The sequence below is a fragment of the Elephas maximus genome, chromosome 7 (assembly GCF_024166365.1).
Source record: "Elephas maximus indicus isolate mEleMax1 chromosome 7, mEleMax1 primary haplotype, whole genome shotgun sequence".
Classification (NCBI taxonomy): domain Eukaryota; kingdom Metazoa; phylum Chordata; class Mammalia; order Proboscidea; family Elephantidae; genus Elephas; species Elephas maximus.
The window spans coordinates 54104355-54176443 of record NC_064825.1 but is presented as its reverse complement, the minus strand read 5'-3'; the positions used below and the strand labels follow the sequence as shown (position 1 = coordinate 54176443).

The window sequence follows — 72089 nt, the reverse complement described above, 5'->3', positions numbered from 1 at the left end:
TACTTTTTAGGCTTGAATAGGGATGTTGCCTTGTTGACAATGAGTTTGATTCAAGAAGCCAGAGGATCTGATCTTTGTAAACATTCCCTTAAAGAATACACAGAATTAATAAACGTGGAATTTGTGTTTATTTTTATTTTTTTTCTCGAGCAGAAACATAATTCCTCAATCTAAAAGGGCAGATCCAGGGACATTCTAACTATTGCTAGCAGTGTCCCTGGCAGCTGTGACCCCCAGTAGGACCCCTTCTGAAATATGCTGCTTCCACTGCTTCTCTGGGTGGACACCCAAACTCTGATAAGTTTTTGCTTTGTAGGGTAAAAAAATCATGGGTTTAATGTAACCATATATTACGTATACTTCTATATATATTACAGCACATATTAGATATCTTATTTCTCATCCATGACTGACCAAGATACTTTACAAATTAATTACGTACAACCAAACACCTCATGGGATTTTGTTCCTCGGTTTGGAGGTTTAGGGTAACAGCTTCATGGGACATCCCAGTTAATTGGCCTAGTAACATATTTGGTGTTTCTGTTCTGTCTCCTAGTTCATTGCATAGTGCCTGGGCCATCCAAGGTACAACAATTGGTGTCTATTTGCCTGGAGCAACAGAGAAAGAAGGAGAGTCAGAAATAGGAGGAGGAATTGGAATGTGTGGCTAATTGCCTCCATGAACAACTGCCTTCTTTGCCATGAGACCAGAAGAACTAGATGGTGCCTAGTTACCATTAATGAACATTTTAATCAAAGTTTCTTTAGAAGAATCCTGATCATAAGGGGGAAAATGCAGAACAGAATTCCAATTCTCATGGAATCCATGGAGGCTGGATAAACCCCTGGATCTATTGCCCTGAGATAACCTTTAAAGCTTAAACCAAAAACAGCCCCTGAAGTCTTCTTGAAACCAAACAGTAGTTTAGCTTAGCTAGTAAAGCATGTCTGCCTAAAGCATCGTGCTCTTCTAAGATCTATCTATATGGGATCAAATTGACAACAGCAACTCCAAAGACTAGATGGGAAACTTAGGAGGCAGTGAGTTTATGTTGGTGGAGGAGGAATAACTCAGAAAAGGAAGGTGAGAATAGTTGTACAACTCAAAGAATGTAATCAGTGTGACTGAGTTGTACTTGTAGAAATTGTTGAGTGTTCTACTGTGTGTATTCTCAACAACAAAAATAAGTTTAAAAAATGAATTACATTAAGAAATTACCTAATTTTAACCTAGTTTTCTTTTTTTTTTCCTGACTAGAGCCTCTTGGTTATTCTTTATTATTATTACATGTTTGGTTTTTATTTGCTGATTTTTATTTTTTAAAGATTTTGTTCCTTTTGTCATAAGTGTATTGGTATACGATTTTTTTCCTATACTATTATTATTCTAATTGGAGTTCAAGATGTTATGCACATAAAATGAATTGTGAAGTTTTTGTATACATCTTATATTGTACAGTAGGTATGTCATTTGGGTGTCCATCAGAGCTTTTCTATCCTCCCCTATATACCTTTCATCTGTATCCAGGAGAGTTCTTCATACGTCAGAGATGCTTGAGCACCTGCTTCTCATTTTTTTTATGCAATGACGAATTGAACTCACAATGATGCAATGCTGCCGTTGAATTACTTTTCACTTTTATTCATCTCTAGGGAATTAGAGAATCTTAAAAAAGAAGCAAAGCAGTGCTAGTAGGTAACTATCTTAGTTTCCTCGGTCTGCCATAGCAAAATAAAATACCGCAAAGTGGATAGCTTTAAAAAACATAAATTTACTGTCTCACAGTTCTGGAGGCTGAAGTCCAAATCAGGGTATTGGTCATGTGGATTCCTTCTGAGGGCTTTGAGAAAAGAACTGTTCTGTACTTCTCTCCTACCTTCTGGTGGCTGCCAGCAGTCCTTGGCAGTCTTTTGCTGCTTCTATTTATATCTTCACATGACATCTTCTGCATGTGCGCCCCTATCTCTCTGTCTGTTCTCCCCTTTTTTAAGACAACACTCAGAGGGTATTAGGACAACCCTTCTCCAGGGTGACCTCCTTAACTGATAACATCTGCAAAGAAAATCTGTGTTTTCCCTAACAAGGTCACATTCACAAGTATAAGGGTTAGGATTCCAGCATATCTTTTCGAGGGGCACAATTCAATCCATAACAATAACTTTGGCATTAGTTCAAAGCCTTTATCATGTAGTTTGGGAAATGGAGGTCTATAGTGGAGAAGGGCTTTTCACGCCACATCAGAGAAATGCTTCAGCCTTGGACCCCCCACCCCTAGAATTGTGCTCATGTTCTATGACACCCTTTCCCAGGATTGCCTATACATTGTGTGAATTCTAGCTCTCCTTCTTATTTCCTGAAGTCCCCAAATTAGTCTGAATCTTACTCTCTAGGTCATGTTATCTTTCAAAATAAGTGATTCTGTTTAGTGAACTACTGGGAAGTACCATGGACAACAATATAGTGATCAGCAAGCAAGTCATGTTTATCTGTACTTGGCCAGTTTTCACGTTTAATTTTGAATGAGTTATTTAATATCAAAAAGACTCAGTTTTTCACCTATTAAAAAAAAAAAAATTTGCCGTTGAGTCAATTCCAACTTATAGCAATCCTACAGGACAGAATAGAACTGTCCCATAGGGTTTCCAAGGAATGGCTGGTGGATTCAAACTGCTAACTTTTTGGTTAGCAGCCAAGCGTTCAACCACTGCACCACCTGGGCTCCTTCACCTGTAAAAGAGGTATGAAAATAGCCACCCCACAGGGATTAAATGAGATGGTGAATGGTAAAACCCTCAACCCCTGACGTGTCGTGTAATTAGTTCTCTGTAAATATTGACTCTGTGGTAGTCCAGAGTCAGCTGGATATACTGGCCTGATGTTAATGGGGAGGTCTGGATCAAAGTGAAAGATTTGGGAATCATCTTCAATTTGCACAAAGACGATGACTAAAACCCGTGAGTGATTAAGGCAGTGGTTATGGACCTTGGCTGCACATTGAAATCACCCAGAGAGCATTAAAAAGCAAAACTTGATGTTTGGACCCTGTCACTGGAGATTCCAACTTAATTGGTTTACAAAGCTGCTGTTGTGTGCCAACGAGTCACATCCGACTCATAACAACCCTATAGGACATATAGGACAGAGTAGAATTGCCCCATAGGGTTTCCTAGGCTGTAATCTTTATAGGAGCAGATCACTAGGTCTTTTCTCCTGAGGAGAGGCTGGTGGGTTCAAACTGCCAACCTTTCTGTTAGCAGCCCAGCACTTACCCATTGAGTCACCAGGGCTCCTCTGTATACATTCAGCACATAGATTTTTCTAAACTTCATCCCTACTCACTGAAGCAATCTCAGTAGTGCTAAGAATTTTTACTTTGAATAAGCTCCTTAAGTAACTCTGCTCAGCCAAGTTCTGGATCTCCTACTCTGGATGGATTCAAATTATGTACGCATGAACTTTCTCTTGAAACGTTTACAGTCACAGCCAAGTAATACAGGGGTACATCTGAACATATTTTCATTTCCTTTAGAAAAACAAATAGAAGGGAACACAGTCCAAAAAGGTGTGAGGATACTTAAGCATACCCTACATTATGAACATGGTTTTAATTTTTTTTTTTAATTTTTTAAACTTTTGTCTGTAGTGAAGAATGCAGTTATGTAGAAGTTTCTTTTTGAATTGGGAAATCTTTTTCTTTTAAATTAATTACTGGTTTTCTGTCAAGAGAACAATTGAGGCCTAGAAGTCACATTTAATTTTTTTTTAAATTGCAAATTTCTACCAATAATTCTTGGAGCTCTGGTGGCTCAGTGGTTAAGAGCTTGGTTGTTAACCAAAAGGACGACAGTTTGAATTCACCAGCTGCTCCTTGAAAACCCTACAGGGCAGTTCTACTCGGTCCTATAGGGTCTCTATGAGTCGGATTTGATTCGATAGCAATAGGTTAGAGATAGAAACATTACTAAGGAAATGGAAAGAAGTATAACATGTATCTTCATTATACAGTAGTATTTTGAAGTATAATTAGGCAACAAAGACTTAAGCCTCACTGCCACCACCTCTAATAGGCTTTGCTTACTTTTAAACATGCTTAAGGTGAAGATTCCATTGTAAATTTACTAGTGCCACACGAGCTGAAAATTGACCAAAATAAAAGCCAACTACAGAATATTTCTTGCAAATAATTTAGGTTTTCAGACAAACTAAGCATATAGCTTTTCCTTTTCTTGTTGTTGTTGGTGTTAGGTGCCATCAAATCGGTTCCAACTCATAGCGACCCTATGCACAACAGAACGAAACACTGCCCGGTCCTGCGCCATCCTTACAATCGTTGTTATGCTTGAGCTCATTGTTGCAGCCACTGTGTCAATCCACCTTGTTGAGGGTCTTCCACTTTTCCGCTGACCCTGTACTCTGCCAAGCATGATGTCCTTCTCCAGGGACTCATCCCTCCTGACAACATGTCCAAAGTATGTAAGACACCATCTCCCCATCCTTGCTTCTAAGGAGCATTCTGGTTGTACTTCTTCTAAGACGGATTTGTTCGTTCTTTTGGCACTCCGTGGTATATTCAATATTCTTTCCTTTATGTATTTGGAATATTAAAAAGTCCTTTTGTCTACTTTAGTTGGCTTGGTTAACACTGGTGTATGAACTGTAATAGTTTACTAAATCTGAAAGATTTAATTTCTTTTTCTCTTCCCAGTTCTCTTAAGCATTCATTACTATTGTCAAAATTCAATGGCCAACAAGCTGTCTGGTGTAGTCTGTATTGCACAGTGTATAAGACCTGTAACTCTGATGTATACAAATGCATTGTGTGTATTCCTAAGGAGTACAGATGGTAACATGGATGTTAAGTCCTCATGCGAGGCACTTTGTTTACACTTCCACAATTTCTAAGTAACCTGGAGGCAATCAGCAATACATATCTTTCGGAGAAGAATGTTGCACCTCAAGATTACATTTCAATTTGTCATTTTTGTAGCATCTTCGAAAGCCTGGATTATACATTCAGCCAGGTTCGGAGTCAGCCAAAATAACTCCAATTGTTGGTTTTTTTTTTCCCCCCCAAACCAGAAAACTAACTCAGGGAGGGTGATATTTTTCTGTGAGCTCCAATTAAACGTGGACCTACCCTATATCATCCTGAGTCTCTGAATACAGATATTGTGTCCGGAAAACAAAGAGGAACTAGATACAAGTCACAAATTTGTTCTTATGCAACATCCAGAATATTATACAAACCATAAATATTCACAGCTCTTGGCAAGGAATTTCTGCTTAATACTGTGGAAGAAACAGAGTATGATCATTAAACAAGTGATCCAATTACAACATTATTTCCAACAATTCCTTGCAATTCATTATGAAGAATAAAATGGGGCACTGTGGAATACTGGATCAACTGTGGAAGATTTTCTAATATCAGATAAGATCAATCATCCTTGAGAAATAACTTAGCAAGCCTCATTTCAAGCTGGAAAGGATTTCCTATAGTTAAGACTCTTGAATAGTCTGGGAGAGAAATTCTGGTTTTAAGTCAATATCTGAGAGAATCTGGATGAGATACCCAGACATTTAACTAGCATTCTACAGTTAGGAGACTAAGGCCTTGTAGTGTCTAGCTGACAATTCGATCAGCATCCTAACTGGCATTTTTTTCTTCTCAACTCTGTTCCCTATCTGAAACTAAGTGCTCAATGACACAGCTTCCTACAGAGGAAATTACATGGCTAGAGGTCATTCCTGCTAAGAAAACTCCCCCGAAGTCTAGCTTTATAACCTGGGCAGGAAGATAAAGTTGTCTTGAGAGTTTTGACTCCATGATGTTCCTGAGTGTCTTTAAAATGCTGTCTGCTAAAAACTCTTTGGCCAGTAAGATGCCCAAAGTATATGTGATACATAAGAGGAATGCCAGCTAGTCTGTACAAAACAGTTCAAGGGCAAAAAAGAAACAGAGACAACATCCAGCCTACCTAATCTTCTACCATTATTTCAGCACAGAGAATTCTTGTTGTTGTTAGTCTTGAACACCTTATGTAAACACAGACCGGGAAGATAAAAAAAAATCCTGGCCGTCAAGTCAATTCCAACTCCTAGCAACCCTATAGGACAGAGTAGAACTGCTCCGTAAAGTTTCCAAGGAGCTGGTAGATTTGAACTGTCCACTTTCTGCTCAGCAGCTGTAGCGCGCCATAGCCCTCAACCACTGTGCCTGCAGGGCTCCAAACATAGACTAGTACAGCTCAATTTCAGATGATTTAGAAAGCCAGTGGTGCCAGTAAAAACAAGGAAACGCCATGGAAATAGGCCAAACTCCCACGTTGATAATCTTTACAAGGCTGGTCTGTTCTTATCGTAGTTCAGACGACTCAAGCTCTGACTTAGGAAAGGTGTAGCGAAAGAACCATGTTTTTCATTTATCTAAAATGTATTCTTAAACTAGAACTGAGTGATTTTTTTTTTTTTAACTTTAAAAAGGTGTATCGTGCTGTGTAACCTTTCCGTAGTTCTTCACATATTTGAAGATTGTGTGTGTGTGTGTGTGTGTGTGTTGCTGATAATCCATTATGTGACAATATTTTACCTTATTCATTTTCTTATCAATGGGTGTTTGGGTTGTTCCTAGGGCTTTGCTATTATGAAAGTGCTGCTATGAATACTCATACATGTTTCCTGTTGTAAGCTTTCTGTTGGCATACTTGGAGTAAAACCTAAATTGCAGGAAATACAAATATTCAGGTTTCAGCGACAACGCCAAACTTTCATCCAAAGTCATGGTATTGATTTTGTACCATAAGAGAAGCTGTGAACTAACATCCTCTCTAAAACTTGTCAGATCTTTTCGGAAAAGTAAAAGGTCTAAAATGATCTCATTGTGGTTTTGATTTGTATTTCTCTGATCACTAAATATGATGAACATCTCTTCCTGTGTATGTTTGAAAATGTTTCCTTTTCTGTGAGAAAACTGTGTCTTTTTGTCCAGTTTTCTCTTGGTACTGGGGCTTTTCTTACTGATTTTACAGGAATTCCTTAGACCTTCTTGGTGCCGATCCTTTGTTTATATCATGAATCTCTTCCCATTTGTAACTTTTCATTTTAGGGCACTTCTGGAAGAAAATCTAACTTAGTCAAATTTTCTAACTTTCCTCAGAGTAGACAGCTTTGTTTGGTTTTAAAAATCTTTGTTTAACCCAAGGCCTAAAATTTATTTACCCATAATTGCATTCCTACCTTAATCGACATATAGAAATTAACTAGAAGTATAAAGGACTTAAATGGGAAACAAGAGTTCTAAAGTTTTGCTTCACATTTAAGTCCTTAATACTTCCAGAGTTAATTTCTATATATGGATTAAGGTAGGAATCCAATTATCTTCCATGCACATAGTGATATTTTTTTCTAGCTTGACTTATGAACAGGCCCTTCTCTTAGTAAGTTATCTTGCTGAGTGTAGATAAATTTTGAAGGCTGTGTAGAGGAACTACCACACAGGATAAGGGTCCTAACAACTCAGGCTGGTAATCCTCATTATAATTAAAACTCATTTGAGTGACTAAAGATAACCTCTATCCTGAAGCTCCACCAGGAGTATTTGCAGTCAGTCATATATCCCTTATGCCCTCTCTTTTCCCATCTGTTTTCTGGGTCCAAGAGTTGGGAGGCGGTTCTCTACCCATAATCATATTTGATGTAAAAATAAGACGCTGCAGAGCAAAATCGAGGAACCTGGGCTGTAGCAGTGTCACTCTGCTAGTCCAGAGCAGTCTCAGAGGCTGTCTTATAGCTGTGCTTTTCTGCCCTGGGGCATTCTTAGTTTTGTGGAATGCCTATGGTAAGGTCAAGGAAGTTGCTCTACCTTTAGGCTACACCTTGACTTCAGTTTCAAAGGGCACTTTTATGATGCTGAGTCCTTCAGATTCATATCTGCACTAGAACTGCCCTCTTGTATTCTGTCCTGGAATGAGGAAGAGAAAGCATTGCTGAGCTTCATTTACATGGTTTTTTGTTTCTTTTTAAATAGCTTTGAGAGAGTCATATGAAAAATGACCTCAAAGGGCTCTATATTTGTAAGAGGTATTAACTCTTCCAACAGGGACTAACTTTTAGGGGCATAAAATTGAACATTTTGCAGTAAGACTCTCTTCATAATTGCATCAGAATGGTTTCTTCAAGAAGATGTCAAGATGGAATTGGACATGTAAGGTTAACTGGGTGGTGGGGTTGGGAGGGATGTCTGTGAGGTCAACTTCTGCTTGGTGAGGTATGTGGTACTATCAGTGGATCCTGTTGTCATGAGCCCTATCCTGTGTACCTCCTTTGCTGTTTTAAACTGGTCCCCTGGTCAGATGCTGTGTCGTGTGGGATTCATGCCTGTAGATTAGCTATGCCCAACTATGCAGTAGACCCTAAAAGAATGATGCTGGCCAAGGCTATGTGGGCAAGAAAGGCAAACACACACCAATAAGTATGTATCACTATGAACCACTGGCCTTGCCAGGAGAGAAGCAGCCCAATGTAAAGTAGACCACCAAGTGCCTCCTGGAGGAATAGTATCAGATCTGGGGTTCTACACAGGAATTTATTGCTGATAGACTGGATATAAGAGGCAGCAGTAGCTAGTCAGCCTCAGTCAGTTGGAATCTTACATGTTAGTCTCCATTTCTCCTACTCCACTCGGGTATCCATTATGCCAATTCTAAGGTGACAACCAATGAAGGCTAGCCAATGTCAACTAGCAGAATCATTTGTCTGCTTAGTCGCTCAATACCTCTTTTGTGACAGTTGATTTTGGGTGATACAAAAATGTTCACAACCTGGGCCCACTCGGATATGTCCGTCCATTTGCCTCTACCCCAGAACTCCTTGCTTCTGATGTTCCAGTCTTTTTCTTTCTAGGCCACTGACAAGATAGCAGACCACTGGCCACTGCCCAGGAATTTATATTCTCACCTTGGGCCATTTTTTCTTCCACAGAAAGTGAATGATCAGGTGTAGTACTTGCAGTTCCACCCATCAGGAAGTCTTTACTTCTCTGCTCTTTCAATGCCATTCCTTTATTTGGCTACAATGCAACTGCCGTCCATTTTAGGTCATGCGTAGCCATCTCATCTGTAAGTCAAGCTCTGGCTTTCTCCTCCTTTAGTTGGTTGTATGGGACCATTTCATGTGTCCATTGATGTGATCTGGAGAAGGAGGACTATACAAATGGCATGATTGACATGAGAGTCAAGGCTACCTGTTTATGCAACTTACTTAGGGTCCTCCAGTCCTACTATATTTGATCCTAGATGAACAATTTCCATATTACAATGACAGATGCTAGGCCTAATTTTATGATTTGGTGGGTCTGACAGAACCCAACTCACACTGGGCAGGATGCATGATCACTTCATTCCCCATGACCAAATGTTCTGTTTCTACTAACCATTGCTGTCAAGTCAATTTCAACTTAACCAAAACCAACTCAGTGCCGTCGAGTCGAAGCAACCCTATAGGACAGAGTAGAACTGCCCCATAGGGTTTCCAAGGCTGTAATCTTTACGGAAGCAGACTGCCACATCTTTATCCCATGGAGTGGCTGGTAGGTTCCAATCGCCAACCTTTCAGTTAGCAGCTGAGTGCTTAACCACTGTGCAACCAGGGCTCTTTTTTGTCTCTATTAGGGCCTGATAAAACACCAGGAGCTATTTCTCAAAAGTTGTCAGTTTTCTGCTGTAGATGACATAGCCTTGTTCCAAAATACCAGGTGCTCACATAGTGATTCTTCCACTGGGCCTCTTCCATAAGGTCCATCCTTTCCTCATCATGGACGCCTCCAGCACCTCATTCCGCTAGATCCTAAGGCCTAAGTAGCAGGGCTGCTTGCACCACAGCCTGGACATGCTACAGAGCTCTTTCCTGTTCTGCCCACTCAAAGTTGGAAGCCCTCTTTCACAGCCAAGGAAAAAGAAGATCAGAGAGGTTAGGAGCCTCAGGGTTAAAAACAAACAAAATTGGGCTTAATTCCTGCCTCCTGGCTTTATGTCTTATAAGCTGAATGACCTTGGACTGTTTCTTACCACTTCTAGGAATCTCAGTTTCCTCACCTGCAAAGTGGGATTACTGTCATTAGTACCTTAAGGCATGATTGTGAGAGTTATATCAGTAGCTTTCAATCAGCCTTAAGTGCTTTATGTCAATTAACCATTTTTTTAGGTATTGAGCAAATAAGTAATCTGGATAGTAAAGTCAATGTTAGTTTCTATAAATTCTAGAATTTGGAAATTTACCTTATTTTGAGCTGATCCATTTTAGGAACACAGTACATCATGAACAAGGGTCCTACAGATGGATCAGGGTTCAGAGGGGATTTCTGTGGGAAGGGAAAGGTTTTCCTTTCCACGGAGCCCTCACATCCTTCAGGCCACTTGATGGGAGCAGGCCTGCAGGAAAACACAACAAGGGCAATTTTGAGATATAGTCATCTTGTCTCATTTCCCTTCATTGAGCTGATATTTTTTTCTAGGCCACTTTCTATTTTCATGATTGGTATCGTCATACCTTGCTAGGCATACAGCTCAATATTTTTCTAGAATTATTAGTACAAGCAGTTTTAGCCACATTCCAGTTGCTAAAAGCTTAACTTGTAAGTTTGTTAGCCAAGGCCACTTCCATGAAATGATCAGTTTTTAGGATTTGCTTATTAAAATATGCACAGAAAACAGACTCTGAGTAGAAAGTATAATACATTATTAGGTTAAATACTAATAAACTTCAACCAAAGCGTTCAAGCTAGGCAGCATAAACAACTTTTTATGCAGCTTATAAAGCAAGACTGTTCTATTTCCTGATGTATAAAATATGCACAATAATACCTACCTCACAAGATGTCAGGAGGTTCATAAGAAGTATGTAATTATGTATATATACATATTTGTATCAAACCAAAAAACCAAACCCATTACCGTCAATTCAATTCCAACTCATGACGACCCTGTAGGACAGAGTAGAACTGCCCCACAGGGTTTCCAAGGCCGTAAATCTTTCTCCCCTGGTGTGGCTGGTGGGTTTGAACCTCTGACCTATTTGCTTAGCAGCCAAGCACTTAGCCACTGTGCCACCAGGGATTTTGTATCAAACATTAGCTGTTATTGTGTTATTGATGTTGCTATCATTTTTGTTGATTTACCTCCCTTTCGGCTCAAATATCCTTTAATCACAAAAAGATTAGATATAATCTTCCATTCATAGAAATGAGAATTGTACACTCTTTCTTGCCATTTCTTTGGAACTACAAAAAATTTGAGACCACGGGGCCTAACATCTCAGACTGCTTGAGAAGCTCCCAAATGGAGAAGCAGGCTTCTTTTTAAATAAAGATGTAACAGCCTTCTTCTCCATGAGCATTTTTGGAAAGGAAGAAGGAAACAGCAGTCATCTGTTCCTCATCTCTCTCTTCAGGATCTGGAGAAGCCTCTCTCAGATCTGCTTGGTACGGACAGCATAGACAATAGGATTGAGGATTGGAGGAATGAGAAGATAGAAGTTGGCCAGCAGGGTGTGGATTGGAGGAGACACATGGTGACCAAACTGGTGAATGAGAGAAGAAACAGCAATGGGAACATAGAAGATCAGGATGGCACAGATGTGAGAACCGCATGTCCCCAGGGTTTTAAGCCTGGCCTCAGGGGTGGCTAGCCCCATCACAGCCCTGAAAATCATTACATAGGAGGCAGCAATGGCTGCTGAGTCCAGGATTAGCACCAGAAAACCAATGCTCAGCCCATGGACATTGTTGACCCTGCTGTCACTACACGCCAAAGTAACTACAGCCGTATGTTCACAGTAGGAGTGGGAGATTATCCGGGACTTGTAAATGGGCAGCTGCAGACGGATCATCAGAGGCAAGGGTCCAATGTAGAGTACCCCACGAAGGAGGGCAGCCAGTCCCAGACGACCCACCACCTCATGGGTAAGCACTGTGGTATGATGTAAGGGGTCGCGGATGGCCACATAGCGATCAAAAGCCATGGCAAGGAAGATGCCTGACTCGACAGTGGCGAAGCAGCGGATGAGGAACATTTGGGCCAACCAGGCAGCCAGACCAATGTCACCAGCACCAAACCAGAAGATTCCCAGTAATTTAGGCATAGTAGAAGTGGACAGAACCAAGTCAATGACAGCCAACATGCACAGGAAAAAGTACATGGGCTGTTGCAAGCTGCACTCCACCCTTACCACTGCCAGAATGGTCACATTCCCCACTACAGCTACCAGGTACATGGAGCCAAAAGGAATGGAGAGCCAGAGGTGCTGAGACTCCAGCCCTGGGATGCCAGTGAGCTGGAAGGAGCTGGGTGCCCAACAGATATTATGAAAAGTGAGCATGGGTATATACAAATGAATGTTCTCACTTATGCCCAAAAATGCCGCAGAAATTTTTTTTCTCTAGAAATAAAAGAGAAGCATATTTTACTGTTAGGTCCTATAATAAAGAATAGGATTATTGGATAGTTAAGATATTACGCAAAGAACCTTTCTTTCTTTGTACTAATTGCAAAAATAATAGTATAGTGTAAATATCATGTTATTACTACATTATAAAAAAACCAAAAAACCAAACCCATTGCCATCGAGTCAATACACTCATAGTAACCCTGTAGAACAGAGTAGAACTGCCCCATAGAGCTTCCAAGGAGCGCCTGGTGGATTCGAACTGCTGAACCTTTGGTTAGTAGCCATAGGACTTAACCACTATGCAACCAGGATTTCTGAAATGTCCACAAAATTTTCCAAGCACAAGCCAAAATAAATATTTGAATGAATAAATGGATAAGTATCTTTTTGTAGTATGGCCCTCGAGAAATAACATTCTTGCATCAATGAGTGAATTAACCTAAGGCAGACAGATACCTATTTGGTTATTTACCTCCACAGGTAGGCTATGAGGTGGCTATCACCATTGCATTGGAAGGTTTCAGAGTGTGGGCTCCTGGAGAGAAAAGGGGACACACTGAATCTGAGAGATAACAGGGTCAAAAGGGCTCTTGGATGCTATGTAGACTCTATGGTAAATCGAAGCTTAAGCTTAGGGCCAGTATTAGCTATTGGATGAGCTGAAATAATGTCTAAACTACAGACAAAATTCTCAAGGTAGAGGTGTGGGTTGGTGAAGATAGGACTTCACCAGCCAACATCAAGGTGATTTCTGAAAGGCTAAAGCTGATGACTGGAGCTCAGTTTATGCATGTCTGTTACCCAAAAGCAGTATCTTACAAGGATCTTCTCTCTTCCTGGAGGTTCAGTATGAAGGTAAGATTCTAGAAATGGAGAGGCCCACCCCCAGCAGGAAAGGAGAGACATTCAGTGCAGAGTGGCATGAAGCCTAGGAGGTACATATTTGGTCAAAGAAGAAATGACCTTGCTTACTCAGGGTCCAGAGCAACCAGCTAGAAGGGGATGCATATTAGAGAAAAGACACAAACAGGTTTTTTTTTTTTTTTTTTCGGCATCTAAAAGATCACACCAGCATATGCTCCTAAGTATATTGTGGAAATATAAATGAGGGCAGGAGTACATAAGTAGCTTTCTCTTCTACGTTTTAAACCTAATTAGGTTGAGTATAACAGAGTAGTCATTAGTTTGGGCTCTGGAATTCTCTAGGTCTAGTTTCAGATCCTGACAATGGGGGGAGGGGGTGGGAAGGCAAATTGCTTTATCCCATTAGCCAAATACAACTAACCTCACTTCACAAAAGACGTAACTGCTCTAGACTACAACTAAATTTTTTTTCTTTTTTTGGTCGTGGGATTAAATGAGAATGCAATGCCTGATACAAGGTAACACTAAGTGTTAGCTCTCATTATTCAATTGTTGAGGTTAATGTGTAAAACCAAAAATACATTCAGTAAACCTCAAAGAACTTTGGAATATCTATTTCTGTAGGGTGCCATGGTGGGGGAGAATGACTGCCCATGTAAGCCTGCTGTAGTGACTTTATCCCTCAGAATTTCTCTCCAGGAGCTGGGCTCCCTTTCCATCTTAATATTCTCACTGACTACTACAAATGGATATAGAAAGACCTTTGGTGGGAGATGTAAAAAGGGAAGATAAAAAGGCTGAATCATTGGGCCTGGGAAAGAAAGGACTGCACAAGATCCAGCCTGTAATAGAAAAGACCAGGTGAGGTCGGGTGGGAGGCTTAGCTGGTGGAAGCCTGACTTGGCTTCCTTATCCTCTGTGCTGGTTACTCTCCATTTGCCCTTCTAGGTCCTTGCTCTGTGCCCCGAAAGCTGACTTTTACAGGCTACATCACCCAGATTCCCGTTGTTCTCTGGTTTCCAGCTGAGTTCAGCGAATGTGAAGCACAGCAGGAGATGACAGAGGTGGAAAAGAGATATCAGGCATTTAGTCCCCAGTTCTATTCCTGCCATTTTCTACAAAAGTCTGCTGCTCCTGAAGAGTGACTCCTCCTGTGTTGTGGTAACTACACCTTCCCTTGCCTGAGATAGGTAGTGGCTACTCACTCATGTTCATCCCAGGTGCTTCATCATCCTTTGATTGTTTCCTTAACTCTGCCCACGCCTCTGTAGATAGTCCTTCCGTTAAAGCCTCTCCAATTGCCCCCTTGACTGTGCCATTTGTCCCCCTTTCATGTATATATCAGACAGGGCCCCATCAGTATGTCTTTACCCAATATTGCTTTTTGCCAAGCTGACTGCTTACTCAGCCCACATTCTTTGAGGTACACATAATCTAAAAGGTGACAACTTCACAGAACTAATTTTAAAGTCAAAGAGCTATAGTGGCATGACAATCAAGGGCAAGATGGTCTTTTCCCTGATTATGGATTTCCAATTACAGGAGACTTGTCTACCTCACCTCTGCCTGTAATCAAATGGCTCTTGTAATTTGAGGAAGATGTTATACTAATCAAAATGTAATGAAGTAATCATATGGAGAATAATAATTTTGCTTTATTCCAGAAAGGAAAGAGTCCTTCAATGCAAAGATCAGCAGGACTTGCCAAGTGGATTTTTCTTCTGTTCCCATGATTCTCCATGATCAGTTATCCTCTTCATCTGCTAAACTACTGAAATAGTTTCCACACTATCTTCCCTTCTGAAGCCATTTGAGACCCAGTGGTCTCTTTCTAGGTTTGGGCAGAGAGGTCACATTGTAGGAAGAGTTCACAAGACCCAAATGTACAAATGAGGCTAAATGTACACCTACTTAATTATGGGCATCAGAGAAAGTGATTTCTCTGCAAAGCCAGCAGTCCTCTGATACATCACAGCCTTTGTTAGATCCAAGCCAATTTCCCCTGTCCTCTCAACTGGCCTGGAACCCCAGAGAGGATGGATTTAATTTTTATTTCCTCTCCCTTGCTTTCTTTCCCTGTACCTGCCAATAGACAGAGCCGTTTTCCTGATGGATGTTTCATTTCCATCTCATCTCTTCCTCTTCCCATCCATCTCCAGGAAAATGTCACAAAACTGGAAAGGACTCCCAAGACTGAAGAGATGCGCTTCAGCTGCTAGATGTAGGTGGATGGAACTGAGCCCCATTCCTGCCCTCAGATCCTAACACTGTGAAAATATCTCCTTGATGTACATCTCCCTAGTCAGAAGCAACTGCTTAAATATAGGTGAAGGAGGCTGCTTCAGCTCCTATTTGGCAGCAGTGGAAGGGTGTAAAGACCCACTGTAAAACAACTCCCACCTTAGCTCTCTTTTCAAATACATATGCCATGACTTCCCACAGCTTTTGCCATCTCTCACCCTGCTCACTACCTTCCAAAGAGTCTATTTTACCATTTCCCAACTGCACCACGTTCTTTTGTCTCTAAGAATGAGCCCTGTTCTTTCTTGGGATTGTAATGGCACACCATCTTCCTGTCTTCCACACCTGGCTCATCCAATAAAAGTCTGCCTTGACCATTCATCTGTGTTCAGCACCCTCCCTTACTCTGCACATGTATCATGGTCTGAATTGCCTGCTTAATATATGTTTCCCCAAGAAGAATATAAGTTCCATGAGGGTAGAATGCATACTGTCTTGTTCTCTACTCTAAGTTCTATGTTAGCACAGTGCCTGCTTTGTTGAATGAGTTTAAAATATCGTGCCTATTTGAAGAACCTGGAGGTGTTTTGGAAACCCTGGTGGCATAGTGGTTAAGAGCTATGGCTGCTAACCAAAAGGTCAGCAGTTTGAATCCACAAGGTGCTCCTTGGAAACCCTATGGGGCAGTTCTACTCTGTCCCATAGGGCCGCTATGAGTCAGAATCGACTTGACAGCAACGGTTTTGGTTTTTTTGGTTTTGGAGGTGTTTTAGATGCCCTTTTTAGGCGTCAGTTAACTAGAGACCTCTTCAGCTTCCTTGCTTGTAGATCTATGGGGACTTCATCCTTTCTAACTTCTAAGAGAATTCCTTCTAAGACTGTCTTAGATTTATACAGGAGCAAGATCTGAAGTGGGCTCCCCCAGAGTCCCAGGTCTGTTCATCCTAATAGGCTGGGGATTCTTTCTGATGACCGCTGTTCCTTTTATAGATTCCCCTTTATAAGATGTCCTTACCTGGGCTGGATAATGTCATGAAGAAAGAGCCTGGGGCTACGAAAATGCTTCTAAGGCCAAGCACTTATAAGCTTTCTGCTCAGGAGTCTAGGGAGTTCATCTGGACTCTCCACCTCCCTAATTTCCTCAATAAAAAAAGAAAAAAACCTCAATAGAGAAAGAAAATAGCAGACTTTGTGCCAAAAGGATGGGCACAGAATCTAACACTGAGCATAACTATTTCTGGCATGTCAGGGTTAGTCCAGAGGGGACTGAGGGGAAGTACAGACCTTTTAATTTAGTCATAATCCCTAGGGTCTGGACCCTGTGCTTTTTTCTTATCACTGGCCTCCCAGAGGTTCATATATATTTTGAGGGCACCAAATAGAAATCTGAAAGACCTTCCTAGGAAAGGGATGAAGAACCCCTTGGGCAGCTCAGCCTGGTTGTAAATCTCTAACAAAGTTTGGTCTCTTTACAGCGTTTGGAGATGATGGTCAAGAGTCCCGAATTAACTTTAAGACAACCAATGATCATTCCTTAAAAATTAGATACTCTGGTTTATATTGTATGGGAAGGACTCACGGACTTGTGAATAGAACACTGCATTTCTTTACATCTTTCTCGACTCTAGTTCCTTCACAACCTAACATCTCATTCCTCAAGAAGGAGAGAAGGCAAAACTGAGGAGATGTATTTTATCTCTTAGTGTATCTTAATGGGATGTTCATGGGTCAGTGGGACATCAACTTCAGGACATGTAGTAAGACATGGTTTTTGGAGCTCCAAAGGCTTGAGTTTGAAAGCCAGTTTAATTACATACTCACTGCATGGTCTTGAGCAAGTTATTTCATCTCTATTAGAATTGTTTCTTCAAATATAAAACAGGAATGATAATACCGATCCCTTTGGAGAGTTGTTTAACTGAGATACTGTATGTAAAGGGGCTAGTAGTAAGACTGAAACACGTCAGGTGTTTAGTAAGTAGCATCATTATCAACAGCATTCCAGCGTTATTTCTGTGCTATCAGGATTAGTTCTATCCTAAGCCTGGAAGACATATCCTGAACCATTCCTTTAGACCAGGGCCCAATATGGTCAGAACAGGCCTTAATGTAGTAGAATCGATATAGAAAGAATCTCCATTTATCATGTACTCCTTTCAGCTGAACCTACTTCTTTGGAATCTCAGGAGAACCTGGAAACTTCCAGAAGTTTTCTACCTGCTCTCCAACTTAAAGTTTACATTCTGTGTAAAATTGCTGGTAGTTGCCAAAATAAACAGGACTTTTTCTTGCTTCCATGCCTGTGCATGTGCCATACCCTCAGCCAAGTGGAAAAAAGGAGGAAGGTCTTTCCACACAGGTCCATACCTAGCTTTTGAAACTCTGTTTAGTATTCACTGCCTCCAGTTGGTTTCTGCCTTTGATAAACTTAAGGAGGTGAGATGTGTCTCTTTTTGTACCTGGTTGTTTTTCATAATATTAATAATTTATAAGTATTCAAGAAACCAATGCATTCGTTGAATCAAATCATGTTGTTCAAGGTTATAGTAAGGCCTTTCTTCTCAATAATTTGACTTTATGGACCAACTCTCTAAACAACTTTTTCTTCATTTTTTCCAATTTATGGATAAGTACACATATAAGAGATGCCTAAGAACATTAAAGAAATGTATTCTCTAATGGAGAAAGTTAGTACTTTTAAACATATTAAATTAGCCAGAAGAGAAACAAAAAGGAGAGGTAGAAGCAAACATTATCAGTGTCCATTCTAACACTGCCCAGAAGAGGGCGTCCTGGACCAAAGATGAGATGATAACCAATGGCAGACCAGGGTCTATAACACCGGAAAACATCCAGCTTGATGGTATTGGTGGAAACCCAGGTGACATAGTGGTTAAGTGCTATGGCTGATAACCTAAACAGTCAGCAGTTCGAATCTGCCAGGCACTGCTTGGAAACTCTATGGGGCAGTTCTACTCTGTCCTATAGGTTTTTTTTTTTTTTTGATGGCATTAAATATTTTAATCTTTTATATGAATGCACCGGGTCTTCCAGGCAATCCTGTCACTACAATTTAGCTTCCCATGTAGGTCAATCAAAGGTGAAGAGACTATGCTGGTCAGGCCAACACAATAATACCAATGGCCAAAACAATTCTATTTCTGTTTACAATTTAATATTGGATTTCTGGTTTATAGTTTTCTTAATGAGTTTAGTATTGCTGTCTCTCTGAGGTAATCCGTTGTTCATGTGAGATTCTAAAGAAAGAATTTGTAACTTACTAGGTCAGATGCTGAGTAGGAGAATATGGGAATAAATACCATTTGAGTGACTTGTATAAATCATCTCTGAAGTTTTGAAGATTAATTCCTTGGTCTATAAATGAGAATACTAATTCTCAGGACAAGTAAGACATTTTCCCCTAATCCCCCTAACTTATAAGTGGTAGAGCCAGGATTTGGGCTTTGAGATCAGACAAATATAAGTTCATGGTGTTTTGTTTTGTTTCCTATGAGGGAAGTGGTATATATACCACAGTGGTTAAGCGCATGGACATGGGCCCACAGCTTTCTGATTCTGAATGCCAGTTCTTCCACTTACTATATGTGTATTCCTGACCAAGTCTTCCCTAAACCTCAGTTTTCCTTATCCTCACTGCATCCTTGATACCCGCCTGTGAATTTCACCCCTTTTGTAAGTCTTATCACATCCTTCATCCCATTCTGAACTCCCCATATCCCAAGTCCCACCCATAAACTTCATCAAGCCACAACCCATCCAATCTCTAGGACCCCACTAAATCCACTCCTCACTGGGCCATTGACAGTCTATAGTTTTCTGTGCTTTCCAACTCATGGGAGGTTTCTGTAAGAGCCTCAAGGATCTGTGGGTGGACAAGTAGCTGAGAGAATCCCCTTCAGATACAGATCCTCATCTTCACTCTGAGATGTGGCTACATACCACTTGGAAATCTCAGCCAATTTAGGTGTCAGATTGACTTGGAAAATGTTGGGTTGTTTGATGCTGTCATGGATTGAATTGTGTCCCCCCCAAAATATCTACCAATTTAGCTGGACCATGAGTCTCGGTATTATGTGATTGTCCACCATTTTATGTGATTTCCGTATGTGTTGTAAATCCTATCACTGTGATGAAACGAGATGGATTAGTGGCAGTTATAACAATGAGATGTACAAGATCAGATAGTGTCCTAAGCCAATCTCTTTGAGATATAAAAGAGAGAAGCGAGCAGAGAGGCAGGAGGACCTCATACCACTAAGAATGCAGCACTGGGAGCACAGAACGTCCTTTGGACCTGAGGTTCTTGTACTGAGATACTGCCAGACCTGATGCATCACAAGGACCTTGCTCCAGAGCCAACAGAGAGAAAAAGCCTTCCCCTGTAGCTGACATCCTGAATTTGGACTTGTAGCCTACTAGACTCTGAGAGAATAAATTTCTCTTTGTTAAAGCCATTTTCTTGTGGTATTTCTGTTATAGCAGCAGTAGATAACTAAGACAGACCCCAATCAATATTTAAAACCAAATCTTATCCCCTCTAATTTTCAGTAATTGAATGAAATTCCTATCTAGCACCTCTAAGGACTCCTATCTTATCTCGTGTTCTCATCTCATTATTGCCTCTCGCTGCCCTGCTGTGGATCTTCTGGCTATTCAGTCCTCCCTGCATATTTTTTTCCTCCTTTATCACCAAAATAATCTATGAGATATGGATTTTTATAATCCCCACTTTTCAGATCAGAAAACTAAGGCACAGAAGGGCTAAGTAATTTGCCTGAGATTTATAAACTGGTTAAAAGCAAATGTTTTGTGTTCAGATGCCTTAGGTTTAAATTCTACATCTTCCATATACTAAGTATATTGTATCCTCAAGTTTTTGGAGCTCTTATCCTGTATAAATAAATAATCCTAACTTGTCAAACTTTCCAAGAAAACTACTCTCCCAGATCTTTAGCTTATGACTAAAAAAGGCTGTCTTCCGAGGGCGCTGTTTACCTTAGCCCTCAGTAATGGTGGCTAACCATTCTTCCACGCCCCATGCACTTCAAAGCAAAGCAGACAAATTTGGAGTTGCCCATTAGTACTTCCAGGGTTTATTCTTTCAGCTTGTCAGAGACTCACGACCAGATGGTATAAGCTGCAAATAAAGGTGACACCATCTCTCTAGCCCTCCTTCTCACGTGAAGGACCTATTGAGGCTGTGTGTGGACAGAAATAATTTATTGAGGGTTTTTCAACCTCCATCAATCTGCCACTTTACCCCAGCTCCTGACATCAATGGTGGAGGTTTTATTTCTATGAAGACAAGCCACTCAACTCCCTGTCTGATTCCTGGACTTTCTCAAATCCACTGTCTTTCATTTTCATCTCCATTACATTTCACTATAAAATTTCACTATTTGACTAGGAGTTACAATCTTTTCTGCTTTCTCACTCCCTCATTTCCTCTGTCCTTACGCCCACTAATTTCAATTTTCTCAGTCAGATGTAGTTACCTATCTGAGTCAAGTATGGCTAATTGCCTGAATGACTTTCACATTAACACCCTCATTTCCCCTGTGCCTCATAACTTCATATTCTCCAGCCTCACATTGCTCATTGGCTCTACCTTGAAACACTTTTTTTATCCTTGGCCTGCAACTTTCAGAGAAGGTATACCTCTGGCTCTCCCCTCTCTACTCCTCCACAAAGAATGAGCTGTCTGTGTTGCAACATTCCTCAAGTTCTGAAATATATGGGCTAGCCACTTTTCAAATATAATCACTTCAGTCGAGTCAACCTTACTAGATTTCTAAGGCAACCCATCTTTGCCAGACTACAGACCTTGAGTTGATCTGATGCATGTTACTTTTCCCTTCTCCAGAAGCAAGCATATTAGACATAAAGAATTTTCTTGTTACTGGTGTCATATTGGAATCATGACTGAAAAAACAAACTCATTGTCACTGAGTCACTTTTAACTCATGGAGACTCTATGGGACAGAGTAGAAGTGCCCCCATAGGGTTTCAAAGGAGTGGCTGTTGGATTTGAACCACTGACCTTTTGGTTAGCATTGGAGCTCTTAACCACTGCACTACAGTGACTAAGCCAAAAAAAACCAAACCTGTTGCCATCGAGTCGATTCTGACTCATAGCGACCCTATAGGACAGAGTAGAACTGCCCCATAGGAGTTTCCAAGGAGCACCTAGTGGATCCGAACCGCTGACCTTTTTCTTAGCAGCCATAGCTCTTAACCACAATGCCACCAGGGTTTCCTACTACTGTGACTACTGCCTAATAATGCATGACTACTATATAGTCTTGATATGTGTTGCCTGTGTGTTTCTAGTCCTGGATAGAATGTGAGTCAATATCGGGCCTCTGTGTGACTATAGAGAACAAAAGATCAATGCCTTTATTTAAAGATAAAAATATTGAAATCTGAGGATATAAAGAACAGGCCCAAAGCTACCACTCTTAATGGTAGAGTTATAGCAGGCATGCACATATTTTAGACTCCTGATTGTGATCCTCACCAGCCTCAGCAAGCCTTCTGCTGTCCAAGATCTTGAGGTTAGAGGAAGGCTAATTCATCTGGTTTCTTACTCTCCTTTGCTTACACATTGACCTAGTCTTACCATATTTGTATCCATCCTGCATAGGAAAATTAGAATACGCTGAAATCCTGGGCATTACTCTGATACAGGCATAGGGAGGAGAAGCAAGGACAACAATAACAGGGAAGCACAACTTGAGTGTTTCACACCTAGGAACTATTTCAGAGATGCGCAGCCTGTGAACTGTCAGCAACCCTGACCCAAGATGTCATTTCAAGTTATATCTCAACTAAAACATGAAAAGTGAGAGATTCAGGTAAAAGAGTAGCAGCAGAATATATTCCATAAAGGGGAAGCAGAATATGTAAAACCCTAGAGAGTAGAGAGTGAGAGGTAGTTGTGAGCAATGAAATACTATGGAAGCATGGGGCAGATGCTGAAGGCCTATTCCAGCATCTTGAAGAGTTTTGATTTTATCTTGAAGAGAGTGAAGATCATTGAAGGACTGCACGCATAGGATAGGATAAGAATGTGGGACACTGGAGGCAGAAAAAGAGGTGACAAAAATATAAGGCTTTACGATTGTGCACATTTTACTCTTGCAATGTCATTGTGTCCCACAAAAACTATGTGTATCAGTTTGGCTAGGCCATGATTCCTGGTATTGTGTGATTGTCCACCATTTTGTCATGTGATGTGATTTTCCTATGTGTTGTAAATTCTCTCACCATGATGTTTATGAGATGGGTTAGCGGCAGTTATGTTGATGAGATCTACAAGATTAGATTTTGTCTGAAGTCAATCTCTTTCGAGATGTAAAAGAGAGAAGCGAGCAGAGAGACATGGGGGGAATTCACACTACCAAGAAAGAAGCACGGGGAGCATAGCACGTCCTTTGGATGTCTGCCTGGGGTGCCCTGAGAGTTCTGGGGTTTCTGCAGATCTCACCATCCCTCACAGTTCAGGGAGTCAGCCTCTTCTGGTTTGCGGTGTGCAGACCTGGGGCATCAGCTCAGCCTCCAGCAGCAGCCACCTAGCAGCCTCCCAGGCCTCCCTCACAGCATGCTGCTTTATTATCAGTATAGCACTTGCTGTTTTCTTTCACGTGAATTTTTTTGCATGATTTTCCTATCCCCCACCCCCACCCCAGACTATGTGCGCCTGTGTGGCTGAGACCTCTTCAATCATTTTTAGTCATTTTCTACATCCAGAGCCTAACATAGCTCCTGTTATATGATGTTTGGAGCATAGTTTTTGAATGAATAAATGGGATGATCTCAGAGTCCCCCTTTTCTCCTCTGACCATCTCAGATTATCAGATGGCTGCTACTAATGGGAAGTGCAAGTCTGAGACAGGTGGGAAACCATAATGACCTCTGGATGACTCTTCCCTGGTTCTTCTTGCACCAGTAAAGCTTAGTGGTCACCAATGAAGAATAGGCTGCTCTCCACCTTGGTGGCCCAAAGTAGCACTGACACTCCACGCAGGAAAACCAAAAAACAAAGCATATTTGTTTGGGTGTCATCAAGGGCTCTCCCGGTCTCAAGGCACGTAAAGGAGCAGAACCTGCAGGTTACATCACCAGTGTGAGAGACCTTGGAAACTTTGCTCACCTTTGCCTCCACTGGCCCTGTCATGCCCAGTTCACTCTGGAGGTATCCTCACCACAGCCAGGAGAATGATTCCAGCCCCACTCCCAGAGGAGAAGCCCATGGCGCCCACAAAAACTGGTCTTGCCCATTGACCCCGGATTTATGTTCCAGTGTTCTGTCATGCTCTGCCCTACCCCAAGTCCTCAGCACCTCAAGCCCCAAACCTCTTTTCCCAGACGGACCTCCAGGGAGTGGAAAACACTTTCTAAGGGCCGTGGAGTATGACTCATCGATGGAGGACTGTAGCCAATAGACACTCCTCTGAGCCTGTGGAAACCTTGGGATCATCCACTCCAAGACCCCCAATTTGTAGAGTAGGAAACTGGACTTTTTTCCCTACAGCCCCACCTCCATTACACTGGGGGCCAGGGGAGGGCTTGCCCTAGTTCCTGATGCCCTGAGTAGTGTACTGCAGGAGCCCAGACCCTGTCCTTTGAGGTTGCCCTGGGAATGGCTGCTTGGGACTCTACGAGGATGTAATAGTACACCCAGTATACTACAGAAAGAACATCTCTGCTGATTTCAGGAAGTTCTGGTAAAGCTCTTTGCCTTCAAGTCTACTTTTTCAGGCTTCTTTTTGTTAGTGTTTGCGTGGTGTATCTTTTTCCGTCATTTTACTTTCAACCTCTTTGTATACTTGTATTTTAGCTCAGTCATTTGTAAACATAATTTAATTTTTGTATTCTTAAAACCCAGTTTGATTTTCTTTTTTTGGCATTTGTTTTTTTTGTTGCTGTCTTTTTGGTGTTGTTTGTTTTTGCTTTTAATAGGATTTTTTTTTTATATTTGATGTATTTACTGATATATTTAAGTTTCAGTTTACCATTTAATATGTCTTTTTTTGCCTAGTGTTCTATGACACTTTTCCCATCTTGTCTCTTGTTTTTTATTCATTTTTATTTATTTACTTATTTTGTATTACTCATTTTTCTTTTTTCACTTCAAAATATCTTTCTTTTATCTTCTCTCCAGAGAGTATGAGCTCAATTTACTCCCTTCATGATGATATGTACACACACTCCACAAAAATTACATACGTTTTAAACCTCATGTTAAAATTAATCTATACAGTTGATATTTAGATTTGCCCACATTTATTCTTTTCATTACTCTTTATTCCTTCCTGCTTCCCTGAGCTTCTGTCTCAGGTCATTTTTCTTCCACCTGAAGAACACTGTTTAGTATCTTATTTAGTGTAGGTGTTGTTGTTGTTGTTAGGTGCTGTGGAGGCAGATCGGACTCATAGCCACCTTATGTACAACAGGATGAAATGCTGCCTGGTCCCTGCACCACCCTCAGAATCGTTACTATGTTTGAGCCTATTGTTGCAGCCATGGTGTCAATCCATCTTGTGGAGGGCCTTCCTCATTTTTTGCTGACCTTCTACTTTACCAAGCATGATGTCCTTCTGAGGAACTGGTACCCCCTGAAACCATGTCCAAAATACATGAGATGAAGTCTCGCCATCCTCGCTTCTAAGGAGCGTTCTGGCTGCCCTTGTTCCAAGACAGATTGGTTCATTCTTCTGGCAGTCCATGGTATAGTCAGTATTCTTTGCCAGCACCGTAATTCAAAGGCATCAGTTCTCCTTTGGTCTTCCTTATTCTTTGTCCAGCTTTCTCATGCTTATGAGGTGATTGAAAATACTGTGCCTTGAGTCAGGTGCACTTTAGTCCTCAAAGTGACGTCTTTGCTTTTTAGCACTTAAGAGAGGTCTTTTGCAGCAGATTTGCCAAATGCAATACATTGTTTGATTTCTTTCTTTCTTTTCTTTTCTTTTTTTTGCTCTTTTATTATTTTATTATACTTTAAGTGGAAGTTTACAGTTTAAGTTAGTTTCTCATACAAAAACTTATATACGCATCATTATGCAACCCTAATTGCTCTCCCTATAATATGACAGGGCACTCCTCCTTTCCACCCCAGATTTCCCGTGTCCATTCAACCAGCTCTCTTCCTTTATGCCTTCTCATCTCACATCTGAACAAGAGCTGCCCATTTAGTCTCATGTATCCACTTAAACTAAGAAGCACACTGTTCACGAGTGTTATTTTATGTCTTATAGTCCAGTCTAATCTTTGTCTGAAGAGGTGGCTTCAGGAATAGCTTTAGTTTTGGGCTAACATAGAGTCCATAGCCATGTCATCCAGGGTCCCTCCAGTCTCAGTGTTATTTGATTTCTTGACTGCTGCTTCCCCGGACATTGATTGTGGATCTAAGTACAAGGAAGTCCTTGGCAACTTCAATATTTTTTCTGTTTATCATGATGTTGCTTATTGGCCCAGTTGTGAGGAGTTTTATTCTCTTTATGTTGAGGTGTAATCTATTCTAAGGCTGTAGTCTTTGATCTTCATCAGTAAGTGCTTCAAGTCCTCTTCACTTTCAGAAAGCAAGGTTGTGTCATCTGCATAACACAAGTTGTTAATGAGTCTTCCACCAATTCTGTTGCCACATTCCTCTTCATACAGTTCAGCTTCTCGGATTATTTGCTCAGCATACAGATTGAATAATTATAACAAAAAGATACAATCCTTAGGCATAACTTTCCTGATTTTAAACCACACAGTATCCCCTTGTTCTGCGCGAACAACTGCCTCTTGGTCTATGTACAGGTTCCTCATGAGGACAATTAAATGTTCTGAAATTCCCATTCTTTGCAATTTTATCCGTAATTTTTTATGATCCACACAGTCAAATGGCTTGCATATCAATAAAACACAAGTAAATATCTTTCTGGTAATCTCAGCTTTCAGCCAAGATATCAGCAGTGATATCCCTCTTTCCATGTCCTCTTCTGATTCCAGCTTGAATTTCTGGCAGTTCCCTGTCGATGTACTGCTGCAACCATTTTTGAATGATCTTCAGCAAAATTTTACTTACATGTGATATTAATGATACTGTACAATAATTTCTGCATTCTGTTGGGTCACCTTTCTTTGGAACGGGCACAAATAGTGTAGGTGTGCTGATGTTCAATTCTCTTAGTGTTTGTTTTAAAGAAAGATATTTTATCTGAGTTTCGAATTTGGCTGTTATCATTCAGCCGTTTGAAGATATGGTTCCATTATCTCCTGGCTTCCATTGTTTCTTTTGAAAATACTGCTGCTGTCAGTCTAAATGTTGCTCCTTTTTCAGTAGTTTTTTGTCCTCTGGCTTCTTTTAAGATCTTTTCTGCCTTATGTTTGGTATTCATCAAATCTGAAATGATAGGTGTAGGTGTGGGAGTTTTTCTTTTTTTTAATTTACCTAGTTTGGTTTTCATAGGATTTCTTGAATCTGTAGCTTTATATCTTGAGTCATTTTTTAAATTCTCAGACAGTCTCTCGCAATAATGCTTCTGCCTTACCTTCTCCTCCTCTCTTTCTAGGACACCATTTAATTGCATGTTAGTCCTTCTCATTTTATCCTCTATTTCAGAATATTTTTTCCTTTATTTTTCTTCATTTTTATCTGTTCATGCTTTTTTTTTTTTTTACATATTTTGAGGTAATTTTTGTGTTACTAACTCTTTTTTCAGTTTGCCTAACTTGCTACCAAATCTATCCATTGAGTTCTTAATATAAATTAGTGTTCCTTTTCATGTCTACTAATCCTTGTGCATAGTTTCCAGTTCTGTGCTGGAATTCTAAATCTTTTCATTTACCTATGTGAAATAGTACTACTAGTTATCTTAAATTCTCTTCCTGATAACTTCAGTTTGTGGGGCCTCTGCAGATATGTTCGTACTAGTTCTCGTTCATGTTGCCTTTTCTCCTCTGTACTTGCTTATTTTTTCTGTGTACTAGATATTTTGTTTAAAAAATTTTTTTTTAATGATATAAGGTCTAAGATAATGTAATTTTCCTTCAGATATGATTTAGTTTGGTTTCTGCCAGGTACCAAAGGATATTAGTAATCTCAATCAGGGATTAAGAAGATGTGAAGCTGAGCTTCAATCCCTGCAAATTTTGGTGTATTTCCAGTTTACCATTATTCTCACTATGCAGCCTTTAAGAATCCAAACTTAAAGTGTGTGAAGGAGTGGGGTTTGGCATATCTTTACCAAGGCCACTTTCTCTTCAACAAGCCCTGGGCTGCAAATTCTTTTTCCCTAGCCTGTCTTGACTGTCAAAAGCATAGCTCAGCCTCCCAGCTACCTCTTCAGAATTAACAAATGCCACCAGGTGAAATGTGCTCCCAAATGCCAGTTTTACCACTCTGGATTTCTCTTGTCTCAGAGCTCAGCCTAATAATTCTTCACTATTATATTAACTCTCCAATGCTTCAAGAAGATGTTTAAAGCCCATCTTTTCCAGGTCTCCTTATCCTGCCGTTACCCCACAGCAGAATCCCTATAGACTCAGTGAATAGCTTCTATGGCCATTGTTTGGACTGGAGCTGTCAGATATTCTTGTGATAATTTTTGTCCAATTTCTCTCCCAACCCCCACTCTACTTTTTCCAATATTTCTATATCAGAGAAGGAACTGAAACAACAGCTCCCATCATTCAAAGGTCAAAGTAAACAGGGATGATGAGCTTCTAAGATCCCTCCAGTTTAAGTACTCCATTTGGTCCTTAGGAGCTGATGTGTGTAGGGTAAGGGTGAGAGTGTCACGAAGTCTTGCAAAGCAAGAATCTGAATACAAGAGATCAGCTGTTCTTTTGAAAGTTAAGCAAGAAAAAAAAAGCAGCAACTGGAGACCAGGATTCACTTCTCCAAACATTTCCTGAGTACCGGCCGTGGCCCAAGTCCTTTACTGTCCATTGGGGATGGGATCTCTGCTCTCACAGTCTCTAGTATAGAAGATAAATGTGAAAACAGATACTTCCAACATTAAGGCTCTGATTTATGAAGTACTTGCTGTGTCTAAATTGACTCGACAGCAACAGGTTTGGGTTTTTTTTTTTTTGGGTTTTACTATGTGTCAGATAAGGAACCTCCTGGAGCAATGGTTAGAGCACATGGCTACTAGCCAAAAGATCAGCAGTTCCAACTCACCAGCCGCTACATGGGAGAAAAGACATGGTAATCTGCTACAGTAAAGATTATACTCTAGGAAACCCTCTGGGGGCAGTTCTACTCTGTCACATAGGGTCTCTGTGAGTAGGAATGAACTCAACGGCACATAACAACAACATGTGTCAGATTTTTTTTAATGTGTTTTCAAAACCAGCTGTAGAAACAAATATTTGGAGATTAAGGACCTTATTCCAAGTCACACATCTATATGGAAAATGAATACAATTATTCTTAAATTTTTTTTTTTTTTGTATCTTAAGGCACGACACACACAAATTTATTTACTTATTATACTGTCTAATATTATTTTGATGTTATAAGTAGAGCAGAAATTGTAACCCTGTTTTGTAACAAAACCCAAAGAGAAAGGGTGACTTATCCAAAAAATTACTTGTAAATAGAAGAATCAAGACTCAGATTTCAAGAGATTCATGCTGAATTTTCTAAAAATGTCCATGAAGGGAGATAATGGGGAGCTTTGAAGAAGCTGTGGTAAAGGCTAAGACCAAAGCTAAGGATTCACAAAAGAAAGAACAAGCTGCCCCAACTTATTTATCATTTGCCCTGTATGGAAATGTGCCAAGCTGATCACCCAGACAGAGAGAATAAAGGCTGATTTATTAGGCTAGAACAAGTAACTAGGACACCCACAGATCAGTTCTGATTCAAATATTGACTAGGGTTCAGTATGAGACAATGATGCATGAAACAGAGAAACTATTTTGGGGCAGCCTTCTTACTATTTTTGTTATTGACGTTGACACTTATTAGGCAATTATTATTTGTCAATGTGCTAACTCTTTAAAAAAAAGTTCTAAAAAATAGGTCCATATTTCACAGTAAGTATTTTATGGACTAGAAAGATAGATCAATTTCCCATGGTCATATGATTCTTAACCATTCTAATTAGTTAGTTCCAAAGCAAGGATTATAACTTAAGAGCAGGAGTTGTACAGTCAGATTCAACTCTTCTATCCTGAATCTAAATTTCTATATCCCTACAGTTTTACTTGAGGTGTTGACAACTCTTTTAGCTTGAGCCTGCTCCAGGGAGAGAGCAATAATCTTCCAGAATTACCTGAGGATGTTAATTTGTGTTAAGGCAGCTGTTTCCCAGAGATGGTGGGAAAATAATTATATAGCTAGATGGAAAAAATCAACATTTGGGGAGTGAAACAACCAATGTTACACTTTCAAAATGGCACTTCAGCAGTAGAGAGGAGAATGAATAGGAGGAAAGTAAGACAATGACAGTAACTTACAGATGAGAGAAAATATTCTGTGCATAATTAAGAAATCTAATTGAGGGAACTCATAATCAAGATAGAATATTATGAGTCATGCAAAGTGATTTTAAATGTATCTCCCTGTACATATTTTCAGAACTTCCTATAGAAAACATTAAAATCTTTGACATAGTTCCTGAAATTTTTCTTCCCACTTTCATTTAAGAATATTAGGTATCTAGTACAGTGGTTAAGAGCTACAGCTGCTAACCAAAAGGTTGACAGTTCGAATCCACCAGGAGCTCCTTGGAAACCCTATGGGGCAGTTCTACCCTGTCTTATAGGGTTGCTACAACAGCAGCTGGTGTGGTTCTTTTAGTAGGGAAAATGGGGAAATAAATTGTTAAAACTAAATAAATACAATTGGCTACAAATTGTTCAAATGTAAAAAGTGTTCATACAAGATCCTTTTTTTTTTTTTGCCAATCCACATAATGAATATTTTTAAAATTACTACACAGAAATTTGGCAAACTAACTCACTTATTGCTGGGTTAAAACAAACTGGAAAAATGCTTTTGGGAAAACAATTTGACAACAGAATTACTGAGCCTATAGAATGGTTGATAATTTCCCTCCTGGGAGCCTAGCCAAAGGTCGGGCAGGAAAAGAATACTGAAAAATATGTCTGTGCCACTTTGCTCTGGGGGAAAACTCAAACTAGCCTTCCCACTACTCTGGGATTTTTAGGTAAAGTAAACCACAGGAATGGACAAACAGCTACTGTGATTTGTGGTTATAAATAATTATTTTTAAGCAACCATGAGTAGAAAAAAAGCAGAAACAGAATGAAAAATTACAGTACTGATAAAGGTTATATTTAAGTAATTGTCTTCTTTCTCCTTCTTTGTATAGCCTAGTTTTATATTAAGTTCTGAGTATATACATATATGTATTAGAAGCAATGAACAACCCCCCTCCAAAAAAACAGTGTCTATATTGGTCATACCAATATCTGATTTTTTTTTTTTTTCCCCACATTTCTCTTGTGAACTCTATCCTGATATTCTCTTTGGAGCCATTGAGTACCTCAGGCCCAGAGGAGGGTAGACAGAGACCTGGCCCAGCCAATAGCCACACAAGGGAGTAGGAATGAACTTCTGGGTTCTAGTTCTGCGAGGTAGAGTGGGATAGACAGTGAAGGCTCCTCCTAAGGGGGTAACTAAACATCCAGAGGGAAGGAGGCAGGTTTCTCTGTGCAACCCTTGGGAAATAACTAGCTATTTTCAGGACTGGATAAGGAGGGGGCATAGGAGAAAGTGGTGAAGAGACCAATATCCTAGCCTTCTTTGACTATGAGCCGAAAGTGTCTGAGCCTCCAAAGAGTTGACCCCTGTAAAGAGCTGAGCCTAGACATCTGTAAACAGCACCCCAAGGGGTAAGTACGTTCCAGAGAGGGGGCCAAAGTCACTGGAAGCAGTTTTCAATTTCCAGAAGCTACATTTTTCCTTTGATCCATGCGCGACTGATCTTCAAAGATCTAGTCAAATGTATAGGAAACAAGCTCAATATAAGTGGGTTTCATCACATCTTTTCTGTAATGAAAATCGTGAAATTGTTCACTACCAGTAAGTAAGCACAAGTAAGCCTGTGCATACCTTGCTGTCAAGGGCTGTAAATTTGAAAAGTGGCTTTGATCCTGTAGGAAGGTGCTGTGGGGTTGGGAGAGAGACAGATGCCAGCCATACCTAGAAGCACAATCTTTGATGTGGTGAAAAAATATGGAATCGTTCACTACAGCTGACCTGGTAAGCGTGATAAGCACCGTGCTTACTTTGTGTATTGGATAATCCATCCCTGATTGTGCGTCTGTGTTGTGTGAAAGAGGGCAAAGAACAGAGGAGAGGAGTAGGTGAGGAAGCGAAACTGTGCCTTTTCCAGAAGCCAGGCATCGGAACATTTGGCCTTCTGTGTATTCACACACACAAACACACACATTTATATACAGTTTGCTTAATACATGAAACAACCCTAAGGTGTTATTACGCCTCTCGTTTCACAGACTAGGAAACTGAATAAAAATGGAGACTGAGAGATTAAGTTGCCTAAAGTCGCAGAGCTGGAAATGGTGGAGTTAGTATTTGCACGTCTGTCTGTCTTGCTTCTAATCCATGCTTATTTGACCATAACGAAAAGTCTGTTCCTGGAGCCTCAAACCCACCTTCAGAATGTCTCTCCCAGGACAAGTAGGCATGTCACCAGTGTTCAGGTAAGGATCCCCTTTAGTAGGTTGATGCAGAAAATGTTTCTCTGACATTCAAACCACCACTTAAGGTGCCAATTGTCAACTTGGTGGATATTATTTGTATACATATGCTCATGTTCTCTTCATTCCAGCCTATAACTTAATCATAGTATAATTGGCTTAACTGGGGTAACACAAATCAAAGTTAGGCTCCTGGGTTTAAGGCTATCCTCTGGACACTGACTTTTTTGTGGTGAGTAGCCACTACCTTGGTTTGTCCCAATATTGAGTAATTAAACCCCTTTCTGCTTTAAGATTATGATCCATCATGACATTTTTACAGAAAACTTCAGACATCCCACTGATGTGTGATCAAATTGTTTATTGACCAGTGTTCACCTTAAGCCCCTGCCCCATTCCTATAATTCCTGGACTTTTGATGTATCCTCTAAGATGGCCCATGTAACAAATACAAGGAAACTATTTCAGTTTGTAGATTGTACATTTTTGGTCTAATCTTCATACTTAACACTAAGAATTCAGGAAAGGGAAGCTACTGCCATGTGATAAGGGTTTCACATTTATCTCATACAGTCATTATTCTAATCCTTTGCAGTACCTTTATCCCCATTTTATATATGAAAAAGGCTGAGACTTCAAGAGGTTAAACACTTTGACAAAACTCACAGAGCAATATGAAGATCTGAAATAGGAAATCTTGATTTGTTAGACCACGAAGTTAGTGTCCTGAATTGTCTTATGGTGCTGCCTCCAAAGACCTTTATTTCTTTGCCATCTGTATCTGACAGATTCAGCATAACCTTATGTTTGACTCCTGAGGAACTGACTTTACAGAAGTTATCACTTATTTGCATAGTAAAGTACCCTATTCATGGAATTTCTGAAGAGTCAGTGAGAGTTAACGTAAAAAAGCACTTATGAACCATTTTAAAGTTTATAAAACTTTTATTCCTTTTCAGTACCTAGTCAATACCTGACCAAGAAGTAAGCAAACTCATAAAAACATGAACTGTGTTTTGAAGCCTGAATTAAGGACCTCCTTTGAGGCTACACTGGTGCAGTGGTTAAGAGCTTGCCTGCTAACCAAAAGGTCAGCAGTTAGAATCCACTCCCCACTCCTTGGAAACCCAATGAGGCAGTTCTCAGTTCTGCTCTGTCCTGTAGGGTTGCTGTGAGTTGGAATCAATTCGACGGCAATGGGTTTGTTTGTTTTGAGGCTACATTAGGGTATCTGTTATGCTTACATGATATGGAAATATATTTACTACTTATAATTTAGATAAAAAAAAATTGAAATGTCATGGGCTTGTTTAAGACAATTTAGGAGGATTTTGTGATTATGTTCTCTTCCCTCCTTAACCTATCCACTATGGTTTAGACTAGAGATAACACAAAAGGCTTTCTGGAAGAGTTATCTAGAATGGGCTTATCTAGAAGGGTTATCTAGAATGGGCCTTGAAAAGTCAGGGAAATTTGCCTGGGTGAAAACCAAGGAAGTGGAGAAGCCTTTCAACAAAAACATGTCTGTGTGAAGAAAGTCACTATGGCAAGCATGGGGTTTCTGAGACTTGCTGACTCTGCAGAAACCAGATGGGAGAGATCAGGAAGGTAGGCCTGAGGCGGGGAGGGCCTCAATCATGCTATGTTGTGTGTTCTTAGATTTTAAATGCTGAAGGAGTGAAGCCATAGGAGTCATTGCTAGATTCTTAGTTGGAGGTATCTGAAGGGCAGAAGGGCAAGAAGGTGCTGATCCACCCCCACGCCCACATCCTTTCCCCAACCCTCCCCATCTCTTTAAAGAATAGAAACGAAGATGGCTGTGGTTAATAAGATCTCGTTGACTTTTATAGCAGTCCCTTCTTTTGAATCACTGCTACCAGACAATGGGCAAAATGTCCAGAGATTTGCTCATAAAACAATGTACTTAATGTATGCCTTCTCTCAATTACAGGTGATTCTCAAGCTCTCAGCAAAAAAGTTTAATAATATTTCCTTAGAGTAAACTTTTCTGAAGGAACTTCATTTATTCTTCCTCATTCTGTTTATCCATGAAACCTGGGTTTTCTTTGAGACATTAGGACCTACGCCAAATGTGGTCATCTTTGAAGAAGTCAATTCATTTGACAATCTTAGCAAACTGGTACGAACCCAGTTAGAGAAAGGGGAAATTGTACTTCACCAAGATGATATTCAAGGAGCCCTGGTGGTACAGGGGTTAAAGCGCTGGACTGCTAATCAAAAGTTGGCAGTTTGAAACCACCAGCTGCTCCTTGGAAACCGTGGGGCAATTCTGCTCTGTCCTATATGGTCTCTATGAGTCAGAATTGACTCAACGGCAGTCAGTTTGTGTTTTGGTTGGTGGTGCAGTGGTTAAACACTCCACCACTAACCTAAAGTTCAGCAGTTTGAACCCGCTCTGTGGGAAAAAGATGTGGCGGTCTGCTTCTATAAAGGTTTACGGAATCTTTATAGGCTCTTTCTTCACACAGCCATATTTCTGCTGAGAACCTTCCCTACCTCCTAGGTTTTTACCTAGGCAATTTTTCCCCATCCTTCAAGGCCCATCCTAGATCACCCTAGTGGATAGATAAGGAGGGAAAGAACATAATCACAAAATCCCCCCAAATTGTCTTAAACAAGCCCGTGCACATTTCTTTCTTTCTCTCTTTTTTTTGGGGGGGGGTCTAAAAAAAAAATTGGGGGTGAAGGCAGTTCTCTGTCCTACAGGGTCACTATGAGTCAGAATCAACTTGATGGCAACAGGTTTTTTTTTTTGGTTTTAATATTTTCCTTAGTAAATTGTCCCCTTACATGTTTTTGACTAGACTTTATTATTTATATGCTTATTTTTAAAACTCTTGGTCGTTTCTAAATGATAGAATATACATGTATAATGAAGGAAGAAAATTAAAAGCACCAATGATCATACCTACCCAAAATCAACAAATACTAACTTGGTACAAATCTTTCTTTTTCTATTTAAGACCACACCAAATATCTATGTGTGTGTCACACCACATCTATGTGACACACACATATATATTTTAATGGAATTATATCATAGCTTAATCTGCCTCCTGCCATCTCCTTTCTTACCATAATGTGATCTAAGCATTATTCCAGGTAAACACATAACTCTAAAAAAGTTATCAATAATTATAATTCAATGAATGGATGTACTAGAATTTAAGCAATGATTTTTTTAACACATCTTGTTTCCAACTTTTTATTGCTATAAAAATCAGCAGTTGCAAATAGCTAATCAGTGTTTGTTATCAATGTTATTATTATTGTTACTGATACAGTGAAAAGAGAAGTATATGCAGATACCGGGATAAGCACATTATATGGGTTTGCATTTAATCATTGAACATAGAACTTGTACGTGTTTACAATTTCCTTTAAGAAAAGTTCCCCGAAGCAAATCAATTAGGTCAATGGGGATAAACATTTTGGGGGACTTCTACACTGTAGAAGGACAATTTCACGGTAGAAATAAAGAGAATTCCTGTGTCTGCATTTAACAAGGGGGTGATATCATGGACAGTTTCTTTTCCAAATATTTAATATATTGATTTTCAAGTTGGCGTTCAGAAATCTTCTTCATTATAGTTTCCACCACTTGCCCAGGATAGAAATGAAAAGCTAGTCTACAGTTGCCAGAGGCAGTGTCTTACACAGGCGTAGAAGTCTAAAACTAAGACCTCCTGCCTCCTGGATACATCACATTCCCAAACATGTTTACCTCTAATAATGTCTGCTCAATGCCTACCTCCTTCTTGCTAACTGGAATCCCAGGGCTGGAATCCTTGCACATCTGGTTCTCCGTTCCCTTTGGCTCCATGTACCTTGTGGCCGTGTTGGGGAATGTGACCATTCTACTGGTGGTAAGGGTGGAACGAAGCCTGCACCAGCCCATGTACTTCTTCCTGTGCATGTTGGCCATCATTGACCTGGTCCTGTCAAACTCTACCATGCCCAAACTACTGGCCATCTTCTGGTTTGGTGCCTGCAACATTGGCCTGGACGCCTGCTTGACCCAGATGTTCTTCGTCCACTGTTTCACCACTATTGAGTCAGGCATCTTCCTTGCCACTATGTGGTCATATGTGACCCACTACGTCACACATCAGTGCTCACCCATGAGGTAGTGGGCTGTTTGGGGCTGCCTGTACTCCTCCAGGGGCTACTTTACATTGGACCCCTGCCCCTGATGATCCGCCTTAAGCTGTCCCTTTATCGGACTCAAATAATTGCCCATTCTTATTGTGAGCACATGACAGTGGTTACCTTGGCATGTGGTGACACAACAGTCAACAACTTATATGGAATGGGAATTGGATTCCTGATATTGATCCTGGATTCAATAGCCATCACTGCCTCCTATGTGATGATTTTCAGGGCCGTGATGGTCTGGCAACCCCTGAAGCCAAGCTTAAAGCCCTGGGGACTTGTGGTTCTCACATCTGCGCCAACCTTGTTTTCTATATCCCCATTGCTGTTTCCTCTCTCACCCACCGCTTTGGCCATCATGTGCCTCCCCATATCCATATCCTTCTGGCCAACTTTTATCTCCTCATCCCACCTTTCCTTAACCCAGTTGTATATGCTGTCCATTCCAAGCAGATCCGAGAGAGACTTGTACACATTCTTAAGGCAGGGGCTCGACCCAGGTGACTGTTCTGCATCTATGGCACATATAAATGTTTAGTAATGGCAGAAAAGGCTTGACTGTGGAAGCCTCTGCAATCCCCGGGCCTTACCTGATCTGTGGGGATAAGAGTCTAAGTGAAATGTTAGAGCCTATTTTGTTTGATCATGAGTTTTCTGTGTGGTGTAGACCCACCTTCAGGAAATGGAGAGGGAAAATCAGGGCATGAGTTTTGTACTACAATATCCCTTTCCACACCTATTTAACTTCATAAAACTAAGCACAATAAGCACAAGCATACAGACCACAAGAAGTAAGATTTCTATCCTCGACCCTTTTGGTAGATAATTTCTAATGTCTCTTTGACAGTGTCATAAAGCACAATTTCCAGAAGTTATGTTATACTCTAACACCTTCTTGAAGACAGTCTACAATTCTGTTAGTAAAGGTCTGGAAAATTTCAATCTTGTTGGTAAGCTTTTCCAGTCCTTTTACTTTCCCCAGAAAAACATGGAGGCAATATGTGATAAATCTTAATCTAATGAGTCTTGAAATGAGACCTTACTGTCCACTGGAATTGAAGTCCTCAAACCAGGTTATTCTCCAATCTAAATAGACAAATGGCTGTGCGATATCCCATATCTCCTTCTAATAATAGGGTTAACAGGGAGCAGGAAGGAGGAGACAAGGGAACGACTTTAGGAAATTTCATTTCAGAGGATCTGAATGGCATACGTGAAACTGAGGGAAGAAGGTAACCATGAAATATTGATATTAAGGAAATTGGGTAAAGGATTGAAAATCAGGGGGCAGTGATTGTTAACTTTTTTAAAATTTTGGCCTTCCATGCAGGAGACTCACATTTGATTCCCGGCCAATGCACCCCACGCACAGCCACCACCTGTCTGCCAATGGAGGCTTCCATATTGCTATGACACTGAACAGGTTTCAACAGAGCTTCCAGACTAAGACAGGCTAGGAAGAAAGGCAGAAGACTTGATGATCCACTTCCAAAAATCAGCCAAAGAAAACCCTATGGCTCACAACAGTCTGATCCACATGCGTTCATGGGAATGGCACCAGACTGGGCAGTGGTTCATTCTGTTGTGCATGAGGCCACCATAAGTCAAGGGCTGACTAGACGGTAGCTAACAACTATGCTTATATGTTGTGAGTATGTAAAGGCTTTGTAAGCTTCCAACCTGCCCCAGCTATGCACAGAAGAAACAAGCAAGGGATTGTGACTACAAAGGAGCTAGAAGTAGAGTATCATTACCCTGGAGTATTTGTGTTGGTGTCAGAGGAAATCATGAGAACAGAGGTGGGAAACAAGGGAAAGGAGAACTTTAGGTTCTTGCCACTCCCTTCACCTCCTAAGCTTCCACAACTCCCAAATTTCTACACCCCAGCTGACACGGGCTTAGAGATCATCTTTCAAGGCTAAATAAAATAGAGAGGTGATATAGATGTACATCTGGACATAGACATAATTTTATAACTTATAAACAGTAGTCTCTTTGGAAACAAAAAGGTCACAAGATAAATGTAGAAAAATGCACTTGTGGAAGATGGTGTATGAGGGCTTGTGGGAGCAGTAAAGCTGCACTTGTCAGCATTAACATTAAGAATTCTCTAGTATCTGGTTTTGCATGAGAAAGAGAAAAACACATGTCAATATTCCCATCTCCCATTCGCTTTTCCATCACATTTCTTCCACTATGCTGGGCATCTGGCTGGGATGTTCAGAGATCACAATGCACTGTGATTATCATTTCTTTCTCTGTCTCAGAACAGAAACATAGGTGTGGCATCCCTGCCTTAGCAGCCTGTGTATCACCTGTACTGAGCAAGGAATTAGCACACTCTTAATGTTCAATATTTAGTGGAGAATTAGTAAATGAGGGACTCACATCCTTGTTGAAGATATAAAACATGTCTATGTGCAAAAAAAGAGTTGCACGATGTACAAAGAGATGTCAAGGACATGTCTTATCCAAAGTGTTTAATGAGAAAGATTAGCCATGAACATGGAGAGCTCAAAAGAAGAAATCAAAAACTCTGTAGGCTGGTTCAAGTGAAGAAATAACTTCCCAACAAGCAGAGTTGTCTGACTTGGAATCGGTAGCACTGGAAGGTTGTAAACTCCCCCAACACAGGAGTGCTTAGGCAAAAGTTGAACATCACCTGTCAGAGTGACTAAGGAGAGATTCCTACATCAGATGTAATGCTGGTCCTCTCTCAGGTGGTGAGTGGATAGCTCACCAAGTTCCCAGTTACTTGGGATAGAAACTCTCAGTCTCTTAAATAAATGAACTTGGAAATATTTTTGTGTCTCTAGGTGAGCTCGCCAGAAGATATTGGGTCAAGAATCTGACAAAAGGGAGGGTTCTGTAAAGAGACAGCAAAATCACCAACTCAAGTCCAGAGGCTATGAGGGGACACAGACCTGTGAGTCCTGATTAGAAAATTGTGAGTTTCAGGACACCATTTATTTTTTTCATTATACTGGGAAATAACTAAACATGGAGATTCTGGCAACCCTCTACTTGCTATTACGCAACATTCAAACTGTCCTATATGGCTCCACACATCCCATGCCCTCCATTTACACATCCTTTCTTAGGAATAGTCCTATGACTCGCTCACGAATCTGCTTTGTCTTGACGCCATAGATGATAGGGTTGACCATGGGTGGGAAAAACAGATACAAGTTAGCAAGAAGAATGTGGACATGGGAAGGAGCCCGGCGGGCCACACAATGCATGACTGAGGAGATGACCACAGGTGTGTAGAAGGCTAGAATGGCACCTATGTGAGAGACACATGCCCCAAATGCCTTATAGCGAGCCTCCTGAGAAGCAAGCTGTAGAACTGCCCGAAGGATAAAGATGTAAGATAGGATAACAAACAGCAGATCCAATACCACAATAAACATGGCCACAGCAATGCCATAGATATTGTTGAAGCGTGTGTCTCCACAGGCCAGCCTTACCACAGCCATGTGTTCACAGTAGCAGTGGGCAATCACTGGGCCTCGGCAATAGTGGAAGCGTTTGAGTAGGAAAGGGAGTGGAGTCATTAGTGTCACAGCTCGGAGTACAGCAGCCATGCCAATCCTGGTAATTAGGTGCCCAGTCAGCACCATGGTGTAGTGCAAGGGCTTGCAGATGGCCATATAGCAATCAAAGGCCATGGCCAGCAGCACTGCTGACTCCATGATGGAGAAGGAGTGATGAAAGAACATCTGAACCAGGCAGGCATAGAAGTTGATCTTCCTATCCCTGAACCAGAATATGGCAAGCATTTTGGGCAGTGTTGTAGAGGAGAGGACCAGGTCAATGGCTGCCGACATGGCCAGGAAGAGGTACATGGGCTCATGGAGGGCTGCATCCCCTCGGATGATAAAGAGCAGGGTGCAGTTGCCTAGCAGGGCCAGTGTATAGGCTGAGCAGAAGGGAATGGAGATCCAGATGTGCAGGTACTCCAGGCCTGGGATCCCCATCAACAAGAAGGCAGCTGGATGAGTTGAGGTCATATTGGAGGCTGACATATCCACTGGGAATTCTCTTCTTTCTTGCCTACTTCCACAGGATTCCTAGAGAGTATCTAGGGTCAGCAGAAGCACAGGGTTCAAGTTCAAACTCTCATCACCCATGTGGAAGTATTAGCACTTGTTCCCATTTCTAGACCGTAAAAGAAATTGGAAAATAATCCCAATGTCCATGGAGAAACGTAATAAGTCATGTTTCCTGCCCTCTAGGTACTTATGAAGTCATTTGGTGATTCAGATATTAAATCCCAATAAAGCTAGAACCACAATACAATAGAATGGAGGGAGAGCTTTCTGTTTTCTTCATGATGCCAAGGGCAGCCTTATAAAACTGGTAAATTTTGGCTTAAGTTAAATTTTTATCAAAAAATATTCATGGTCTCCCTATTGCCTCCCAACTCAACTTATAGTCCAAATTTTGAAAGGAGGCGTGTGTTTTCAGGCAGGGGGTTGTCCTGAAATGTCAAGCTGTACGTAAAAATAAACAAGTTTAAAAAAAAAAAAAACTATTGCTGTTGAGTCGATTCCAACTCATAGCAAACCTAGAGGACAGAGTAGAACTACCCCATAGAGTTTCCAAGGAGCACCTGGTGGATTCGAACTGCCGACCTTTTGGTTAGCAGCCATAGCACTTAACCACTATGCCACACGCTGATTAGAATGGCTAAAATTCAAAATACTGACAACACCAAATGCAGGCAAGGATATGAAGCAACAGGAACTCTGATTCGCTCGTAGTGGGAATGTACACAAAAAGGAATTCTCTGATGGGAATATGAAATGGTACAGTCCCTGTGGAAAACAATCTGGTATTTTCTTACAAAGTTAAACATAGACCTACCATAGGATCCAGCAACCACACTCCTAGGTAGTTACCCAATTGAGTTGAAAATGTATGTCCACATAAAAACTTGAACACAAATGTTTATAACAGCTTTATTCATAATTGCCCAAAATTGGAAGCAACTGAGATGTCCTTCAGAAGGTGAATGGATAAACAAACTCTGGAGCATCCGTGCAATGGAGTATTAATCAGCTACAAAAAGACACCGGCTATGAAAGTACCAAAAGACACAGAATAACCTTAAATACATATTGCTAAGTGAAAGAAGCCAATCTGTGAAGGCTATGTACTATACGATTGCAATATATGATATTCTGGAAAAGACAAAATGATAGAGACAGTAAAAAGATCAGGGTTCAGGGGAGAAGTGGGGAGGGATGAACAGGTGAAGCACAGGCACTTTGGAGGCACTGAAACTATTCAGCGTGACACTGTAATGGTGGACACATGCCATTATACTTCAGCATAAATCCTTAGGACTGTACACCCCTAAGAGCGAACCCTAATATAAACTATGGATTTTATTTAATAGTAATATATTAAAACTGGTTCATTAATTACAAGAAATGTACCACAGGAATGCAAGATAACAACAGGAGAAACAGAGTTCAGGAGACAGAAGGGATAGATGGAAATTTGCTATACTTTCTGCACGATTTTTCTGTAAACTTAAAACTGCTCTAAAAATAATGGCTGTGAAAAAAAACTTAGGACAAATCTTGGGACATAGAAAGTACTTAGTATATGCTGGGCACTTTTCTGAATTTGGATAACTACAGGTTAAGTGACTTACTGACAATCACATGACTGGTAAAGTAAATATCACAGATTAGATTTGAACCCTGAGAACTCTGATTTCCTGCCTTAGTGTCATAAATCATACACCTGCTGCCTCAATCTTGTAGTTTCACAGGCAATTCGTGTCCAACATGTTCAAGTTAGAAGAAATAAAGCTTAAATTCATTTCTATCTGTAGAAACTGACATGAACCATTTATATGTTTAAGGTCTCAACTTCCTTCTCTATAGATATAATCAATAAAGACATCTCCCATGCCCATCTTACAGAGTTTTAGTGAGGAAAGATAAAACATGTGAGAAGGACTTAGTAAACGGTAAAGCATTGTATAAATGCTATTTGTCATTACTATCACCCTCCTCCCATGCAAATCTGTCTCTTTTTCTAAAAAGTCTATCTTTTTGTGTGTGTGTGTATGTGGGTGTGCTTTAGATGAAGGTTTATAGAGTAAATTAGTTTCTCATTAAACAATACACATGTTGTTTTGAGACATTGGTTGCTAACCCCGCAGCGTGTCAACACTCTGGCCTTCTTGACCTTTGATTCCCTGTTGCCAGGTTACCTATCCCCTCCTGCCTTCTTGTCATTGCCCCTGGGCTGGGGCGCCCATTTAGTCTCATTTTGTTTTATGGGTCTGTCTAATCTTTGGCCGAAGGGTGAACCTCAGGAGTGACTTTATTACTGAGCTATACGGATGTCCAGGAGCCATGCTCTCTGGGTTTCATCACTCTCTGTCAGACCAGTAAGTCTGGTCTTGGTGTGTGTGTGTGTGTGTGCGCGCGCGCGCGTGCGTGTGTGTATGTGTTAGAATTTTCTCCTACATTTTTCTCCACTCCGTCTGGGACCCTCTACTGTGATTCCTGTCAGAGCAGTTGATGTAAAAATTTATGCTGATTAACATTAGCACAGTCCTTCATTCCTCGGCCTTATCTATTCCTCTAGCTAACACCCCTTAACTCACAAACTCTCTCATCGCCTGCCTTTCCCATCTCAAATATTACTGCCACCCATCGGAAACCTAAGAGTAATCCTTGATTTCATTCTTTCCCTCATTCTTCACATCCATTAATTAATAAATCCTGTCAAGCTGCAAAATATGTTTTACTCCCCTTTCTATTCCTGTCCGCTGCCACTACTCTTAATTAAGTCCTCATCGTCTTTCATCTCAACTACTCAAAAAAAAAAAACTCTTGCCATCAAGTCAATTCTGTCTCATAGCGACCCTATAGGGCAGAGTAGAACTGCCCCATAGGGTTTCCAAGGAGCAGCTGGTGGATTTAAACCGCCAACCTTTTGATTCGCAGCCAAGTTCTTAACCATTACACAGCCAAGGTACAGTGCCTCGTAATTGGTCTCTGTGGCCTGAATCTTGGTCCTATAATCAATTCTCTATACTGCAGCCAAAGAGACCATTTTATTTTTATTTTCTTTTTTATTGTGGTGAAAATAAACATACCAAAACATTCACCAACACAATAACTTCCACATTTACAATCAAAAAGGCCATTTTAAAAAGCAAATTATACCATGCCAGGCCTTGTTTAAAATCTTTATGGACTTAGCGTTGCACTTAGAATGGAACGCACACTCCCAACACTGGCTTAGAAAATCTCCTACAGTATAGGTCCTGCTCACTTCTTCAGCCTCATCTTCCACCTTCCTTCTTCACTCTGCTGCAGCCAAACCGCCCTCTGACAGATGCTAGAGCTTGAGGAGCTCCTTTCTAGTCAATGATGATGCCCCTTGATCCTGTCCCTGAATTGTCTCTCATACTTCTCTTGTGTCCTTTGTGCCTTCCCTAATTCACATCTTATCATCTCTTGCCTGTGTCACTGTAAAAACTTCAGCTTTAGTTTTCCACCAGCAACCCGCCCGAACTTCAGTATGACAGAACACATATTTTACTTCTCTGCTAAAAACTATTTATGAGATACTATTGCTACAAGAAAAATGAAAACCACTAAACATGTTTGCAGACTTCTTCCTGACTAAATGTTAGCTTCACTTCCTGCCATCCCCCTAAATATGCATCATAGGTTGACCCACACTGGGTTGCCTGCCATTTCTTGAAATAGCCATGCTTGTAGCTATTTCTCTGGAATGCTTTCCTCTGCCCCTTTCTTACCTAGCCAAGATCCTGTCATCTTCTTGGTGAAGCTCTCTCAGAATCCTCCTGGCAGATTTTCTCATTCATCTCAATGAAGAGTCACTAATTCTTTACACTCAGTAACACAATCAGAGTAGATCTGTGTTACCTACCAATCCATGTGTTTGTCCATTCACTGGCCTGTGGGTGCTTTGAATACAAAGGCTGAGTTTATTCGTTTCTGTATTCACAGACTTCACTTAATGTGGTTGGCGATCAATAGGTGCTTTTTTAAATGAATGCATGAATGACTTCCATTCTGGAGAAATGTGCTCATCCCCTGCCTTTGCACAATATACCACCTAGAGAGCAGTAACGGGTTTCTTCTAATCATGGTGGAATGGGAAGACTGAAGTTTAGAGAAGATGAAGTATTTGCAGAAGATTGGAGATAGACAGAAAAAAGGCCTCCTGTTAAATAAGGACATCCAAAGATTAGAAGGATAGAAAAATCAAGAGTGAAGCAATGCCTAAGACCAGGATAAGTAGTTTTGGGGGGCATGAGAGGTACATGAGAGCTGGACTCTGCCTTGTGCACTCTGTAGCTTATGCCCCAACCTACCCTATGCCTTCAGAATTAAACACCCTTCCCCCATCAGGTCTCTGCTCAGCGTTGGGGTATTCTCCACAGCAATTACTATTTTCAACTTGTTCTCTGCTACTATTCCGGTTATGCCAGTTTTCTCTGCCAGCCCTTATCTCTTTCCGTTGATCTGTGCCACTATGTTACCTTTTACAGTCATCATAAGTTTGGATCCACTCAACAGACAAAGGGTTTTTTTGTTTTTTTTTTTTTGCTTTTTTGTAGGAGCCATTGGATCCCAGCATCAGTACTTACTCCTGGTTTGCTTGTCCCTCTCCCATCTGTGTCAACTCACCTACCACCCTTGGCCCAAGGTATTCTCACCCCTCGACGTGAGGCTTAATTCTTGACATGCTCGGTAGGTTTCAAGAAAAAAAAGAATGCACTGTACCTCTCTTAGTGAGAGAAGGGTGGGAGAGAGTTGAAAAGGGAGGCCTCATTTATTATCATATTCTTTTCCCAAAACAAAAAGAAAACAGCAGTGTCTGTCCCTGAAGAACATCCTGAAGGGCCTGGTTTCTTCTCTAGGGGTGACTCCAGGGGACTTCTCTGCCCCAGTCTTCAGTCTTCTGGGGTTCCAGCCCCTGACTTCCTGCAGACCCTACTCTCTTCCCATTGTGTGCGTTTCAGTCATGCCTCCCTTGAGGCAGAATGTACTCTGGTTTCAGTAATCTTTGTGCCTCTCCCCATCCTCACCTTCCTTTCTTGCAGTGCCAACCGAGAAATAGAGTCTCCTTAGAAACACACAAACAGATGCCTATTGTGTGTACTTTTTGATTGTGGCTTATAAGGTGAATTTCAATCATAACTAGTCAAGGCTATCTATAATCTATTTTTGTTTTGTCTGGTTTGTTTTGATTTTTGGTGTTTTGCTTCATTTTTTGTTCTGATAGGTGTGTGGCATACTAGACAGAGCTGTGGCTAAAGCTACGGGTGGGAATCTAGATTGAGTACCATTTGTGACCTTGATGAGGCATTTAACCTCTGATTCCTTGGACTATTTCCTTATCTACTCAGTGTGGTCAGTAATACTGGTCCTGCCCACCTCACAGGATTTAGGGGAGGATCTAAGGAGATAATTGAGGAACAATGACATTATTATTTACTCAGAAATTATCAACTACTAATAATAATAGCGAAGGGGGATGCTTTCCTTCTACGACTAATCTCAGCACCTATTCTGCCAAGGTCCTGAGAAGGGAAGCTGGTTTTCCCAGGAACCCCTATGTCCTTTAACCTGAACTAACTCTTCATGACACATCCCAACAGCTCCTGTTGAACCTGTCTCTGGTCACTTCCACCTGTCTTCCCATAGAGATACCCAGATCCTGCAACAGACATTCTAGCTCTTGCCTCTCAGGAATAAGAACTCACCTCTCTTGCCTGAAGTGTAACACATTGGATTCAGGTGGGGTTCTACACAGGGCTTGCTTTATTAAAGTCTGAGTTAGGCTAAGGAGACAGAACATGTGGAGGTGGTAATTCTGACTTGAGGTACCACAAACTGGTTTGGGGAATAGTCAAGGAGGAAGATATCCAAGCTGGTTTAGGGAAAGACCATGACAAATGTTGAGAAAACACATGCTGGGTTAAGCAGTTTATGGTTAACATTAAAAGAGACCCAAGTTTAGATCACATGACCAAGTATTAGGGTAAGGTGACATAGGCTAAGGCTGTGGGAACCCAGACAGGACTGAAAGACAGAGTTGGGAAGAATAACCAAAAGTTACAGTGCGGGGGAAGAATATATACATATAGCAGCCCTATAGGACAGAATAGAACTACCCCATACGGTTTCCAAGTAGTGACTGGTGGACTTGAAATGCCAACTTTTTGGTTAGCAGCCCTTAGCTCTTAATCACTGCACCACCAGGGCAATACTTAGAGGTAAAAGGGAACACAGTGGCACAGGTCAATGGAAAGAGATAAGGGCAGGCAGAGAAAACTGGCATAACCAGAATAATGGCAGAGAACAAATTGAAAATAGTAATTGCTACGGAGAATACCCCAAGGCTCAGCAGAGACCTGATGGGGGAAGAGTGTTTAATTTTTGAGGGCATAGGGTAGGTTGGGGCATAAGCTACAGAGTGCACAAGGCAGAATCCAGTTCTCATGTACCTTTCATGCCCAAAGAAACCAGTTATCCTGGTCTCAGGCAGTACTTCACTCTCAATTCTTCTATCTTTCTAATTTTTGATGTTCCTGTTTAACAGGATACCTTCTTTCTATCTATCTCCAACCTTCTTCAAAATACTTCATCTTCTCCAAACTTTAGATCTTAGCTTTTTTTTTTTTTTTTATCTTGCTCTCCAGGTGGTGTATTGCTTTTAAATATATTATTGCTGATGTCAGATGGGTCTTGGCTAAAAGCAGAAAATACCAGAAAGATGTTTACCTGTGTTTTATCGACTATGCAAAGGCATTTAACTGTGTGAATCATAACAAATGATGGATAACAATTCTAAGAATAGAAACTTCGGAACACTTAGGTGTGCTCCTGCGGAACCTATACATAGACCAAGGGGCAGTTGTTTGAAGAGAACAAGGGAATACTGCGTGGTTCAAAATCAGGAAAGGTGTGCATCAGGGTTGAATCCATCACCATACTTATTCAACCCATATGCTGAGCAAATAATCTGAGAAGCTGGACTATATGACAAAAACATGGCATCAGGATTGATGGAAGACTCATTAACAACCTGCAATATGCAAATAACACAAACTTGCATGCTGAAAGTGAAGAGGACTTAAAGCACTTACTGATGAAGATCAAAGACTACAGCCTTCAGTATGGATTACACTGGTCAACATAAAGAAAAAAAATCCTCACAACTGGACCAATAAGCAACATCATTCTATGTGGAGAAAATATTGAAGTTCTCAAAGATTTCATTTTACTTGGATCCACAATCAACACCCATTGAAGAAGCAGTCAAGAAATCAAATGATGCATTACATTGAGCAAATCTGCTGCAAAAGACATCTTAAAGTGTTGAGGACTAAGCCATGATATTTTCAACTGCCTCGACAATTGCATACGAAAGCTGGACAACGAATAGGGAAGACTGAAGAAGAATTGATGTCTTTGAATTATGGTGCTGGTGAAGAATATGGAATATACCACGGACTTCAAAAGAACAAAAAATCTGTCTTGGAAGCAGTACAGCCAGAGCTCTTCCTGGAAGCAAGGATGGCAAGACTTCAACTCTCATACTTTGGATATGTTATCAGAAGGGACCAGTCCCTGGAGAAGGACATAATGCTTGGTAAAGTAGAGGGTCATTGAAAAAGAGGAAAACCCTCAATGAGATGGATTGACATAGTGGCTGCAACAATCGGCTCAAACATAGCAATGATTGTGAGGATGGCACAGGACCAGGCAGTGTTTCGTTCTGTTGTACATAGGATCGCTGTGAGTCAGAACTGACTCGACTGCACCTAACAACAACAAGTACATTTTGTTGACTACCCTTTTTGGAAAATTGGGAGCTTTGGAATCTTAAGAGGCAATATATGCATGACTTCGTCCCCTTTAATAGTTTTAATTCAGACTTCTGCTTCTACTGTTTATGGACAGACAGCCTACCTGTAACTTTCACTGGCTTCTTCAACCTTTTATCAAATTCCACATTTCCTCAGGCTGGTGGCCAACCCTGCTTTTAAGTCTATTTTTTTTTTTTTTTTTTTTCGCTTTAACACATTAAGCTTTTAAGAAGGAGGCAGATTAGGGTCCTTCTTTCATGTCATTCTTCATTTTTGTCCTATTCCATGGAGGTAGAAATGCTGGAATCTGATTGTGGTCTTTGTTTTGTTCTCTACTATCTACTTATGTGATTGCATACACTTAAATCTTACTTCCAATTTTATACAGGTAGTACCCCAAACAAAATCTCAATCTATCCTGGGGAGTGATCTAGATGAAAAAATGAGAAGAGGTTGAAAGCCCAGCCTAAATAACAGGGAGTCATGATTGGTGGTGTAAGATCCAGAGGGAGAGGACATGTTAGAACTTCATGTAGAGGGCTGCTTTCCTTGAGGTATTGGGATAGCCAGTCCATTTCAGGGCCAATTACTCAATTTTGATGATAACCCCACTCATTTGTTTACATGTTCATGACCTTCTGTAGGAGTTAAAACATTTATCACTGCTTTAGAAATTTTAAGATTATATGAACCATTGTAAATTTGTCTCTCAGTATATCATTTTTCCCTTTATTTGGTTTTAATGGGCAAACTTCAGCACTGACAATTTTGGTAAACAAAAAGAGTCCTGTAATTATTGCTACTGGGTAAAGAGTTCGATATCAGTAATATGATATATAACCTGATCAAATATTTGAATTATCCTGCTGGATGGATAAATTTGTCAACTAGTTGTCATGGATTGAATTGTGCCCCCAAAAATATGTGTCAACTTCTTTAGGCCATGATTCCCAGTGTTGTATGATTGTCTACCATTTTGTCATCTGATGTGATTTCCCTGTGTGTTGTAAATTCTACCACTATGATGTAATAAGATGGATTAGTGGCAATTACATTGATTAGATAGCATCTTAAGCCAATCTCTTTTCAGATATAAAAGAGAGAAGTGAGCAGAGAGACAAGGGGACCTCATACCACCAAGAAACGAGAGCCAAGGACACAACACAGCATTTGGACCTAGGGTTCCTGGGCTGAGAAACTCTTTGACCAGGGGAAGATGGATGACAAGGACCGTTCTCCAGAGCCAATAGAGAGAGAGGAAGCCTTCCCCTGGAGCTGAATTTGGACTTCCAGCCTTCTAGACTGTGAGAGAATAAACTCCTGTTTGTTGAAGCCATCTGTTTGTGGTATTTCTGTTAAAGCAGCCCTTGATAACTAAGACACTAATTAAAATAAAATACTTCTACATGGAAACGACAGCCACGAAACAAATTAGAAGGGCGTCAGAAAAAGTTGAAATGGAAAGATGGGAATACTATATAAGAAACTTTACCTGCAAAGCTTAAATCTGTCTTCATTAACTGTGACAATCTGTAAAGCCCATAACTACTAAGATCTTCAATACTAACAAGGTTATAAATGACATTACTGCAAAAGAAATTCAAACTGAAGAAACTTAGAAATTTTTGAAAAAAACACAAAAAAATAAATCTTCAACTATCCAGATGCCAAAACTAAGATGATATAATAATCTAGGATAGAAACAAAATGAGCCTTATTACAGAATCAGTCATAATTCAGTAATAATCAAGTCATGCATGCTGATTTTACATCTGAGAATTCTGTTGATTGCAATTTTTTTTTTATCATTAGAAGTAATTCAACTATGATACAGAATATGGCAGGAAAATAGTTTATAAAATTGAAAGCTCATATATTTGGCTTTAAAATATTATGCTTATTATAAACATCATAAGTAAAATAGAAAAAAAAATGGATATAATAGCCAGGGATATGTCTGCCAAACATCTCACAATATATTTATTTCATTTTCTCATACAGTGTGATAAAAGTAAATTTCACCAAATCTTAGCAATACCGCACCTTTGTAATATGGCCTCTGGGTGGGCATTAGTTCCCAAAAATGTCTGCACTTTAGAATTACCTGAGAATCTTCTATAAATTGCAGATCCTGTTACACCCTAGAACAATGGAGTCAAAACTTCTTTTCTAAGCTAGTGCATGCAGTTATCCTGAGCAAAGCACCCACGAAATGTTCATCAAGCTGAGGGGGTCCTAGCTAAAATGAGTATCTCTGTCAATCAGGGATCCATGTTCAGGCACTGGCTAAGCAATGTGTTCACTGAAGATTACTCAGACTCCGGGCCATGCAAAACTAGAGTGCACAAGTGGCTGGACATTTTACAATTAAGCTTGAATTACTGCACACACATAGTCTTGTATTGTTTATGTAAGTGTTGAACTTCCAGTTCAAAAATAACATGCATGTATTATCTGTGTTTGTTTTCATGGGTGCTATATTTCATTTAAGTACACAATGTTGATAAAAAATGGAAAATAACTCATTATTTTTAAGTAAAGCTAACAATGTGTATTTTTATTATAAGTTAATGGAGTTTATATACTATTAGCCTTGTATGGGGGACAAAATCACTCTCTATGGGAGTGTATGAGTATCCCCTAATAGGCAAGGTTATTCTGGCACCAAACATAAGGGAAAAGAAAATTTTGCAGCCTGGAAACATTTGTCTAATGAATTATACTGTTTTAAATTTACTAAATAATAATGATAGATTAATAATTAACTTCTAAATGTAATAGTCAGTTATCACTGTGGAACAAATAACCACAAAACCTCAGTGGCACACAACAATAAGCCTTTATTTCTCATACATCTGGAGATTGCCTGAAATGACTGCTGATCTCAGCTGGGTTCACTTCAGCATCTGCAGATTGGCTGAGTATTGGCTGGTTGAAGCTGGGCTTGGCTGTGAGGCTCTGCTTCAAGCTGCGAGTCGTCCAGGCAGCTCTGCACCACATGACTCTCACCCTCCTTGGACAAGTGGGATAAGCAGGGCACATTGTTCTCATGGTGATTGTAGACTCAGAAAAGGCAAAGCCCAACTGCACAAGCAAGTTTCAAGTCCCTGATTGCACCAAATCTGCTAATACCCCATTGGCCAAACTGGGGCACCTAGCCAAGCCCATAGTCAATATGTGAGAAAGTATAGTGCAGCCACCTCCAGGTAGGGAGGGAAGAGAGTGAAATTTTTAAACAGTAATCTAATCTGTCGCACAAAATATCCCAACTCTGCTGAGGCAAAACAGACAAGAGTTTTGTGTCTCTATATGGGTTAAAAATACAGCAGCATCTCCTCCAGTTTAGCTTCTTGGTGTCAGCTGGAATCATAGAGGGAAAGGCAAAAAAGCAGGGGTGGGTAGATCTCAGGGCACAAAGTCAGAGGCCCTTTGTCCGTACCACTTTCTTCCTTGCCGTCCAGCACCCTGAACTGGTTGGCAGGAGGACTGACGTCCCCGGGAACCGTCCAGGCATTCACTGAACCCGTCACCTTTCACAGGGCCTGTGCTGCAAGCTGTGACACAACAACCGAGGTCTGGAGATGCTTTTACAGAGCCTACCAGGTTCTCTCTTCCTTATAATTGGAAGAGTTTCTTCAGAATTGTTACGAGGGGCACAATATGGTCATAAAATGAATAGTAGAAGAACATGATAGGGTAAGTAAGCCTTTAAAAAGGAGTTATACGAAAGCACCTGTGAAAAAGAACTAACTAAAAGAATGCTCAGGTATGAGCGTTTGCATAAGAAGGAGACAAAGAGAAGCAGAAACATGAGGGAAATCCAGTATCATTTGTAGAATAGATTAGAAGAAGGAATAATGCATTTTCTTCATTTTTCTTCAAATACGCAGCCTTGAACTATATTAAGTTGAAGTGCAATATAGAGCTCACAACTCCAGCAATCGGCTTTCCCTGAGTTATGCTGTGAAGCAAACAACCCCAAAATCTCAGTGATTTACAACAACAACAACAAAGCCTTACCTGTGCTGTATGAACACTTTGGGCCATCTGTTCTATACTCCAGGCTGTGAATCAGATTCACATCTGCTCCATGTCTTTTCTCCATCCTGGGTCCATAGTGAAAGACAAACCCTGATGTGGGACATTCTAATTCTTGGGCAGAAGACCAAGAGAAACTGAGCCAAGCTATGCAATCACATTTTAAATTTTCTGTTCACAATGACACATTTCAAGGCCACTAAAATTCTGTTGGCCAAAGCAAGTGACATGACCTGGTTTAACATCAGTGGGGATAGGAAATACTCCTCCCATAATGGGGTGGGGGGAGCAAAAGAACATCTGTAAAAATAATATACCAAAAACCAAACCCATTGCCGTTGAGTCAATTCCAATGCCACATAGGGCTTCCAAGGAGTGGCTGGTGGATTCAAACTGCCAATCTTTCAGTTAGCAGCAGACCTCTTAACCATTGTGCCACCAGGGCCCCAACAATAATATAGTCTACTACAACTACATATTGTAACTATCTATTTTCTTATTTTCTCCATAAGTCTCAATTTCAAGAGAGAAGTGTGTTTCCCAGCCTGTAACTCAAAGATGAGAGTTACCTCCTCATTCAAAAATTTATTCTTTCTAGATACTATGAAAAGTTTTGGAGACACAATACATATGCATGTAAACAGTTAGTTTAGTGATCTTATACATTAATATAAAGGGATGTCAGAGGGCTCCTTTGCTAAGTATTCCATAAATAAACTGGCCATGAGCATGGGTAAAGCCAGGAAAGGAAATTAAAAAAGGAACTGACTTAACAGAAGGAATAAGTCTCCTTGTAAGTGAAACTCTAACTGTAGAGCCAATAGTCTTGTGAAGTGGTAGGTTATCAAACAGTGGCTATGTTCAGGCAGACACTGAAGGCCACTTTTCAGAAAATATATACAGGTAATTTCAGTGTTGGCCTTTGGATTACTGAATTTGGGGTTGAATTTCTCACTCACAGCCTAGATGAAGAGCTCACCAAAATCTATGCAGTTGGGCCAATCTTAGCCAGTATTTCCACTGTCTTTTCACCTAGATGACAATGCCTGCTCAGAGTATATCACTTTGGATGATTCTTTATGCCTTCCTTAATCACTCAAGAAGTCGATGAGTATCGGGAGGTCAAACCTTTGCTATCAGACCAGAGGGTAGGGACAAACCAGGCCTGACCTAACTGGTGGCTCTGTGAGAAATGGGACCTCTTTCCTTATCGTATTTGAGAATTGCCAACATGGAAACTCTGCAATTTTCCTACTTTAGATTTTCTCATCTACATCAAACCAGCATCCACATAGTACTGGACATGTGTGTGAGAAAACAGCTATCCATCTACACATCTTTTCTCCGGAATAGACTGAGCACGTGATCCCGAATCTGCTTGGTCTTAACACCATAGATGATGGGGTTGACCATGGGTGGGAAAAGCAAATAGAAGATAGCAAGCAGTATGTGGACATGGGGAGCAACGGTGCGGGCCACACGGTGCATGATTGAGGAGATGACCACAGGTGTATAGGTGGACAGGATGGCACCTATGTGAGAGACACATGTCCCAAAAGCCTTGTAGCGAGCTTCCTTAGAAGCAAGCTGTAAAACTGCCTGAAGGATAAAGATGTAAGATAGGATAACAAACAGCAGATCCAACACCACAATAAACATGGCCACAGCAATGCCATAGGTATTGTTGAAGCGTGTGTCTCCACAGGCCAGCCTTACCACAGCCATGTGTTCACAGTAGCAGTGGGCAATCACTGGGCCTCGGCAATAGTGGAAGCGTCTGAGCAGAAAGGGAAGTGGAGTCATTAGTGTCACAGCTCTGGCTACAGCAGCCATGCCAATCCTGGTGATCAGGTCCCTGGTCAGCACTGTGGTATAGTGCAGGGGCTTGCAGATGGCCACATAGCGATCAAAGGCCATGGCCAGCAGCACTGCTGACTCCATGATGGAGAAAGAGTGAAGAAAGAAATCTGAACCAGGCAGGCATAGAAGTTGATCTCCCTATCCCTGAACCAGAATATGGTAAACATTTTGGGCAGTGTTGTAGAGGACAGGACCAGGTCAATGGCTGCCAACATGGCCAGGAAGAGGTACATGTGCTCATGGAGGGCTGCATCAGAGCGGGTGATGAAGAGCAGGGTGCAGTTGCCCAGCAGAGCCAGTGTATAGGCAAAGCAGAAGGGAATGGAGATCCAGATGTGCAGGTGCTCCAAACCTGGAATCCCTACCAACAGGAAGGCAGCTGGATGGGTTGCTGTGATATTGGAGACTGACATGGCTTCTGGAAATTCTCCTTGTTGATTTTCACAGGCTTCCTTCACCTTCTATGTACACCTTCTAGGCACATAAAATTACAGAATTCAAGCTCTGATATCCCACCTGGGTGGATTAGCTCTTTTTTTGCATTCCTAAACCCTATTTAAAATAAGTTAGGAGTCCTCATAGACATGGAGAAACATAGTCCATGTTTCCTGCACTCAAGGAACTTGTATTCTCATTGAATAAATAGAATACTCAATAGGATTCATACTACAAGACAGCACTCATAAAGAAATGGAGAAGAGGTAGTATTTTCTGTGTTCTTAGTGATGTCAGGATTACCTTGATAAAAGAAGTGAAAATATGTTTACTATATTTCTGTCAAACATACACTGGCACCATCCTACATGCCAATCAAACCAAACTCCCAATCATTTCTGTTCTGAAATCTCAGATTTGAGTGCCTGCCGTTCTCGATTAATCGTACAACCTCTACACTTTCTCTAGAACTATGTTGTCTGATACAGTTCCCATGAGCCACATGTGGCTATTTAAGTTTAAATGTGTATTTTTTAAAATTAAATAAAATGAAAAACTTGGTTTCTCACTCACAGAATACACTTCTTAAGTGCTCAATTACTGTAAGTGACTGGTGGCTACCATATTAGACAATGTAGATCCATTATAATTCCATCATAGCAGAAAGTTCTTTTGGAGAGCAGTGCTCTAGAATATACCTTCCAGGTCCTTTCCACACCCACAAATCTCACTAAATACAACCCTGCTGCCAGCTTACTGAGAAAATGAGGAGCTTCTTTTTTTGATTCTTCATTAATATTCATGTTGATTTTTCTGTTCATATGACTCTTCCTCCACACATCTCTCAACTCCTTAATTTTCATCACAGGAGAACCCTCTCACCTCTTCAGCAATACTGACCTCTGGCTTCCACACCAAATACCCTTTTTCTTAACAATATTTTAATCTTTCCCTCTTCTCTTGTTCATTTTTTTCTTTTCTTCTGTCTAATCCTTCAACATTGAGTTTACCAGTTTTTTCCAGACTCTATTCTCTTTTTTGTTGTTGCTGTTATTAGTTGCCATTGAATTGGCTCCAACTCACAATAACCTTTTGTGTAACAGAATGAAACATTGCCCAGTCCTGTACCATCTTCATGATTGTTGGTATGTTTGAGCCCGTTGTTGAAGCTATTGTGTCAATCTACCTCACTGAGGATGCCCCTCATTTTTGTTGGCCCCTACTTTACAAAAGATGATGTCATTTTCTAGCTGTTGGTTTTTCCTGACGATGTATCCAAAGTAAGTCAGTCAAAATCTCACCATTCTTGCTCCCAAGAAACGTTCTGGTTGTATTTCTTCTAAGACTGACTTGTTCATTCATTTAGCAGTCCACACTATACTTAATATTCTTTGCCAACACCACAGTCAAAATGCATCAATTCTTCCTCTATATTCCTTTTCAGTTATGCAACTTTTTCATGTATATGAGGCTATTGGAGAGAGCATGGCTTGGATCAGTCACACCTTAGTCATCAAACTGACACCATCTTCTCTCATCTGTTACTGCTACAAAAACCACCTAACAAGAGTATAGAGTCACCCTTTTGTTCTCCAATATCTATTCCTTCCCACAAATGCCCACAATATTTTGAAATGAAGGGACTTGAAGTAAAGGGATTGCGCTTTATTCACTTCGATATTCCCAGCCTCTAGCATATACAGTAGGTGTTGAACATTTCACCAACTACCAGACTACTGAAAAATAAACCTTAAGACTTTTTTGCAAAAGACCCTCCCTTCCACCCATCTGTTATGGACTTAGACGGGTTGGTTAGCTCCTAATTCAAAATGTATCCAGGATGGAAGTTCTAAGAAACTCCCCACAAGCCTTGGTTACTTGCATCAGAATAAAATCTTCTTCTCATTGGAAAGTATTTTTGCCAAGTGTTACTAATACTTGTGAATTTTATCCAAGAATGTGAAGTGGATGTATAGCAAACAAACTCTATGACAGTAGGGCCTTTTTTTTTTTTTTTTTTAACTGTTATATCTCCATTACTTAGAACAGCACCTGGTAGATGACAGGAGCTCTATTAATGACTGTGAAATGATCCCACATATCTGTTTCACCTTTAACATCCTGAATATGCATTTTCCATAAATCGAAACATGTTTCACTTTATCTCTGAATCTCCATGTCCAACAACTTCCTGCATCCTTCTTCTGAACATCACTGACTATCCTGTGACCTGCCAACCCAACCTCACACAAAGAAAAAATTATCTGTTCTAATTCTTCCCACACAAGCACAAAGTGTCCATCAGTCTATAAGCTTTATTTCCTTTGAAGTTCACGCAAGATCTTCTGCTCCCGGAATCAGAATCTCAGAGTAAGAGAGTGAATAGAGCCATTCTTCTTCCTCTTATTAATAGAACCCAAGAAACTTCTCTGCAGTAAATGTTTAGTCCGATGTTTAGGAGTCATTGTCCTGTACCCATATCCCATTTCCAGAGCCAAGACGCTCACACTTGACGACAGGATTTGTCTTCTGTTTTTTTGCCTCTCCCAAAAGTGTTTAAAAGCAGGCCCCATTCACAGAAAGTACTCAGTCAATACTTGCAGCTCTTTGGTAGCCTACACGTTTATCCTAAGAGGATATGAAAATGATAAAAAAAAAAAAAAAATGATAGATTTGGGAAATTAATACCCAGATAAGGGAAGATGGTCACTCACCTAATGTGCTTCAAGGGTGTGGCATGTGGCAGAAGGATCGCTAAGAAATATATCTCCTACCTTACCTTGACATCTTCCTGGTACAGGCCTCATTATCTCTTTCCTGAATACTGTAGCAACTTCCTAAACGGGATGGGGATTCTTGTGGGGGCTGGGAGGAGCAATGATAGGAGGTGAGAAGTGATAGGATCCAGCTAAGACTTCTTGGAGATGGCTCATATTGTTTGGCATAAAAATGAAGCAAGCATCCTCTGTGATAGGAGGAGGGACTGAATTGGTAGATAAAACATTTGGATGGGACTGCCAAGACTTCTCCTTCCATTGAAAAGCCATAATACAGGCAAGAAGGAAATTGCATTGGGGGCAGGAGGGTGGGGCTGATATCTAGGCACGGGACAGGGTGTGGGAGGTTATTGAGAGTGCCCTCGTCATTTCTCCCTCACCACACCTGTCACCTATTTCCTGGTTTTCTGCAGTTCCAGCTCTGGTCAAAGTCCGCAGTCTGAAGTACAATTCTTGGTCCTTTCCACTAGCTTCTTGCAACTCCAGCACAGCTTTCCACCTACAGTGAGAGAAGTTTAAGAAGGAGGGAGCTGGGAAGGAGGGAGCTGGGAAGGAAGCAGCTGGCTTTATCCTCATATATCTCAGCTCTTCTCTCAAAAGGATTTGGAAGCAGAAACTGCTGTACTTTAGAAGAGTCCTCCGGGGCTCATGATAGGCTCAGGCCTCTTCTTTAGTAGTTGACTCAAGGGGATGCCCCTATCCCAGGGATCCTTTCCCTAGGGTTTCCTGCAGCCCATGCCGTATCCCCGTTTAGTGGCACTAATTCATGCCTCCCAAGGTCATGTCTTGTTCTCAGGGTTGTGAGCACTTCAGGTAGGGCTTCCTTGTGCCTTAGTCTTTGCTGTACTTTACCTTACCCCTAGCCTCTTTCCTACAGTGTCTCCTAAGAAAGAACCTAATTATAACATATAAACTGCAACTAACACCCATCCTGACTGTGACCTGAAAGGGCAAGAGCTCCAGCCTAACCAGACCAAGGTCATTTATTAAGAGTTTTATTTTCCACACATGTTACAAACTGATTTCAGCTTGTAACTTTGGCATGACACTTAACTTCCCTGATCTTTGATCTGTTTCGTTATTCCTATAGTGAGAAGAATAATCTCAGGTCTTCCTAACTCAGAGTGGATGGGAGGACCTAAATAAATAATTGAGAAGCCATTATTTATGTGGTTTGTAATTATTAAAAGTACAGAAATAATAAAGAGGCTCTTTCTACCTAAAACTGACCTCAATGCCTGATATTTTGCAAAGACCTGAGAAGAAAGCTAGTTTTACCAGGAGCTTTTTGGACTTTGCCTGCCCTAACGCCCAACAATACCTTATAGAAGCAATTTCAGGGCACTGTATCCTAGTCACACTCACTCACCACCCAAGAAGTATCCTAGACCTATCTGTATCTTGCCTAACTCTTGGTCCTGAGGGAATGTGGACTCAGCACACCCCCATGATAAATTGGGGCTCCTGGAATGTTGGAAAAGTGGGGTTCCTACATAGGACCTTTAAAAGTAGAGCCTATACTAACTAAGCACAGCCAGACTGATGATTCAGGCAATATGAAGGGAACCTGGGATAGACCTTAAATGGCAAAAGTTGGTGTCAGCACACCTATGTTCATCGTAGCACTATTCACAATAACAGAAAGATGGAAACAACCTAAGTGCCCATCAGTTGCTGACTGGATAAACCAAATGCGGTACATACAATGGAATACTACACTACCATAAAGAATAATGATGAGTCTCATAATGTGCATGAATCTGGAAGACATTATGCTGAGTGAAATAAGTCAATCCCAAGAGGACAAATATTGTATGATCTCACATGTATAAAAAAGACAAAAATAGGTATACATACAGAAACCAGTGTTCCTTGGTGGTTAGTAGGAATGGGTGAGTGGGGAGAGGGGAAATCACTCTTTAGATAGTAGACAGACACTTGTTAGTAGGCACTTGTTATTTTGGAAATGTACCACTGAATGTGGGAAATGCACACACAGCTTACCAAAGTAAATGATGTCATTCAGAAGTACACACACACACACACACACACACACACACACACAAAAGAATGTTTTTGGTAAATGCTTTGCAATAACAACCAAAAATATATGTGTAGTTACATATGTGTGTATGTATGCATATATGTGTATAGGTTTGTTTATGTGTATATATGTGTGCATACATAAATGTATGTTTTTATATGTATATATACGTGTGTGCATGCACGTATATTCATATAGCACATAGGGCGCACAGTTACAGATGCTTCTTAGACATAACCAAACATCTTGCAGGATTGGTATTATGCGTTTGAAACCTTAGGACCATAGTCTCTTGGGACAACTTGGTCAATTGGCATATACCATTCACAAAGTTTGTGTTCTACATTCTAGTTTGGTAAGTAGTGTCTGGGGTCTTAAACATTTGTGAGCTGCATCTAAGATACAACTATCAATTTCTTCTTGTCCAGATCAAAAAAGAAAAAAGGAAGCCAAAGACTCAGAGAAGAAGCTAACAGTTTATACAAACCACAGTCAGAGACCAGAACTACCCAGAGACCAGAAGAACTAGATGGTGCCCAGCTACCACTAACGACTGTTCTCATCGGGACCAAAATAGATGGATCCTGATAGAAGGGGAGAAAAATGTGGAACAGAACTCAAATTCCTGCAAAATCCACACTTACTGGACCTGTTGAGGCTAAAGGACTTCCTGAGACTATTGCCCTGAGGTACTCCATAAACCTTGAACCAGAACTACCCCTTGAAGTCACCTTTCAGCTAAATAACAGATTGGCTCATAAAATGAAGAATATTACCAGTGAGTACCGTGCACTTTAAAAAAAAAAAAAAAAAAAAATCTATATGAGACCAAATGGTCAACACTTATTCTAAAGCACAGATGAAGGAGTACGGGGGGCAGGGAAACCAGATTACTGGAAATGAAATATCCAGACTGGAATGAACGAGAATGTTAACACATTGTGGAAAATGTAACCAATGTTACCGAACAATTTGTACTGTTGCTGTTGCTAGGTGTCAAGTCAGTCCAACTCACAGCGAACCTATGTACAACAGAATGAAATGTTGCCTGGTCCTGCACCGTCCTCACAATTGTTGCTATGTTTGAGCCCATTATGTTGCAGCCACTGTTGCAATCTGTTTCCTTGAGGATCTTCCTTTTTCACTGACCTTCTGCTTTACCAAGCATGATGTCGTTATCCAGGGACTGGTTCCCTCTCGATAACATGTCCAAAGTATGTGAGACAAAATCACCCCATCCTAACTTCTAAGGAGCATTCTGGCTGTACTTCGTCCAAGACAGGTTTGTTCATTCTCTGGCAGCCCATGGTATATTCACTATTCTTCACCAACACCATAATTCAAAGGCATCAATTCTTCTTTGGTCTTTCTTATTCATTGTCCAACTTTCACAGGTATTATGAGGCAATTGAAAATACCATGGCTTCAGTTGGGCGCACATTAGTCCTCAAAGTGACGTCTCTGCTTGTTAACACTTTAAAAAGAGCTTTTACAGCAGAAGGATTCATGTAGTAATTGTTAAATGGGAACCTAATTTGCTGTGTAAACTTTCACCAAAAACATAATAAAATAATATTTTTTAAAAGTTGGCATCAGGGCAGAGGCAATACAAAGAAAAAACAGGCTTGGGGTCAGGAGAATCTCATGGTTGAACATTATGTAATAGAACAGAGGATATACTGGCTAAATTGCCAGATCTTGCTTGTAGGAAACAGGGATCTAGGGTCATGGTCAGGGAAGGCTAAAGTGATATACACTAAATTAAGTGCGTATAGATTAGAGTCAAAGTATCCAGACAAGGGTCAGATAAAGCAGTCAGTGGAGGGGAAACAGCACCTCACTCGTTCCCTGACTCCAGTCTGAGGGTATAAAGTCATGCGGGCAGTGATGAAAAGCACATGAGATGGTGAGTGATCGGGTCTTAAGTAACCATGTTGGAGTTAACTGCTAGAATGTTAAAACACTTCAGCTCTATTTAATTCTACTTATCTTTTGTAAAGTCAATATGCATTTATATGTATTCACATATTTACCCTTTCCAGTGTTCCTCATTTCTTCCTGCATTTCCATGTTTTGATCCACATAATTTTATTTCTGCCTGAAGAACGTACACAGAGAAACATAATACCTGTTGTTTGCCTGCAAGGCACTTATAAAGTAATTGAGTGATCAGGATATTAATTACCAATACAGCAAGCCTTTAGGGAGTATACAGTGGAAAGAGAGATTTCTGTGGTCTTCATGTCACCCAGGGAAGCTTTTTAAAAGATGTAGATCACTGCTTAAGTTAAATTCTTATCCGGAAAATTCACTGTGGGTGCCTGGGTGGTGGCACAAATGGTTAAGCGCAGGAAAACCAGTTAAAAAGTTGGTGGTTTAAACCTACTTAAAGGTGCCTAGGAAAACAGCCTGGAAACTCTAGTTTCCTCCCTTCAAATTCAATTTCGTAAATCAGGACACCCTACTGTCTTCATCATGTCCAGCATGCTCAATTTAGAAGAAATAAAACTCAGACTAATTATCCTGGTGTAGGGAAATATTTTAGAATTGAAGCCTTGGGTTCAAGATTGTGCCATCTCTGTACTTGTAGAAAATGATGTGAATCACTTATATGTGTAAAGTTGTAGCTTCCACACCTGTAAATGAAAGCAATAACCATATCTCCCATGCCCATCTTATGGAGTTGTAGTGAAAAAAGATGGGTCATATATGAGAAAGACTTAGTAAACTGTAAAGCATTTTACAAATGTTATTAGGTTTTACCATCTCCCTCCTCCCATGCAAATCTGTAGCTTATTTTAAAAAGTTCATCTTGATTAACATCAATACAACCCTTCATTCCTTAGTTTTATTTATTCCTGTGCAACACTCTTTGATTCTGTTCCCCTTCTCAGAAAAACTTGCTTTAAAAACTTAACCTTATTTAATCTCCATTTCTTCATCTCTCATTGAGTTTTCAGTTCTTTTCAGTCTAGCTTCCATTTCCACTACTTCCCTTGTACTGACCTTTTATCTCTTCTTGTTTTCCCTCACTTTCTCCTCCTCTTCTCTCCTCCTTTATTCTTCTTTTATACTCACAGTCCCCGAGGTGTTCTCATTCCTTCCCCCTTGCTTTTATATCATCTCTAGTCAGGCAATTCTCAAATGTAGAGACTCTACTCTGAGTTCCAGGCTAGTATTTCCAACTGACTATTAGAATAGCAGCTGAACATTGTCTGATATAGTGCCAGAACAAGGGCCCCTCAAGTTGGAAGGCACTCAAAATGTAACTAGGGAAGAGTTGCTTCCTCAAAGTAGAGTTGACCTTAACGACATGGATGGAGTAAAGCTTTCAGGACTTTCATTTGCTGATGTGGCATGACTCAAATGAGAAGAAACAGACGCAAACATCCGCTAATGATAAAGAAAAATGTACGAAGTACGAAACTAGGAAAATTGTAAGGTGTCAAAAATGAAACAGAAAGTGTAAAGATCAAAATCTTAGGCATTAATGAGCTGAAATGGACTGATATTGGCCATTTTGAGTCAGATAATTATAGGGTCTATGATGCTGAAAATGAAAAATTGAAGAGGAATGACATCACATTAATTATCAAAAAGAACATTTCAGGATCTCTTCTGAAATACAACACTGTCAGTGATAGGATAATATTGATACACCTACAAGGAAGATCAGTTAATATAACTATCATTCAAATTGACACACCAACCACTAAGGCCAAAGATGAAGAAGTTGAAGATTTTTACTAACTTTTGCAGTCTGAAATTGATTGAACATGCAATCAAGATGCATTGATAATTACTGGTGGTTGGAATGCAATAGTTGAAAACAAAGAAGAAGAATCAGTACTTGAAAACTATGGCCTTCATGACAGAAACAATGCAGGAGAGCTCATGATAGAATTTTGCAAGACCAATGACTTCTTCCCTGCAAATACCTTTTTTCAACAACATAAATGACGATGATACATGTGGACCTCACTGGATGGAAAACACAGAATCAAATCGACTACATCTGTGGAAAGAGACTATGAAGAAGCTCAATATCATCAGTCAGAACAAGGCTGGGGGTCAGCTGCAGAACAGACCATCAATTGCTCATATGCAAGTTAAATTGAAGCTGAAGAAAATTAAGACAAGTCCTTAAGAGTCTAAATACCACCTTGAGTATATCCCACCTGAACTTAGAGACCATTTCAAGAATAGATTTGGTGCATTGAACATTCGTGGCTGAAGACCAGTTGAGTTGTGCGGTGATATCAAGGACATCATACATGAAGAAAGCAAAAAGTTATTTAAAAAACAGGAAAGAAAGAAAAGACCAACATGGATGTTGGACGAGACTCTGAAACTTGTTCTTGAATGTAGAGCAGCTAAAGCTAATGGAAGAAATGATGAAGTAAAAGAGCTGAACAGAACATTTTAAAGGGCAGCTCGAGAAGACAAAGTAAAGTATTATAATGAAATGTGCAAAGACCTGGAGTTAGAAGACCAAAAGGGAAGAAAACACTCAGCGTTTCTCAAGCTGATAGATGTGAAGAAAAAATTCGAGATACAAGTTGCAATATTGAAGGACTCTGTGGGCAAAATATTGAACGACACAGGAAGCATCAAAAGAAGATGGAAGGAATACACAGAGTCATTGTACCAAAAATAATTGGTCAACGTTCAACCATTTCAGGAGGTAGCACATGATCAAGAACTGATGGTATTGAAGGAAGAAGTCCAAGCTGCAGTGAAGGCATTGGCAAAAAACAAAGGTCCAGGAATTGACAGAATACCAACTGAGATGAACACTGAAGGTGCTCACTTGTCTAGGCCAAGAAATTTGGAAGACAGCTACCTGGTCAACCGACTGGAAGAAATCCATATTTGTGCCCATTCCAAAGAAAGATGATCCAACAGAATAGGGCAATTATCAAGCAGTATCATTAATATCACACTCAAGAAAAATTTCGAAGGTAATTCAAAAGCAGTTGCAGCAGTACCTCAACAGGGACCTTCCCGAAATTCAAGGCAGATTCAGAAGGGAACATGAAATGAGGGATATCATTGCTGATATCAGATGGGTCTTGGCTGAAAGCAGAGAATACCAAAAGATGTTTACCTGTGTTTCATTGATTATGCAAAGGCATTCGACTGTGTGGATTGTAATAAATTATGGATAACATTGCAAAGGATGGGAATCCCAGAACACTTTATTGTTCTCATGTGGAATCTGTACATAGACCAAGAGACTGCCATTTGAACAGAACAAGGGATACTGGACGGCTAAAAATCAGGAAAAGTATGCATCAAGGTTGTATCCTTTCATTATAGTTATTCGATCTGTATGATGAGTAAATAATCCAAGAAGATGGACTATATGAAGAGGAACACTACATCAGGATTAGAGAAAGACTTACTAACAACCTGCAATATGTAGATGATGCAACCTTGCTTGCTGAAAGTGAAGAGGACTTTAAGCACTTACTGATGAAGATCAAAGACTACAGCCTTCAGTATGCATTACACATAAAGAAAACAAAAGTCCTCACAAGTGGGCTAATAAGCAACATCATGATAAACAGAGAAAAGATAGAAGCTGTCAAGGATTTCATTTTACTTGGATCCACAATCAACGCCCATGGAAGCAGCAGGCAAGAAATCAAATGATGTACTGCATTGGGCAAATCTACTGCAAAAGATCTCTTTGAGTGTTAAAAAGCAAGTGGAGAACTAAGGGTCATCTGACCCAAACCATGGTATTTTCAATCACCACAATGAATAAGGAAGAATGAAGAAGAATTGATGCCTTTTAATTATAGTGTTGGCAAAGTATATTGAATATGCCATGGACTGGCAAAAGGGCAAACAAGTCTTCCTTGGAAGAAGTATAGCCAGAATGCTCTTTAGAAGCGAGGATAAGGAGACTTCATCTCACATACTTTGGACATGTTATCAGGAAGGACCAGTCCCTGGAGAAGGACATTATGTTTGGTAAAGTAAAGGGTCAGCAAAAAAGCAGAAGACCCCCAAGGAGATGGATTGACACAGTGACTGCAACAATGGGCTCAAGCATAGCAATGATTATATAAAAAAAAGATGGTGCAAAACTATGCAATGTTTCGTTCTGTTGTACATAGGGTTGTTATGAGTCAGAACTGACTTGATGGCACCTAACAACAGCAACATTGGACATGTCCACTTAGATGTCTCACAGGCATCTCAAACAAAATACGCCCCCAAACAGAAATCATATTATCTACTCACAATTTTTTCCTCCCCCATGCACTGTCCGTCTCAGTAAATGTTACTGCCAACCACCCGGTCGGTAGGTCAGAAACTGAAAAGTTATCCTAGATTCAACCCTTACCTCATCCTTCACACCCTTTCTTTTTTTTTTCGGTTTGGATGCCTACTCTTTTTCTTTCCCCCTTTAACTGCTCCTGTTTAAGTCACATCATCTCCTAGCTAATGGTTATATTCTTGGCTGCCAACTGAAAGGTCAGCAGTTTGAATCCAGCCAGCTGCTCCGTGGGAGAAAAGACCTCATGTTCTGCTCCCACAAAGATTACAAACTAGGAAATCCTATGAGGCAGTTTCTACTCTGTCTTATAGGATTGCTATGAGTTGGAATTGGCTCAACAGTACGCAAGAACAACAGCAACATCTTCTATGTGGACTACAAAACCCTTCTAATGAGCCTCTGTGAAGAATCTTGGACCTTTATAATCCACTCTTTATACTGGAGACAAAAAAAAAAAAAAAACCAAACCCGTTGCCGTCAAGTAGATTCCGACTCATAGCAACCCCATAGACAAAGACCGCTTAAAAAGGAAAATTATATCATACCAGGCCTTGCTTAAGATCTTTGTGGACTTATCATTGCACTTTGTATCTTCCCTAATTCACAACTCAACATCTCTTAACCTGCATCAGTATAAAAACCTCCTCTTTAGCTTTTCACCCCCCTACTTCAATCCATCCACTACAGTGTGACAGAACACGTATTTTACTTCCCTGCTGAAAACCATTTACGGGATCTCATTTCTACCAGAAAAATAAAAACCACTAGACATGTTTACAAGCTTCTTCCCTCCCTAAATCATTGGCTTCATCTCCTATCACGTAGTGTCACATCTTGCCTGAGTGTCCCTGTCTTCCTTACTTCCCATGTGCTCCTGCTAAACTTCATCAGCCCTCCAGTTTATTTGCCCGCACACCTCAATCTCACAATTTACCTATTCTGTTTTAGACGCCTAATGATTCATCAGTCTTCGCTCCTTCATTGTCCTCTGTTCTCCTGACTCTTTCACACCATCTGTGCCCTGAGGTATGCTCACCCCTCTGCATGAGGCTCAATTTTTGGCATTTTCCATAGGTTTCAGGAATAAAAAAAGCATGCAGTGTTCCTCTCTTAGTGAGAGAAGGGTGAGAAAGAGGGGTTTGGAAAGGGAGGATCTGGCTTTATCCTCATAATCTCTTACTTTTCCCAAAAGAAAAATAAACAGCAGCTCCCATCCCTGAGGAAAAGAAGGACCTGGTCTCTTCTCCAGGGCTGATTCTAGGGTCCCTCTCTGCCCAAGTCTTCAGTCTTCTGGGACTCCTGACCCAAGCTCCTGCGTCTACTCTCTCCCCTTTGTATGGCTTTCAATCATGCCTCCCTTGAGACAGAGTTTAGTCTGCTCTCAGTAATCACTGTGCTTCTCTCCACCTTCGCCTACCTTCCTTTCAGTGCCTGCTGAAAAATAGAGCCTCCTTAGAATACACAAATGGATGCCTGTTTTGTGTGCTTTCTGATTGTGATTTGGAAAGGTGGGGTTCAATCATAACTAGTCAAGGCTATCTATTATCTATTAGTTTTTGTTCTGTCTGATTTGTTTTGGAGTTTTGATGTTTTGTTTTGTTTCATTTTCTGTTTACTTAGGTGTGACATATGAGACATAACTGTGGGTGAAGGTTATGGGTGGGGATGTAGGCTGAGTCCCATATATGACCTTGGTGATGCCTTTAACCTCTGCACTCCTTGGACTGTCCCCTTGTCTGTTAAGTGGGGTCAATAATTCTGGTCTTGCCCATTTCACAGGATTTGGGAGAGGATCCAGTGAGATACTTGAGGATCAATGTAAATAATATTAATTATTACTCAGTAATACTGGGTGTGGAATTATTAATCATTAATACCAATAGTGAAGGTGGATACTTTCATCCCACAACTGATCTCAGCACCTCCTGTTCTGCCAGGTCCTGAGAGGGGAAGTCAGTTTTCACAGGAACTCTCTATGCGCTTTGACCTGAACTACTCTTCAAGATACATCCCAACAGCTCCTGTTGGGCCTGTACCTGGTCACTTCCTCCTCCCTTCCTACTTCCTCCTCTTATCCCACAGAGACATCCAGATCCTGCATTAGATTGCCAGCTCTTCTCCTCAGTGATAAGTACTTATCTGTCTCACCTGAAGACTGGATCACATTGGATTGATGTGGTGCTTCTTCACAGGGCCTGCATTGTTAATGTCTGAGTTAGGCTGGGGAGACACACACTATGTGGCAGTGGTAGTCTGGACTTGAGGTGCCACAAGCTGGTATTGGGACCAGTCAAGATAGAAGATACCCAGGTTGGGTTAGGGAAAGATTCTGACAAAAGCTGAGAAAACACAGGCTGGCTTGGGCAGTTTATGGTTGACATTAAAAGTGATCCAGGTTTGGATCGTGTGATCAAGAGTGAGGGTGAGGTGACACAGACTGAGGTCATAGGGGCCTAGACAGAGTTGAAAGAGAACAGAAGTGGCAAGAATAAGTAAAGGCTGTGGTTCCAAGGAGTGTGGGCCGAAAACACAGGCTAAGTCAGGAGATATATAGCTAGGACTGAGGGGTACAGTCTAAGGCTAAGTGGAAACATGGTCATTTATTTTGCTGCTCCTTTTCTTTTGGATAGGCATCAGCAATGAGGCATAGTTTTGAGGGTTAACATAGATCCCAGGTCTACATCTAAAATTCAATGATCTGATCTATGTTCTTTACAGATGGGGATTTGTCCTTGTTTTTCCTCGTCACTACATCCTATCCCATCGTGTCAAAACCATTCCATATCTCTGATCACTCTTCTTCATCCATTGAAGATTTTAACAACAGACTCGCTTCTACTTCTGCCTTCCACTTCTACTCTGTCATCCTTCTCAGTGATTTCAGTATCCATGTAGGCGATTTCTGGTCTCTCAGTCTCTCAAGTTCTTCATATCCAATTATCTTCTACCTTACCTCAACCACCTACTGCCACTGTCATGCTACTGATATCATCACTACAAATAACTGCAGCACCAAGGTTTCCGATGACCACAGTGTTAACACACCCAGTAATCAATTCTTAAATTTCATCGTACTCAACCCTGTGGCAGTACTTGGCAGAGTGGAGTACTCACTATTTCCTAGCTTCCTGAACAACATTCTATGTAGGCTTTCTTTCTACTTTACTAGATTCTTCTTCCGAATATCCTTTTCTGACTACTTCATCTGTTCCCAACCTCTGATGTCAGAGTCTCTTCTCTATATTCATTCTTTAGATTATCTCATTTTTCATGACTTTATCTCTTATTTGGTGACTCACAAATTATCAGTTCAGACATCTACTCTGAACTTCAGCTTGGTAAATATAAATTGCTGACCAGACATCTACTCTTGTTTATCTAACATACATTTCCAAAATTACATGTCCAAAACAAAACTCTGATTCCCCTATCCTTCCATCCTTATAAATCTACACTTCCCTAAGGGTTTCGCATGCAGTAAAGCTCTTCTACTCACTCATTTGCTCAAAACGAAGCCTTCCTTGAATCATATAATATTCTCATAACCCCACATTTCAATCATTTTGTCAGAAAATCCTGTTTGCTGCACCTTCAAATCATATCCCAAATGTAATCACTTCTCATTGCTTCCACTGTTGCCACTCCAAACCACCATCGTTTCACTCTTTGACTGTCACAATAACTTTCCAACTAGCTTCCCACTCTCCCTTATCCCCCTACATCCCTATCGAGAACCCAGAGTGAATATTTTAAAACTTAAATCACAGCATGACAGAACCCTGTTCAAAATCTTTCAGTAGCTTTTCATCACACTTCAAATAAAATCCTGTCTAAATCATGTTTACAACACCCTTCAAAATTTAGACCTTGGCTACCCCTTCAAATTCATGTCCTACTCTCTCCTCTCAATCACTCCACTTCAGCAACGGGCTGATGGTCTCTCACATTTACCAAATATATTCCAGGTCTTAAGGTCTTTGGCATCTGCTCTTCCCTCTGCCTGGAGAATAGTCCTTCATATAGCTGCATGATTTGCTTGCTCACTTCATCCAGATGCCTGATCAAATGTCACCTTCTCAGAAAGGCCTACTATGACCACCCTGCCTAAAATTGTGCTTCCCAACATTTTCTACTTCCTATCCTGCTTTTTTTTTTTTTTTTTCCTCCATGGCACTTTCCAATACCTGTTTTATGTTATATATTAATTTTTAATGAAAGTCTGTCTTACCAGCATAGAATTTCTGTGAGAATATGGATTTTGTCTTCTTTGTTCTTTGCCACATTTCCAATACTTAAATGCTGGAACATAATTTAAAAAAAAAAAAAACCTGTTGCCGTAGAGTTTATTCCAACTCATGGTGACCTATAGGACAGAGTAGAACTGCCCCATAGAATTTCCAAGGAGTACCTGGTGGATTCAAACTGCTCATCTTTTGGTTAGCAGCCTTAGCATTTAACCACTATGCCACCAGTGTTTCCTGGCACATAATAGGTGATCAAAAATTATCTGTAGAATTTATGTTGTTGGCTGCATAAAATCTATCCAGTGGTACCCCAGGTTAACACTGAGCAGCCATGTCTGTTTCTGAGTCCCATCAGAATATTGGATAATCTAGGTTTGGCTCTGAGCACTGTGGGGCTGCTAGAAAACTTGAGTCGTCTCGTTGATCTGTGATTGCCACTTACCCTTAAATTTCGTCTATTAGAACCAGTTGTGTCCCTGGAGGAACTAAATGGGGAGGGGGCCATAACCCAGGATTCCTGAAACTTTTAATTCCTGAAGTGGAAGTCCTCTGTGAGGTCACCAGGGAAGCTAAATGCTCAGAGAACAAAGCCCTTTCCTTCTTCTTTATCATCTGGTCCATGCCAGCCCCCACTAGGTCTTCTCTCACCATCTCTATTTAATGCTCCTTAAAACCAAGAATCTTTTCAAACATCTTTATCTCCAGGACAATGTCAGGTACATAGTAAGTCACCAATATATATTTATTGATTTCTGATTGTCTTACATCAAGTTTCCTGGCCTACATTTGGTTAGAATTCCATCAATTCATTCAGCATTCTTCCCCCAATTCCTAGTTCATGATGATCATCTTCTAAGCATTATCGGAGAAAAATTAATTCATCTCTTCCTTCACAAGTTCCATTGTGTAGGAAGCCAACTGAAATATAATAATAATAACAATCTACTGAAGACCTGAAGTCCCTGGGTGGTGCAAATTGTTAACATGCTCAGCTGTTAACCTAAAGGTTGGTGGTTTGAGTCTAGCCTAGTGATATGCTTCTGAAAACTCAGTCATTGAAAGTCCTGTGGAGCACAGTTCTACTCTGACACACATGGGATTGCCATGAGTCAGAATTGACTCAAAAGCAATTTTTGTTTTATTTGAGGACTTACTATGTGCTAGGCAGTATGCTAAATGCCTTTTATGTAATCTCTCATATGATATCTCTCAACAACCCCACAAGGTAGGTAATAAATGCCCCATCTTTACACATGAAGAACAAGAGACTAAGAGCTATTACTTAACTTACACACCATCATTACATCAGCAAAATTTAAAGTGGACTGTAGCACAACAGCATTTGATAAGATGTGGTATGGGCAAGAGGAGAAAAAGCATAGCCATCGGGGCTCAGAGTATTAGGAAAGATTTGTGAATATTTTGACTTTGAACTGGACTCCATTGGTTCCCAGAACATTCCCATTGTCTCTTGCCTTGCACATGCTATCTCCTCTCTCTGGTGTGCCCCTCCCACCAAGTCCACCTTATACTTCTAAATTCTAAATCCTTAACTCTTTCTTACAGAGTTAACTCTTCCTCAGACAAATGAGCCTCTTTGTCTTTCATATGTCTGCATATAGCTCATTCAATTGTAATTAGTTTTTATATGTCTGCCCATTTCTCCAAGCCCAACTGTGATTTCTTTAGACAGAGACACAATCCTTCATCTCCTTGCCCTAACATCTAGTATAGTTCTTTGCATATAGTAGAATGATCGCTGGGTTGGATAAAATAATAAAATAATTCAAACTTTTTATTGACTGCTTGGCATACACAAGGCGAAATGGTACATGCTTTGCATATATCATCTTATCTTTATCACCTTCCCATTTCACAGATGAAGAGCTAACGTTCAGAGAAATTGAGTAGTTTGCCCAAAAGAAACACAGGGAAGCAAATATTTGGGGTGGAGAGAATTAGCAAAATATCCCAAATTAGGAAAATATCCCCAAATTTGTTCCTATGCTAAAAAGCCTTTTAGATTATTTGTGCTTAGGGATCTATCTGCCTACCCCCTTCCTACCTGCACTAAACTTTCAAAGATCTTCTTTG

At 40.5% G+C, this 72089-nt stretch overlaps 2 protein-coding genes and 3 pseudogenes across 2 annotated transcripts; 2 read left to right on the top strand and 3 right to left on the bottom strand.

The window, feature by feature from the left end:
* Positions 1-11467: 11467 nt before the first annotated feature.
* On the bottom strand, positions 11468-12376 carry LOC126079158 (olfactory receptor 52M1-like). Its single transcript, XM_049890077.1, has one exon. It carries the CDS (start codon positions 12374-12376, stop codon positions 11468-11470), a length of 909 nt encoding a protein of 302 aa, XP_049746034.1.
* A 23615-nt stretch (positions 12377-35991) lies between these two features.
* On the top strand, positions 35992-36931 carry LOC126079145 (olfactory receptor 52M1-like; annotated as a pseudogene).
* Positions 36932-39510: 2579 nt separating this feature from the next.
* LOC126079130 (olfactory receptor 52K2-like) lies at positions 39511-40455 on the bottom strand. Its single transcript, XM_049890059.1, has one exon. The coding sequence runs from the start codon at positions 40453-40455 to the stop codon at positions 39511-39513; it is 945 nt and encodes a 314-aa protein (XP_049746016.1).
* Positions 40456-53675: 13220 nt separating this feature from the next.
* LOC126079129 (olfactory receptor 52K1-like) lies at positions 53676-54619 on the bottom strand (annotated as a pseudogene).
* Positions 54620-65756: 11137 nt separating this feature from the next.
* LOC126079174 (olfactory receptor 52P1-like) overlaps positions 65757-72089 on the top strand; it is a 10158-nt pseudogene continuing 3825 nt past the window's right edge.

Coding starts and splice junctions, on each gene's coding strand:
- LOC126079158 (XM_049890077.1), bottom strand. CDS start 12,376: ATGCTCACTTTTCATAATATCTGTTGGGCACCCAGCTCCTTCCAGCTC.
- LOC126079130 (XM_049890059.1), bottom strand. CDS start 40,455: ATGTCAGCCTCCAATATGACCTCAACTCATCCAGCTGCCTTCTTGTTG.